Here is a 72089-nt window from a genome sequence, read left to right on the forward strand (position 1 = left end):
GAGTGTGAATGGTTGTTCGTCTCTCTGTGTCGGCCCTGCGATGGACTGGCGACCTGTCCAGGGTGAACCCCGCCTCTTGCCTGTTGACGCTGGGATAGGCTCCAGCCCCCCCCCCCCCGCGACCCTTAATGTGTAGGAATAAGCAGAAGATGACGGATGGAAATTGCCAGAAAGGAACCGCAAGAGGCCACTGGGGAATGGGCAGTAGATTTGCATGTCAATAGCAGCAAAACTGCAGCTGGGCAGAGAATGACGTCAGGACTGGCTTGAATTTCTTCACTCACAGCTGAACAAAACCACTAATTTTTTTCGTTGTCCTCTGCTTATGTGGTTGGTTCGGGTCGTTGGGGCAGCACCCTCAGCAAGGAAGCTCAGACTGTCCTCTTCCCAGCCACTTCCACCACCTCTTCCAGGGGACTGAAGCATTCCCAGGCCAGCTGAGAGTTATAATCTCTCCATTGTGTCCTGGGTCGGCCCCGAGGCCTCCTCCCAGTCAGACATGCCTGGAACACCTCCTGAGTGAGGTGTCCAGGAGGCATCCTTACCAGATGCCTGACCCACCTCAACTGACTCCTCTCGACATGGAGGACTACCGGCTCCACTCTGAGTCCCTCCCGAATGACTGAGCTTCTCCCCCTATCCCTAAGGGAGAGCCCAGCCAACCTGCGGAGGAAATTCATTTCGGCCACAGAGATGACATCCTCCCGCCACCAAACTTGACTGCCCCCACCACCATCCAGGTGTGCCTAGAAATTCTGTCCATAAAAGTTATGAACAGAACCGGTGACAAAGGGCAGCCTTGGTGGAGACCAACCCTCACAGGGAACAAGTCCGACTTACTGCCAGCAATACGGATCACACTCTCACTCCCCTGGTAGAAAGACTGAACAGCCCTTTGTAAGGGGCCATCCACCCTATACAGTGTGCCACTGGGAACACAGTCATAAGCCTTCTCCAGATCCACAAAACACATGTGGACTGGTTGGGGAAACACCCATGCCCCCTCCAGCACCCTAGCGAGGGTGAAGAGCTGATCCACGGTTCCACGGCCGGGACAAAAACCACATTGCTCCTCCTCAAGCTAAGGTTCACCTATCGCCCTCACCCTCCTTTCCAGTACCCTGGCATAGACTTTACCAGGGAGACTGAGGAGTGTGATCCCCCGCTAGTTGGAGTACACCCTCTGGTCCCCTTTTTTTAAAGATGGGGACCACAAACCCAGTCTGCCACTCAAAAGGCACTTTCCCTGATGGCCACACAATGTTGCAGAGACGTGACAACCGAGACAACCCCAAAACATCCAGATCCTGGAGATACCCAGGGCGGATCTCATCCACCCCTGGAGCTCTGCCACTGTGGAGTTCCTTACCTGCCTCGGCGAGTTCTGCCCCGGGAATAAGACCTCCCCCCCCCCGCCCCAAGCACTCACCCAACTCTGTTTCCTCCTAGCTACTTGAATACATCCTGTGGATGTACTGGGATGCATTATCAGTGATGTTTCCTGGGGTCAACAGGGGTTTTGGGTCCGCTCAACATCATATACCCTCCCCCAGGTGACCCAACTGGGGGTGATGTATTCTCGGCCTGCATCCCCGTAGCAGATGACCATGGGGCTTCCCTCTTTAGCCAGAGCCACCTAGTGGCTCTCTGTTACAGCCTCTAAGAAGGAAACAACTGGCTCAAGAGACCGAACATATTAAAAAAAAAAGGGGGATGCCATGACAAACTCGTTTCCATCGGCAGAATAATTAATTAAGACTCAAATAAATAATCAAAAAGGACTGGAGACCATGGCCAAAAGAAACAAAAGAGGAGGTAGAGGACTGAGCCAGCTATGTAATAGACCGTGGCCTCAGTCCAATCCCCATAAACCACCTAACCAAAACTCACCTACTGAACTACAAAAGCGAAAAAACAGGACTACCAATGATCCCCAGTCAAACTAAAACAACAAAGACCCACACGCTAAACGTGCCGGTGCCCAAAAAAAAAAAAAAAAAAATTTTTTTAAAAATCCAGGAAGAGGACTCCCCAGCCGTCTGCTGCGGCGGAGAAGGTTTTGCCTCTCTCTTCCTCGCCACCCCCGCCTCCACTTAACACTTCACTCCTCAGCTTGATTGACAGCAGGTGGTACCTGTAATGGTATGGGAGGAGCTGAAGAGAGAGCGAGAGAGACACGCACACAAACCCACACAATGCATCCCGAGACACGTAACACTCTCTCTGCAGCATCTAAATTTGGTTGATTTGATGGCCCTCTTCTTAGAAGATCTTCTTTCAAGATCCCTAGCTTAGCTAAGAGTCTGCATAGCGACCGCCCTGCAAAGCCTCAACATCCCACCTCGAAAGGCTTATGGATGGTTGTCCAGCTGTTGCTCCTGCACTGGTCTGTCAACTCCTGGTGCTTCCGATACTTTCGCTCTTGGGCTTAATCCATGTGCTCCTACAGTGAGTACAGTGAGCTCTGCCATGATAACCTTCTTGGTGGAGTTGGAGAAGATGACCATGTCTGGACACAGTGTTGTTGGGGTGATATGCTCTGGGAAGCACAGTTATTTAACCAGGTCCACTCTCAGCTCCCAGTCAGCTGCTGCAGCGAGGAGGCCAGGTGCTGTTCCTGGCTGTGGGTGGTCTCCTGCCTTGATGGAGGTGATGGGCTTTGGGCGGCGTTGCCTACTGATAATTATGGCCAAAGCTACCACCTCTGCAACTGCTTTGAGTACTTGGTCATGTCGCCAGCAATAGCGGCCATCTGCAAGTGCCTTTGGGCAGCAGCTGAGGATGTGTTCGAGGGATCCTCTTCCGGAACATGATGCACAGGCTGGAGTCTCGATTTTACCCCAGATATTGAGATTTGCTTGGCTTGAGAGGCCATCATACATAGCTTGGTCAGCAGACAGACTTTGCAGTAGTCTGCTCGCAGGATGTTATCCATGTGACCCTTCGCTGCTCTGCAGATTCCCTCTTTGTCCGTGCTCTTTGCTGCCTCAGCCCCACCATCCTGCTCTTCTTCCATGCCTGCTCGAACCTCCTCCTGGAGAAGTTGGCGCCTGTCTTTGCCCTTGGCTTTGCGCACCTGTAAATCACGGAAGTAGCCCAGACCTGAAGGGCCTCTGGTCACATTCCCCACAAGCTCCCTCTGCCTAAGCTGAGACTCTGCAACTTCAATTGCCTCACCTGCTTTCCACTTACTGCCCGTCCTGACCTCAGTTCCTGCAGCTGTCACGTTTGGATCCCTTGAATCTCTGTATAGGAGTGCCTCCCTCATCTGCGATACCATGAACTCCTCTTTTAGGCCTCTAATTGAGAGTTGTAAGATGTTGCTCCTGCCATACAGTGCCACACTCCTGAGGCTCTGGGGAAGACCCAGCCATCTACAAAGATGGCCACTTATCCTCCTCTCCCACACCTTGACTGTTGTTATTGGGACTTCATATATCAGCAGTGGCCACAAGATCCTTGGCAGGATGGCATGTTAGTAGATTCAGGCTCAAAATCTCCCAGTCAGACAAGATTTGTCTGCATATCCTGAGCCACTCTTCAAGGTCTTTGATGGTCTTCTTTATGGAATTGGAGTCTTTGAGGCTGCCTCTCTGTACTGATGTGTCCATGTAATTGTTCTGGAGGACAAACTCTGTCAGCCACTGAGACAAGATGCTAAAGAACACTTTGCCCTCTACACTGAGTAGCGCAATGGAACAAAACTTCTCGATGTTCTTTGTGTTTTCCTCTTTGGCAATCCATACTCCATTGGGACATCTCCACTGATTGGCGACACTCCCTCTTCACCAGATGACTTTCAGGATCTTTCAAAGGCGCTGGAGGAGTCCTGGACATCTCTTGTAGACAATGTATGGCACACCACAGGGTCCTGGAGCTGAGGCTGCCTTTGCCCCTTTGTCCACCTCCTGGAGTTCCTCTAGGCTGGGCTCTCCATGGAACATGTGCTGGTGGAATTGAGGAGTTCCTCAAAGTATTCCTTCCACCGCCCAATTATCTCCCCAGTTGACATCAGCAGCCCCCCATTCCCACTGTAAACAGGGCAAGTTACTGCTCCCCCCCCCCCCCCGAGGCGACGGACGGTTTGCCAGAACCTTTACAGAGCCAACTGATAGTCATTCTCACGCAGTTCAGGCTGTCATCAGAGCTTTCACAGCCCTGGGGCCTCACGTATCAAAACTTGCATATGCCAGGATCGGCGCTCACATTCAGATGTATCAACACGAAAGGTTTGTCAATTCCTGCGCTGTTTCACACCAACTCTGAAGGTGCCGTAGAAGTTGGCGGAAAGCCGATTCTTGCGTTAACTGCACTTTGGTCCGTTGGCGACACCCTGTGCCGGTGTTTGGTAACTGACATTATTTGACAACCACACATACACCAGGCACAAAAAAGCCTTCAACACCAAGACAAACACCTGTTGGAATTACATAAAATTAATTAAATTTAATTAAAATTATGAAAGAGCCTTCACGATTGTGCAACTTTCAACAATGGCAGCACTTGCAGTGTTGGAGGACGTGGCAAACGGTGCAATAAGACGGGAGCGACATTTCAGGGAGGGGGAGGACTTGCTCCACAGTTCTGACGAGTGGCTGATGAGCTGGTTCCTGCTACCGCGGGCCATCCTCTGTAATGTGTAATCAGCAGGCATGACTTGCAGGCGCTTGTGACAGAACCCCCCCCCCCCCCCCCCAAGGGACGGCCCCTGACGTCCCACAAGGGGAGGGTGGGCGGGTAGGAAGACTGGTCAGAACTCCTGGGAACCTGACGAGTGTCTGTCAGCCTGCTCTGACAACTCCTCCTCCTCCCGACTTGTCACCAAGGAAACACAAAGTATTTATGAAAGTCCTTGATCATCTGGGGATCCACAATAAAACGAGAAGGCACCCATGACCTGTCCTCTGGACTATAACCCTCCCAATCCACCAGATATTGCATCCCTCTACCTCTCTTCCTGGATTTGAGAAGGCGTCGCACGGCGTACACTGGACCGCCCTCAACAAGCACTGGCGGAGGCAGACAGGGCGGGACCAACGGGCTCTCATGTACAGGCTTGGCCTTAGACACATGGAACGTGGGGGGCACTGTCCTTGGATGCTTCAACCTCACTGACTAATAACCTTCTGAATGACAAAAGGACCCACATATCTAGGCACCAGCTTTCTTGACTCCACCCGGAGCAAGAGGTCCCGGGTGGAGAGCCATACCTTTTGTCCCTCCTGATACGTAGGTGTGGGGTCCGATGACGGTTGGCAGAGGTTGTGTAACGGTCTACAGCGTGAAGTGTTGCCTGAGCCTGCGCCCACGTCCGCCTACACTGCCTAGCATAGGCCAGAGCAGAGGGACAGGTGACCTTGGCACTTAGTGCCGGAAACAGAGGAGCTGACTGTCTCCTCCACATCCCAGGTCAGGGAAGCCACCAAACAAGATGTTGGCAAGATGGTCTCTCGCTTGTCTGCCGACTCCTCCCCCTGGCGAACTGACGGGACAGGGCGTCAGGCTTGCCATTCCTAGAGCCAGGGCGATAGGACAAGACCAAATTAAAGCGGCTGAAAAACAGTGCCCAGCGAGCCTGCCGGGAGTTCAGCCTCTTGGTGGAGCAAAGATACTGCAAAAGTCTCTTTTGCCTCAGGGGACCATTCAAAAACCTTCTTTACACTGGTCAGCCTGGTGAGCGGAGCTGCCAACATGCTATAATTTCTGATAAACCTTCTGTAGAAATTTGCAAACTCCAGGAAGCATTGCAGCTGCTTTCTGTTCTCCGGAACCGACCAGTCAATAACAGCTGCTACCTTAGCAGGATCCATCTTGATGCTATCTCGGGCAATGATGTAGCCCAAGAAGGACACTGACTCGGCGTGGAAGTCACACTTGTCTGCCTTGACGAATAATGAGTTCTCCAGGAGACGTCGCAGCACTGCTCTCACATGCCGCAATGATCCTGCTGAGTCTTAGAAAAAATCAGAATATCATCCAAATAAACAATTACAAAAACATTCAACATGTCCCAGAGCACGTCATTCACCAAAGCCTGAAACACTGCAGGAGCGTTGGTGAGCCCAAACGGCATAACCAGATATTCACAATGCCCGGCCGGGGTATTGAAAGCGGTCTTCCACTTGTCCCCCTCACGAATACGAACCAGGTGGTAGGCATTCCGTAGGTCGAGCTTGCTGAAGACCGTCGCCCCTTGCAGGAGTTCAGAAGCCGAGGAGATCAGGGGAAGAGGGAAACAGTTCTTTACCATCATGTCATCGTCATGTCATTTAGGCCCGTGTAGTCGATGCATGGCCGGACAGACTTGTCTTTCTTCTCCACGAAGAAGAAGCTTGCACCGGCTGGAGACGAGAATGGCCAAATAATCCCTGCCGCCAGAGAAGTGTTGATGTAGGTCTCCATGGCCTCCCGTTCTGGTTCTGACGGAGAATACAGATGGTCCTTAGGTGGCGCCGTGCCTAGCAGCAGGTCGATAGCGCAGTCATATGGGCAGTGTGGAGGCAGAGTCGTGGCTCGGGCCTTGCTGAACACCTGTGCCATGTCCTGTTACACCTCTGGAAATCAGGACAGGTCGGGTTTCTCAGAGACTGAAGAGGGCTCCTGAAGAGAAAGAGAGGCATGGTGCAGACAGGAAGAATGGCAGCCCCCCCCCCCCCCCCATCAATATGTGGTTTGTGGAGTTGTAGCCATGGGAAACCTAGGATCAACGGGATGTCAGGATGGTCAAGTATGTGGAATTGAATCATCTCGTGATGGTTACCGGACAAGAGCATGGGCACTGGAGCAGTCTGATGAGCATTGGTGCCCAGAGCCAGAGCCATCAAGAGCCATAGCATGGACAGGACGAGACAGGGGCTCCTGACGGAGACACAGTTGACGGGCCACCTCCCCACTGATAATGTTAACATCTGCTCCAGAGTCCACCAAAGCAGCCAGTTCATGAGCGCCCCCTGGCAGGAGCAACCGGGCCCAAAGAAAAGCTCTTACAGGGCAGGGAGGTAAAGACGTAGGACTCACCCATATCTCCCCGATTACGGGTGAGTTTTGCCTTTTACCATCTTGCTGGGCTCAAGCTTTCCATTGAGAACCTCAGCAAAGAAGGCATTCCTACATTGATAGTTTGAGTTCTGGGTGGAGAGGGGACATAAAGGTAAAGAAAAAATCTAAAAATTAGATGTGGACTTTTAAATATCAGATCTCTGACGCCAAAAACTGAATTGGTTAATGAATTGATATCTGACAGTTGTATTGACCTGCTCTGTCTCACTGAAACCTGGCTGCGTGATGATGAGTATGTTAGTTTAAATGAATCCACTCCTCCCAGTCACATTAATACTCACATTCCCACAGGCACTGGCCGAGGAGGTAGAGTTACTGCCATTTTTGACAAAAGTTTAGGAATAAATCCCAAACCCAAAACAAGTTTCAATTCATTTTAAAGCCTGATTCTCAGTTTGTTTCATCCAACCTGGAAAACAATATAACCACTCTTAGTTATCATTGTGTACCACCCTCCTGGTCCTTACTCTGGATATAAACTCTGAGAATTCAGATAAGAATTCAGTTTAATTCTCAAATCAGATAAAGTCATTATTGTAAGTGACTTCAATATTCATGTGGATGTTGATAACGACAGTGTGGGTACTACATTTCTCTCTCTTCAAGACACAATTGGTTTCCATCAGTCTGTTCATGAACCAACTCACCGCCACAACCACACCCTCGACCTCGTCCTAACATATGGAATTGAAGTTGAACATCAAGTTGTATTTCCACAGAACGTGCTTTTATCAGACCATCAATTGATCACTTTTGAATTTATTCTAATCAACTACACTCCACTCAGGAAAACAGTGGTTTCCAGATGTTTATCTGATCAGGCTGTAGCTAGATTTAAGGAAGCGATTCCAGTGACACTTAATTCAGTGTCATGTCCCATTGTTACAGAGGAAAATGTTGTCAACCTTAGTCCCTCCCAAATTGATAATTTTATTCATTGTGCAACAGGCACCTTAGGATCAACTTTGGACTCATTTGCCCCACTAAAAACTAAATCTATAAATCCAAGGAAACAAGCACCTTGGTACAATTCAGAAACCAGACAGTTTAAACAAAAAACCCAGAAGTTAGAGAGAATATGGCGCTCCTCCAAACTGGAGGAGTCTCACATCATCTGGCAAGACAGCCTTAAAAGTTATAAGAAAGCCCTTCGTATAGCTAGAGCAGTCTACTACTCTGCACCAAAAGAGGAACACAAAAACAACCCCAGGTTCCTCTTCAGTACTGTAGCCAGACTGACAGAGAGCCACAGCTCGACTGAACCAAGCATTCCTGATTCCCTGAGCAGCAAAGGACATTTCATGGACTTCTTTAATGACAAAATTGTCCGTATTAGAGAGAAAATTCACCTCCTCCTGCCATCAGCTGACAACATGGCACCTATAGCCTCAGAAGCCTTAGAGGCTGCTGGAGGACCAGATGTACACTTTGACAGTTTTTCTACCGTTAGCCTTGATGAGCTCAGTTCAATCATTTCCTCCTCTAAACCATCCACCTGTCTTCTAGACCCCATCCCAACCAAGCTACTTAAGGACTCTCTACCCCTCATTAGCACCTCCCTCTTTGATATGATCAGTGTGTCACTGTTATCTGGTTACGTCCCACAGTCCTTTAAAGTGGCAGTAATTAGACCACTTCTCAAAAAAGCAATCCAGAAGTTTTGGCCAACTACAGACCAATATCAAATCGTCCTTTTCTCTCCAAAATTCTGGAGAAAGCAGTTGCTAAACAGCTGTGTGACTTTCTCCATAGCAACAGCCTATTAGAGGATTTCCAGTCAGGGTTCAGGATTCATCATAGCACAGAAACAGCACTAGTCAGAGTTACCAATGACCTCCTACTAGCATCAGATGAGGGACTGGTCTCTGTGCTGGTCTTATTAGATCTGAGTGTAGCTTTTGATACCATTGATCACCATATCCTTCAAAGGAGACTGGAACATGTCATTGGCATTAAAGGAACTGCACTTAACTGGTTCAGGTCATATTTACTAGGTTGATCTCAGTTTGTACTAACTAATGATAAACCCTCGGAAACCACTGCAGTCACTTATGGTGTTCCTCAAGGCTCTGTGCTTGGACCAATCCTCTTCACCCTTCATCTGCTTCCTGTCGGTCACATTATTAGGAAACACTCAATTAATTTTCACTGTTATGCTGACGACACACAGCTGTACTTATCAATGCATCCACATGAAATAAATCAGCTGACTAAACTGGAGGCCTGTCTAAAGGAGATAAAAACTTGGATGACCCTTAATTTCCTTTTTTTAAACTCCGATAAAACCGAAGTCATTGTCCTGGGCCCAAAACATCTTAGAGACACCCTATCTAATGAGAGAAGTACCCTGGAAGGAATTACCTTGGCCCCCAGCACGACCGTAAGGAACCTAGGAGTTCTCTTTGAACAGGATCTGTCCTTTAATGCCCACATTAAGCAAATTTCTGTTTCCTGTACTGGCCTCTCTGCATTGGCTCCCTATCAAATTCAGAATATAATTCAAAATTCTCCTTCTAACATACAAAGTTCTCAACAGTCAGGCACCTTCATATTAGACAGAGCTCATAGTCCCCTATTATCCAGCTCGAAGCCTTCGCTCCCAGGATGCGGGGTTACTGGTGGTTCCTAGAGTTTCTAAAAGTAGAATCGGAGCCAGAGCCTTCAGCTATCAGGCTCCCCTCCTGTGGAACCGTCTCCCAGTTTCGGTCCAGGATGCAGGCACCCTCTCGACCTTTAAGAGCAGACTTAAAACCTTCCTCATTGATCAGGCGTATAGTTGGGCTGCTTAGGCTGGCCCTTAGATATGCTGCTATTGGCTTAGGCTGCTGGGGATCTCCCATGGTGCACTGGGCTTCTCTGTAGTCCTCTCTGTCCTCCTATATTTTTCATACATGAATCATACTCATACATATTACTAACTCATCTTCTTCTCCAGAGCCTTCGGGCTCCCCTCATCCCAGATCCCGGGTGTTGCTGGAGAAGGCTGCAGACCTGAAGAGGCTCAAGCTGCCACCCGTAGCTCCACCTGCTCACATCCCCGTCTGTCCATCAGTCTCTTCCCTTTCTCTCTCTCTTTATCTCTGTCCCACTCTTTCCTTCTGCATATCTGTCTTCCTCCATTATCTGTCTTTGTCTCTGCCCCGCTCTCCTGCTCTCTTTCCCCCCAACCGGTCAAAGCAGAAAGCCGTCCCCATTTAGCCTGAATCTGCTCGACGTTCCTGCCTGTCAAAAGGAAGGTTTTCGTCGCCGCTGTTGCAGGATGTGCTTGCTCATGGAGAATTGTTGGGTGTAGATTCATTTAAGGAGTGTGCATGATGGGAGTACAGCAGCAAAATTGTCACACACTGCTGTAAATAATGTAGAATGAGAAAGTACAAAAATTTGAAAAGGGATGTATGATCATAAATATGTTTGATTTCATCACCTCACAAAGGTTTTGGTTGGGGTACTCCTGGGCACTGGACAGGACATGCTCGCGGATGCGTTGGGTGGGTGGTGAAAAGAAAATAGGACAGGCTTGCCTGATTTTACTCCTCCTGCTGATTTTTTAACAGTGGTGCTTTCACCATGGACTTCACAATGGCCTCTTTCAGCTAGTGCAAAACAATTGAAATCGGCATCAGGTCTGGCAAATATGGCCAAGTTTGTGTCATCCATGACGTACAGGCTTTCCTTTTGGACGTCTGACAGGTGTTCAAATTGTTGTCATTCATCTAATTAGTTTGCACACCATTTAATTTTACAAGCACGCATGCATGAACACAATCTCTCTCTCTCTCTTTCTCTCTCTCTCTCTCTCTCTCTCTCTCTCTCTCTCTCTCCCTTCTCACACACACACACACACACACACAAAGCCAATTTTATTGAAGGTTCTTGTTAAAAATGCACTCATGTAACCTTTGGAAAAACAGTCGTGCAAAGCCAGCCTCTTAAATGTGACTACAACAACATACTAAACCAATACTGTACAGCTGGAATAAGCATGCTTTTTGGATTTCATAAGGCAAATATTGTTGAATTTCGATACCGTACATCTATGTTTGTGTAGCCTATTATTTTAAACAAAAATACATACCTGAAAAATAATGCCTTTTTTTTTCTGTCTTCATGTCCTCTGGCCTCAGAGTGACCCTCTTGCTGCTGCTGAAAAGCATGTATGCATCCATTTTTTTGGTCATCTTTGTCTTCCCGCGAGTCTGGTGAAAATCCCCCCTTCTGGTTCACGCAACTTGTGGGCAAACGAAAATATCTGAATGGTATTAAATGCCCGTTATCTGTTTTTTTTTCCCCATTTTCGTTTTGTGCACAAAATTGGAAATCAGAAGATCAAGCTTTTTTTTATTTTGGGAATGAATATATATATATATATAATAATAATATTTTGTTTTCTAGTTTCTGTTTTATTTTGAAAAATGACTGAGCGAGTGAGGTGAACAGGAGTCAAGTTGACATCATACTTTCTAACTCAGACAGCACTCCCTCATGTAGCTTTATTGTATTGTAGCATTAGCTAGCACACAGTCAGTCAGTCACTCACGCACACAGTCACTCAGTCAGTCAGTCACTCTCTCACTCTCCTGCACATGTAGGACTATTCTTTCACTCTTTTACCACCATCATCATCAGCCTAGCAGCTGAGAGATTTGGCTTGGAGGAGAAGAAAGCAACGAAACTTCCTTACACCAAAAGCAACAGGGCAAACAAGATCCATCAGCTGAAGGTCCTGAAGCCGCAGTTTAAGGAGGCGAGAGAGGAGGAGAGGGGACCTCTGTCAGAGTTGCGAAACATACTCCGCAAGAAGCTCATGATCCTGAGGAGGGCTGAGTGGCACAGGAGAAGGAGGAAGGAAAGAGCCAGGAAGCAGACTGCCTTTCTAGCAAATCCATTTGGGTTTACAAAACAGCTGCTGGGGCAGAAGCGCAGTGGCCAACTTACCTGCTCCAAAGCTGAGATCGATCGTCACCTAGATGCAACCTACCGAGATGCCGCCAGGGAGCAAGAGCTGGGCGACTGCCAGTCCCTGATCGACCCACCTGTACCAACGCTGGACTTCGATGGGAGGGAGCCCAGCTGGAAGGAGATCCAGGAGGTGGTCAAGAAGGCGAGGTCAAGCTCAACCTGAGGACCTAGTGAGGTACCTTACAAGGTATACAAGAACTGCCCAAAGTTACTCCACAGGCTCTGGAGGATTTTGAAGGTGATCTGGAGGAGGGGAAAGGTTGCTGAACAGTGGCATTTCGCTGAAGGGATATGGATTCCAAAGGAGGAAGAGTCTAAGAACATCGATCAGTTTAGAACCATCTCCCTGCTCAGTGTTGAAGGGAAACTCTTCTTCAGCATTGTTGCCAGGCGTCTGACAGACTACCTCCTGAAGAATTCCTACATCGACACTTCAGTCCAGAAAGGAGGGATCCCAAAGATATCGGGGTGTCTGGAGCATAATGGAGTAGTCACCCAGCTGATCAGGGAAGCCAGAGAGAACAAGGGCGACCTAGTCGTACTGTGGCTGGACCTTGCAAACGCATATGGGTCCATGCCTCACAAGCTGGTCGAAGAGGCATTACGCCGGCATCATGTCCCCGCCGAGTTCAGAAACCTCATTCTGGACTATTACAACAGGTTCAGTCTGAGGGTCTCAGCAGGGACCACAACATCAGACTGGCATAAGCTGTAGAAGGGAATCATCACTGGATGCACAATTTCAGTGATCCTCTTCGCACTTGCCATGAACATGCTGGCGAAGTCTGCTGAGGTTCAGTGCAGAGGGCCCCTAACCAAGTCCGGTGTGAGGCAGCCGCCCATCAGGGCCTTCATGGACGACCTCATGTCACGACTGTGACAACACCAAACGTCCCAGGGGGCAGATGGATCCTGAAGGGCCTGGAGGAATTAGCCACCTGGGCCCGCATGACCTTCAAGCCTGCAAAATCCAGATCCCTTGTGTTGAAGAAAGGAAAGGTTACCAACAAGTTCCACTTCACACTTGGTAGCATCCAAATACCATCCATCACCGACAAACCTGTGAAGAGCCTCGGGAAGGTGTTCGATTGCAGCCTGAAAGACAAGGCAGCCATCCATTCGACCAACCAGGAGCTGGAGGCGTGGCTAGCCAAGGTGGATAAGTCCGGTCTACCGGGCAAGTTCAAGGCCTGGGTGTACCAACATGGTATCCTCCCAAGGATTCTCTGGCCCCTCCTGGTGTACGAGGTCCCAATCTCCACAGTCGAGGGCTTTGAGAGAAGAGTCAGCAGGTTCCTGCGGAAGTGGCTTGGTCTCCCTCGAAGTCTGAGCAGCATCGCCCTGTATGGCAAAAACAACATGCTGAAGCTCCCTATCAGCAGCCTGAATGAGGAATTCAAGGTGAGCCGTACTAGGGAGGTGCTGCAGTACAGAGAGTCATGTGACCCTAAAGTCTCTCAAGCAGGAATCGTAGTCAGAACAGGGCGGAAATGGAGGGCAGCAGAGGCTGTGAATGTTGCTGAGACACGGTTGCGGCACAGGGCTCTGGTGGGGACTGTGGCTCGGGGAAGAACAGGCCTGGGCAGCAGCAGTACAACATCTCTCTTTGACAAGGCAAGGGGGAAGGACAGGAGAGCACTGCTCCAGGAAGAGGTGCGAGCAGCAGTGGAAGAAGAAAGAGCCAGCAGGATGGTTGGGATGCGGCAGCAGGGAGCCTGGATGCGTTGGGAGCAGGCAGCAGAGCGTAAAGTCACGTGGACTGAGCTGTGGAAAGCTGAGCCCCAGCGTATAAAGTTTCTGATCCAGGCCGTCTATGATGTACTGCCAAGCCCATCTAACCTGTTCTGTTGGGGGAAGGTGGACTCTCCAACTTGCGCTCTGTGCCAGAAGAGAGGGACCCTGGAGCACATCTTGAGCTGCTGCCCGAGAGGCCTGAGTGAGGGGCGCTATCGCTGGCGCCATGACCAGGTCTTGACGGCAATAGCGAACTCCATCTGCAGTGGAATTGCACACTGCAAGCGCCTCCGCCCAGTGAAGAAGACCATCGCCTTTATCAGAGCTGGGGAAGAACCAACAGGACCGGCCAAGACCTGTTCCTCTGGCCTGCTGGCAATGGCACAAGACTGGGAGCTGAGAGTTGATCTGGGGAAGCAATTAAAGTTCCTAGAGATTGTGGCCACAACATCGCTAAGGCCAGACGTGGTGCTGACCTCAGCAACCTCCAAGCAGGTCGTGCTCCTGGAACTCACGGTCCCTTGGGAAGACCGCATCGAGGAGGCCAACGAGCGAAAGAGGGCTAAGTACCAGGAGCTGGTGGAGGAGTGTCGCCGCAATGGGTGGCGAGCGAGATGTGAGCCCATTGAGGTGGGATGCAGAGGGTTTGCAGGCCAGTCCCTCTGCAGGGTTTACAACATGCTGGGCATTACGGGGGCCAGTAAGCGAAAGGACATCAGGGAGGCCACGGAGGCAGCAGAGGTTGCCTCACGTTGGCTGTGGATCAGGAGAGAAGATCCGTGGGTAGGGTAGCGCTACCTGGACACAAGTTGGGGGATTGATCATCCCCGGCTGGGTCACCTGGGTGAGAGTGTATGATGTTGTGAGACCCAAAACACTCAATGAGCCCAGGAAACATCACTGATGATGTGTCCAGGTTGCATCACTAGTTGATGTATGTCACAAGGAAACATTTTATTTTTATTGGAGAAAAATTGCTTATTTTCACAATTTTCTCCATTGGTAGACCACTGATGTCTTTGCCCTGAGTACTGCTGTGTTGCGATGTCTCAGTTTTCCTCTGGCATGATGGAAGCGACTTCTACATTGTCTGTGTTGTAAGTATTATAAAATGTCATGCTTGTACTTAATGATAGATGTTATGCACATGGAAACCAGATTTCTGTCTTTTTTTTTCTTTTCTCAATATCCACAGGATTGCGATGCAATGGCAGACTACACCCCAGTTCCTGTGGGGTTATTGACTGCTATACCCAAAGTCAATCAGCGTCCAGGTCCAGATGTCCACCATCAACCACCAGCATTGCTATCATTCTCGAAGGTACAATTGTCATTGATGACATTGAAAGCCATGATCAAGCACTTTGCCTTGTATTCGGGCTAATCTATGCCCTGCACCTCAACTATCCAAAACCACTAAAAAGCACCTTTGAATTCATTCAAAGCGTGATGCTCAGTCTGGGTATAGGTAACCTAAAGTCCAAACTTCTGAGCTTGAAAAGTGCACTTTTTCAGTCAAGGCTCAAAGCTGTATGCACCAACAGTTTCGGATAATGTCCCTTTTCCTAGCACTGGCACTTTTTCTATGTATGAAGCTATTTTCTTCCTCAAACAGCCAAATCTAGTTGGCTAAGTTTACAAACAAAAGCCTCAGTTACCATTAGTAGAAAAGGGACATTATGAGAACATTTTGTTTAAAATTTCAATTGTTGGGACATTTTTTACACTTGCACAAACACATACACACCACCATAGACCCTCAATTTCACTCAGTCACACACACACTTACTCACAGCCAGTTAGTTGCACATACACACCACAGTAAGCCCTCATTTTCACTCAGTCACTCATTCACACACACACTCATTCACTCAGTGTATTCTCAGTGTTGTAATATTTTTTTTCCAGTTTCAGTTTGACAATCTTTGTATCTCTGCCAAACATTCACCCAAAATGTGAAACTGGTACCTTCCTTGTTTGTTTATTTCAAGCTGTGCAAACCATTATTTGAAAGACTGTAACTTTGTGATACTAAAGCCTGTGGTTAAAAAAAAAAGTGCTGTTGTGTACTGTTTTACCATGTTTACCATGGCTTTTTGTAAATATATTTGATTTGGTATAAAATAAAGAATTGGTCCTTGTGTACCAACTATTCTTTGATGTGCTAACTTTATTTATTTAAGGCAATTGGTTTCCAAGATTCTAATAAGTTCACAGTACAGTTTATGTAAGTCAGAATAACTTTGTATAGCTGAGTTGATATTACTTGACATTTCTAAATTGAACTTCCGTTAAATCAACTTAATAGAATTAAGTACATGGGACAAGGTTCCATGTTCACAGAACAAGTGAATATAAAGTAAATGTAACTTAAGACTATTAATCATATTACTTACCTTTTTTAAGTCAATCGGGTTCCAATTTTTTTTAAGTAAGGCTAACTTGTTAGATAATAGTGTAGAAATAGTAAACGAGATTAAAGATAGAATTATAATTTGACATTTTACATGTTTGACAGTGTTTCTCCTGCACATTTGTAATATATTGCAGGACACAGCTGTAGGCAATTTGTACAGTAAACGAGGTAGTTGTGAAAGGTACAGCAAGATTCAAATGCAGCATTTATGTCTTCAAAAGCTTCTATGACCAGACCTTCAGTGTCAAACTCATTTGTGTTGCTAAACAATAACGCTGTGGTGCATTGTGGGAGGTTAAATTGAAGTACAACATGTTTTGAAGGCACCACTTCACATCCATCTTTTGAACTTTGAAAGATACACAGACATTTCTGTGTATTGTATATTGTGTATTTATCTTTTGCTCTCTCTGTTCTGTCCTGTCCCTGTTTATCAGCCCCTTTTTTGTAATCCCCGGTTTGCTTTGGACAGGGTTTGACAATTGTGATCGACCTAGTATGTGGATTTTAAAAGGCCACAGATAATTCTCCTTCACTTTCATTGTTCTTGATTATGGCTGCTGGCATACAGCAGCACACATAAATTTGATTGTGCTAACACAATTGGGGTAAGGTCGGGTACTAAAAAGACCCACAGTAATCACCATACAGGGATAAGTGATGGCTTCAAAGTAAATCAAACTGAAAATACCTCTCTCCTTAAAATGTCCTCACAGTGATTTGTAGCCGTTTTATAGCTTTTTAAGACATATTTCAGGAGGCTCTTTCCTGCTCTGTTGTTCCTCTCTTTTCTCACTCAGGCAAAATTTTTCCTGTGTGAGTGAAAGTCCTCAGTCTGAAATTTTGGGACAGACAGTCATTATTTCCAATGTTTCAGTCTCAGTGCATGTGGGCTTTGTATTCAACTATTAAGTCGATCTGTCGCACAGAACCTTTTAATAGCCAATTTCATGCAAGGATGCTGAAGACAAAAGTGAAGGTTATTAGCAGAAAGGAGAATAATTTGGTGTCACACCTAAGGGATCTTTTGCAAAATATGAACAGGGATGGGCAGTGGCAGACAAGGCAGAAGTACCAGTGTGGTGATAGAAAAAAACATCTCTGAACATAAACAGACACATATGCACGCACGCACACACACACACACACAAAATGACTGACATTTATTTATGTTGAAGCTTACTCAATCAAAGCTATGCTATGTTTGAAATATTTCCATCAAAGTGCAAAGTGCTGGTGCCTGCCTGCATGACGATCACACCCATTAGCTTGTTTGCATACATATAACATATCAGCAAAAGCACATAGAACAAAGAAAAACAAAATATAAGATACTTAACACTGGCATTTATTTCCTTAAAGAAGGAAAACAAAAGCAAAAAGTAGTCAAAGCCTTTGGAAAGAACCACTTATTAAACCTCTAAAAAAATTAATCTCCAAATAGGCTTTGCTGCTGAGCCCTGACCCCTATTTATAGTGTGGCTGACACTGATTAAGCCAACTTGTACCTTGATGTTGGGTGGTATAAGTATCACAGAAAGTGAAAAACGGTTATCACAGAAAAAACAAAACAAAAAAATTAATCCTATTTCTTATTGGATCCCCACACAATGGAGTGCATGTTGTCATACAGTTTACTGTATCTGTACTAAAGAAATTTTGACGATGACGATTCGGAAGTTAGAAGACAATTTGTTGGCATGATCAAATGTTTTTTCGTTCGAGAGTAAGGCAAGGCAAGGTAAATTTATTTGTATAGCACATTTCCATCCATCCATCGTCATCTTCCACTTATTCCTACACATTAAGGGTCGCAGGGGGCTGGAGCCTATCCCAGCATCAACGGGCGAGAGGCAGGGTTCACCCTGGACAGGTCGCCAGTCCTGTCGCAGGGCCAACATAGAGAGACGAACAACCATTCATGCTCACATTCAGACCTACGGTCAATTTAGAGTATTCAATCAGCCTTGTCCCCAAATTGCATGTCTTTGGACGGTGGGAGGAAGCCGGAGTAGAGATCCCGTGCCCGAGCCGGGACTTGAACCCAGAAGCTTCTGCTGTGAGGCCACAGTGCTAACCACTGCACCACCGTGCAGCCAAATAGCACATTTCATTCACAGCAATTCAATGTGCTTTACATGAATAGAATAAATATAGGAAGGTAAAAGAAAAAAAAATCAGTGTAAAATCAAATGAAATGAAGAGAAAAGAAAAGAGAGAAAGACAGTGCAGACTATGAATAGGCACATGAGAAAAGGAAAGTTTTCAGCCTAGTTTTTGAAGATATCCACAACTGATGAAAGTTTTATCTCCATTGGTAGCTTGTTCCGAGGATTTTCAGCATAGTAACTAAATGCAGCTTCTCCGTGTTTATTTGTCACTCTGCTAAACACCAGTTTTCCTGAGTTCACAGATCTAAGATTTCTACAAGGGTTATATATTCTAAACATGTCACATAGGTAATTGGGAGCTAACCCCTTTAGTGATTTGTATACTAACAGTAATGCTTTGAAGTCTATTCTCTGGCTCACTGGAAGCCAGTGTAAAGTCTTCAAAACTGGTGTGATGGGTTTTGTTCTTTTGGTACGAGTTAGAACCCTAGCAGCAGCATTTTGGATCAGTTGTAGCTGCTTAATGCTCTTTTTAGGAAGGCCTGTTAGCAGACCATTACAATAGTCCAATCTGCTGGATATAAATGCATGGATAAGCATCTCTTGGTGTTTTTGGGTTGTTAAGGTCTCAGTAGACTATTAAAATTTTGCTGTTTAGAGCCCCCTTGTGGCTGTTATTAGTTTTTAAAGTTAATGCTACATCATTTCCGGTTTAGACAGGAAGTTGTCAGAAGCAGCAAATGAAGGACATGTGCAGCTAGCGTAACAGTGTTAGCTCCTTTCATCTGTCCGCATCCTTTCATAGCCATTGTTTAGACGCAATGTCTGTAAGTATTATTTTTTATAAGGTTTATATAAATGCTTAGAGAGTAGTATTTGCGAGATTATTCTGTAATTTATGTTATTTGGAAAAGCTTGAAGTGACATGAAGGCTGATAGAGAAAATGCTTTATACTCATCTTGTTGCTTACATTTGTATGGGACACATGTATAATATCTGTATTTGTAATATTTGTGTTACAGTTTCACACTAATGTTCAGTAAACGGCCAAAACAAGTTCCGACTTCTACTGGTGTTATTGGACTCTGTGTTTATCTGACTGGGTAACCTAGCTGGTGGTGAGACCAGTACATGGGTGATCAAGGATTTAATTCTATTTATGAATTTTGAGGTGATTAAAAAGCAGTTTTGGTGACTGCTTCGATGTGGCTGTCAAAGGTCAGATCTGAGTCTATTAAAACACCAAGTTTATGGACTTGGTTTGTTGTATTCAGAAACCATGTCTCAAGATACTCTGCGATGGTGGTCCTTTTTTCTTTATTTCTGAAAAGAATAATCTCTGTTTTATCCTGGTTTAGTTTAATGAAATTGTGGCTCATCCAATTTTTTATTTGCTCAAAACAGTTATATAGTGACTCAACTGAACTTAATTCCCCTGGCGACAAAGATGCATAAAGCTGTGTATCATGAGCATAGCTGTGGTAGTCAATGTTGAACTGTTTTATAATCTGACTCAAAGACAACATGTACAAATTGAACAGAAGGAGGCCTAATATGGACCCCTGGGGGACGCCACTAGTCATTGCCAGTTCTTCAGATTCATAGATGTGAACTGTAACAAAATATATATATACCCTAAGTAAGATCTGAACCACTTGAGGACCGTTCCTGAGAGTCCAACCCAGTTTTTGAACCTGTGCAGCAAGATTCCATGATCCACAGTGTCCGAAATAGACCAAAATAGATACACGGCTAGAGTCTGTATTCAGTCTTATGTCGTTTAACACCTTAACCAGGGCCGTTTCAGTGCTGTGGTGAGGTCGGAAAGCTGATTGAAATTTGTCCAGAACGCCCACCCTGCCCAGAAAGTCACTGAACTGATTAAATACAACTTTCTTGATGATCTTGGCTATAAAAGAGAGGTTTGGGACTGGTCTGTAATTATTCAGAATTAAGGCATCTTGGTTTCTCTTTTTTTATAAGCAGTTTAGCAACAGCTCTTTTTAGCATCTCTGGAAATCTCTGGAGTCTGGAAGAGAGGAAATTACAGATGAATCTTATTGTTTTGCAGCCAAAGCCAACTGTTTGTGTGTGTCTCTTTCACATTTGAAGGAAATTTCAATACATTTAAAACAATTAAGTTTACTTCCTGATTTATTTAGTCCACCAATATATTTTTAAATATCTGAGTGGAGCTGATGCCAGGCTGTCAAATGACAAATAAATCACCTTTTTACAGAGCTTTAAAAAAATAAATAAATAAAGGGATATTGACTGAAGGGGGTTTGAATAAACACGTCACACTGTAAAATAGGATTTTGCCTATTTATTTTAACATATTATCCTATGTCAGTAGGACAAATGACAACTGAGGTTGTAATAACATGTAATTACAAGTTTAAAAGTGTCAACTACAGAATAAATGCTAAATTGAAAATCCGGTTCCACAGTTTCAGTAATGTATGTCAACTTGACTTCTGAGACAGTGCCGGGATTACAACGGCATATTGTTTTTGTAGATGTATTTATTTATTTAAGAAGAACAGGGACTCAAGACAAGTCCTTGGGGGCAGGTAAAAATACAGTAAGACAATCATATTTAAAGGTACAGCAGCCTAGTCAGAGAAATGAACAGTAGGCATAAACCCATTTGATTTACTTTTGTGACTTTAAATGCATTATGGGCAGCTGCGGGTCGATATCATGTGCTCCGTCCCTTCCATCCTTTTCTTTTCTGTCGACTTTAGATATGTTTTGTGGTAGTTTAACAAGGTGACATTAATTAAGCTACTCTTTGATTGGTGTGCCATAAACCAGCCCAATAAGGGCCCTGTCTGGTGACAAGAAGGCACATCACAACCTGAAAATAGAAAAATACAGCCTTTATTATAAATATGCCATATATGTGTGTGTATATATATATATATATATATATATATATATATATATATATACCTTGTGTATAAGTACAAGGCTATGGCACAGCACACAACACCCAAACAGTCACACTCAATGTGCGGATACTGCGCTGAATAAATTCCGATTAAGGACTTACTATTGCCCACAATAGTGCCCCAAATTCCCTTTGGCCCCTTACCAAACAGTTATTTCATACACATAATATGAACAGTGTTTAAACGGGGCTTGAACGAACAATACAAAATTATGTAGGGTTAAAACTTAACTTTGCGCATTGACAAGACACCCCCTCCCCCCAGGGTCAAGGCTTGTGGCACCATCCTGGGAGGAACAGCCTTCTGATTGGCGGTGCAAAATAGCACTCGGCAGCTGGCTGAAACTAGAGCCCAAACAGGCTTCCCACTCTTTCCCTGAAAGTATTTTCTAGGACTTTTCTAGGACATTTTCAGTGGCTACAGAGACAAGTTATTACATCATACACTAAAAACTTTTTCTGTCCCCCTCATACTTTAGAAGTGTTCCTTTCTACAGTTGTAACTAGCATTTACCCCGTTTTTTTTTTCAAGGTTTATTACTCATACATTTGATGTGCAGTCTATGGCTATAATTTATATATGAAAACTTATGATGACAAATGTAGCATGGAATAATGCAAACAACCACAGATTACAGCGTAGTACTTCATTAGCATGACAAACAAGAGTAACAATGTTCAACTGGACAATTCCCAGTTCAACTTTCTCTTCTAACTTTTTCTCTGGCACTTCCTCCAAAAATATTTGTATGTTTTCAATAAATCACTGAAAAATGATTTCCTTTGTTTCATCTCATTTTACTGCACAACTCAGTTTATTCACAAATCTGACAGCTACATTTTTCAAACATTATAAAAATCAAAACTGCAAAACATGTAGTATGCACTGTGTACATCTCCTGACACCTCTCCTAGCCAGTCCCTGAACTGGGGGTCTTCCATTCACTCGCTCTTAAACTTAGACTGTCTTCCTGACGTTGTCACTCACTCCTGTAGTAAGAGAACAGCACACATTTGAAACTGTCTATTACTGCCCATTTTTGTTGTTTAATCAACCTGTTAAGCCCTTTGAATTGCAATTGATTTGTTTAAAAGTCACAAAATAAAGTCAAATTGACTGATTGATATTTGTAATGCTAATTTAGCCATGCTAAATCACATTCATTTATGCTAATAACAGTGGGAAAAAGAAATGCCAGTGGTTCAAATAGCATATAATACTTAATTTTTCACTGCCTACTTTTCTCATTTTAAGGGTGTCCCCCTTGCCTGTGCTCTCTGTGCACATCCCACTCTTTTGACAGTGTTTTTCCATATGTTTTCTATGACTGGAAAATTGGTCAATCATTTTCCAGGTTTTCCTGGACGCATGGGAACCCTGCCAAAATGGAGAGCCAGCGGCAGACACACTCCTACAATCCCAGCCCTTACTATTTAAAGGAGACAGCTGGTCTGCCTCCTACACCTACTTAAGAATAAACTCCCCTGCCTTTCTATCTTCGCCATTGGCGGCTGGAGACACCACTAATAACACCCACGCAGACTGAATGTGCCACCCGCTGACATAAAGAACCTCTGTAGAGTGTGTTGTGACAGGTAGTACTCAGCTACCCTAGCAAAAACCACCAAGCTCTCGCCACTCTGCGTCAAGAGGAATCCACACCTGCTGCCCTCCAGAGGAGTGCCGGTCAGACAGGTGGGGGTCAGGGAGAGGGGAATCTGACGGAATTTGAGCAGCCGGTGGCGGCAGTCATGGGCAGCATCTGGGGGGGAGGTCAGTGTGGGTTGTCACCACCACCCATGCTGACTCCAAGAGCCTGGAGGGTAAGTGGCAACTCCATTTCTTACGCAACATTTCCACATGCTTGTCCACAGATGTAAAGGCAACAAATGCACAGAATCAGCTATTTAAAATAAACTAATATGTTTAATAGAAATTGATCCATCACCCATGCCGCCGACATGCGGCACCCCCGCTGGCTCCCGCGCCAGCCAGTCCACCGGCTCAGAGTCATCCACCAGGACCAGTGGCATTCGGGCCAGCCCGTACCCCGGCCCCAGCACAAGCACCAGGCCGACAAGCGGCGGACGGTCCTCCAGCCCACCCAGACCCAGCAGCGCATCCTCTGGCCTACACGGATCCAGTGGGAGGGATCACCCAGGCGGTCCTGCAGTCGCAGGAGGACATAACGGGTATCAATGAGCGGCTCGACTGCCTGATAAATGTTCTGGAACGTTTTGTGGACAAAATAAATTGATCTAGCTTCATGAACTGTGTAATCGCTTCTTACCCATTCACATTGTGGAAGTGAAATTCATGCGTGCGAGGATGGCTGCCCTGCCAGGATTGGCGTCCATCCCTCCAGCCTCTGCATATCGATGATCTGCACATTGATGGAGTGGAAACCCTTTGGATGAACGTAAGCGTGTTCCTCATGGAAGACGCTTTTATGGCAAGATGAGTGTAGTTATTAGAGAATTAGACATTAGAGAATCCGGCTATTGCTGCAAATTGCGCTTTAATATTGACCTGTTAACCACACCGCAGGGGAATTTAATGTACCTGCGGGAGAGGCGGATGATCAGGTCCACCACCCAGGGCATGGCCCGGCTGAGGGTCCACTGGCTCACCCTGGAACGGTCCGCAAGTTTTTCTTGTGTACGCATGTTTTTCTTGCGTAAACCGCGTTGATACATGAGGCCCCAGGTCTCCCCCAGAAAATTTTCCAGTCATCTATAAAGCCCATATTGTTTGCTGGACACCACCTTGATAGCCAGCAGTTGAACAATGACATGTGGCTAAACATGCCATCATTGGTCTGATTAAGCAGGGGTCCAGAGAACACTACGAGTCTGACATTGTCTTTACAAATGTACACGACTCAATATTTATTTTGGCGACCTCTGCTTGGTGTCGTTATTACCACTGACTTGAATAACAGTTTTATCATATTTCTGTTTACTTTTAGCAAGCAGTTTCAGATTTGACTTGATGCTGCCAGCTCTGGCCCCTGGAATACGACTGTGGTTGCCTTTGTTGGTAGTTTCATGTTCCTCAGAACAAAATGTCCCATTTCTGGTTGTCTTCTCAGCAGGTGTGTCGTTGAGTGGGGAGAACCTATTCAAACAGTGAAGTGGTGGTTGGTCACTGACAGTCAGCTATGCTTCCTTCGGACAGTCACCCAGCTACCTTGGTTTCCTGGCTGCTTAGGAGCTAGTCAGGGCTAAACTAGGAGCTAACCTTGGGTGGTCCACACCAGCTTACGGGGGCTGGCTAGCTCTAGCAGCTAATTGTTTGGATCCATGAGTGCAGACCCACCGCAGGTCCAACTCAACCTCGCTAAGCCTCACCTCCAGTATGACAAACAAACAACATTAAAATCAGCATTACTAAAGAGGCAGAGGAGTAACTAAACATGTGGCACACTGAGCAGGAGGGAGGAGAGTGAGAGGGGATAGCCATTGCTAGCTTGTAGTGGAGAGTTAAGGCAGAGACCTTGTGATTCAGTATGAAGACCCCTTATTTGATAATGAACTGTGCAATTTAAGTAGCATGTTGAAGCTTCCTAAAGATAAAGCAACTTTGAAAGCACACACAAAGTCTTCTGAATCATACCACACAGACTCAAATGTGGACATAGCAAGCCTGTCATCTTCCCTCGAGGAGGGCCCCAGTGTTACCAAAATTTTTCAGCTGCCTCTACCATTTTGCCATTCCTGCCTTTTCTTTTGATGTTGAGATGAAACTGAAGCAAGGAAATGAATCCTTCCATAGAGATGGGACCCTTCTTGACATCTTCGACAAGTTAGCAGAAGCAATTAATGCTCACAATCCCTTGTGATGTGTATGGTCATGTGGCCCAAGCTCTCATTACAAGCATCCTTGTCTGAAGGAACAAGGATGTGTCAGTGGGTGGTATTGCTTGAAGTTCAGTTTAAATTTCAAAATGGGCAACTTCCAGCAGAAGATGCGAGTGGCTTGAGGCTTCGTGCTCAGAGTCAATGCATGGATCAACAAAATAACTAAAGAGGGCACGAAAGTCAGAAGTGAACTTCCTGCCAGATTTGCCCAGAAGGGAAAGCCCAAAGTTACCTTGAGATAGAGAGCTCTGTCATGGCCAGTGAGATTATGAAAAGAAAGGTTGACTGGAAGTAAATTGGTGAAATGATGAGTAACACATTACCTCTACAGAGGAAAGAGATTGTTAAAGATAAACCCTTGTGGCACAAGTCAAAGATAGGTGGCCAGCCATGTACTTTGAACAGCAGGTATAGTGTTTTGAGTGGTTTTCTCAAATGAAATTTTGCTCTAAAAGGGATAGCTTAATAGGGATTTGGATTGGTTGGAGTCCGATTGCATGAAATATTTATCTCTAGACTTTGTATTACATACTGTACTGCAGAAGTGCTGGTGTCAGAAGCTAAGCAATGTACTCTTAGGAATATTTTCACCACTTTACCTTTGTATAACTTGTGTGTTCTCCCATCAGAAAAGGCTGTCCGGTGGCAAGTTGAAGTGATTTTTTTTGGTTTGTTTTTTATGGTGGACCTTTTAAACACCTTTTGATGCTGGTGCTCATCTCTGCTTCTCAAAACTGGGGTTGTGCTGATCAGCATCTACTGTAGCTACTACACTGACTTTGAATAAGTACCTCATACAACCCCACTTCAAAGCTAGCTCTTTAAAGTTAAACTCAAAGACCCCAGTTTGAGTACTAATAATTAAAGGCATACCCATTGACATTTTTTTTTAAATTTTTATCCACATCCACAGAATGAAGCAGGATTTGCTCCAAGATCCAAGTGCTTCTTAAGTCAAGTGGAACACGTCACATTGATAAAAAGTACCAAGGGACTTTCCAGGTCTGCACTGATTCAAATCCCCCATAACAAAGTTCGGGACATCAGGAGAAATTCCCTGTAGCCGCTACACAGTCCTAACCAAATCCTGAGTAGCTATTTCCTCATTAGCCTTGGGATGGATGGTAACAAATGTGATGAAAAGCTGCAGGAATTCCCTCGGCAGATAGAAAGGGGGCAGAGACACTGACAGAATTTCAGCGTCAAGAGTACCCGGTGTTTCTCTGATGATGATGGACTTTTTATTCACATAGACATAAGCCTCCACCCAATGATTTGCCTGTCACCTCGGAGTCCTTGTCAAAAAGAATGGGCTCTCCAATGCCCTCGATCTCCAAGTCAGGCTGCAGGTCATGGTCCTTCAGCCATGTTTCAGTAAGTGCAAGGAGACAAGCACTTTTATACTCCACCAAATGCATGACTGATGAAGCCAGACAATTTTGCTGCAGAGTGACTGGACATTTCCCAGCTTGACAGTGGGAAGTGGCATTGGAAGGTGGCCCTGATTTTTCAGCCTCTGATGTATCCCACCACATCTCCCCCGCTCATACCCAGTTGCTTGTGCCTCCAGTGCTGATTCTCCCTAGAGGTCCCTGTCAAAAAATGATAAAATTCTACTCATTAAAAGATAAAAAAACCAACTCCTTTTGCCATCAGCTGATACTAAGTTATCTTTAAACCTAGAAACTTCAGAGAAAGGCCCAACCATTACCTGGACTACTTTTCTACCTTTACAAACTTGGTACAGCAGTTTCTTCCTGTAAAACATCTACCTGAAGCCTTGAAGCAATTTAAGTGTGGCACAAAGCACAGGTGGATGTTGCACTTGTCACAAAAGTTGTGCTTTCCCTGTACAGTGTGGTATCTTGTCATGCTGCACTTCAGGTAGGCCTTACATTCAGAAGTTGTCTGCAGGGCACATGTTGTGGTTCTGGAGACACACTGGATCTTCCAGGTTTTGCTGCCACTGTTTTATGGACTCTCACCAGACACTGGGCCACCATCCATCCATCCATTGTCTTCCACTTATTCCATTAAGGGTCCACATTAAGGGTCGCGGGGGGGGGGGGGGGGCTGGAGCCCATCCCAGCATCAACGGGCGAGAGGCAGGGTACACCCTAGACAGGTCGCCAGTCCATCACAGGGCCAACATAGAGAGACAAACAACCATTCACACTCACATTCATACATACAGTCAATTTAGAGTATTCAATCAGCCTACTCCCCTATTGCATGTCTTTGGATGGTGGGAAGAAGCCTTGAGTACCCAGAGAGAACCCACGCAGGCACCGGGAGAACATGCAAACTCCACACAGAAAGAACCCGTGCCCGAGCCAGGATTCGAACCTGGAACTTTCCTACTGTGAGGCCACAGTGCTAACCACTGCACCACCGTTCAGAGTAGAAAACTTAAAACTACTACTGATGGGGCTGCCAGGGGCCCCGCTAATGATGGCTCGTTTAAACCAGCCCTTCTATTAATTTAGCATGTTATGAATAAAACCCCTGTCCATTTTTGGACGGGTGGCAAGTGAAATGCTTTGACCCATGTTTGTGGGACTGGGAAACACGTAGTCTTCAGACCTGCTGCCGTTCCCTATCGTAAGCAACACACGTGGATGCTTTAACCAATAACAGCAGCTAAAGCCAATATGTAGGACATATGGTCCTTCATATGGAAGTCAAATGTGCTTTTATTTTTTTTTGTTTAATCCTATTTTATTGTGATACAATACTCATATTGTGTGCCAGTGTGTTGTCTGCATCTGCAACAAAATAATAAAAGTGAAAGATAGAGAAAGAAATAGAGGGGAAAAACTCACCTTTGAAAGTTAGATCAGTTTCAGTGTGCTTCATTCTAATACCTGTATTGGCCTATTAAGTACATACACATATATTTTATTTAAAGGTATCTTTGATATTTGACTAAAACCTTTTGAGTTTTCGTCGACTAAAACTATCAAGGATAGAAATGACTAAAATGTACTAAAACTGAGAAGCATTTCGTCCAAAAGACTAAGACTAAAACTAAATCTAAAATGCCTGCCAAAAACAACACTGGTGCTAGACCTGCTTCACTTTTAAAGTGTCATGAAATACCTTCTGTTGTGATTTGGTGTTATACAAATGAAATTTACTTGACTTGATCTCTTGAATGTACCATAAGTCAAAACAGGGATTTAAAAGTGACTCATTGTTCCAAAAGATATGAATGCATTCATTGATGAACTTAAAAGCAGGGGAGCTGTAGATCAGTCTTTTTTAAAATCTTTATAGAGGTCAGTAGGCATCATGGTCAATACAGTGCATCCTCACTTCCACCAGTGACCATGTCAAAGTATCCTTGAGCAAGATACTGAGCCCCTAATTGCCCCTGATGGCCCTGCAATGAACGTTACCCATTCTGGGTGTACCCCACCTCACCCATTGTCATGATGTCATGTCATCGTCAGCCCCCTTCGACCACTTAACAGGATAAGTGGTAGAAAATGGATGGATGGATGGATGGATCAGATTTTACACAGCCCAGGCAAATTAGTGATAAATCCTTCTAAGTCACAATTTCAATCACGACAAAAGTCAATGAACAGATGGTGATATAATTATTATTTCATTCATTCCCCTCAGGAATCTAAGATGATACAAATTTTGCTTAAAGATGATTGGAGACTTTACCCTTTGTAAAAGAAAAACACAAGAGCACAGCACTGCAGCACACAACCACCCTTTGTACAAAGAATAGCATAAAATGCAGTCTCTGTCCATCTGAGAGTGTTGATAGGATTTCAGAGCGTGGCGAATGGAAAAAAGAAGGGCTTTTGGAAGTGGCTGGTTCCTTACTGGAACATTAATTTTCACCCTCTGTCTGCAGCTGGTTACCTTGCTGCCCAATATTCTCAAATTCCATGTCTATTTACTTGTCATTATCATTCGCATATGTATGTTGTGTCATTCTCCTCTTTTTCCTGAAACCTTTGGGTACATACAAGTGTACTTATGCATTTGACAACTAAATAAAGACACACAAAAATGTTGTGTTTATGATGGTGACAGTTCATGATTATTTGATTTGTTCAGTTGTCATGCTGTTCAATTTTGGTCGTACCTCAGTACTTCTGAGGTAGTGAGAATTTCACATTTCTTGATGCTAGAAGTTGAAAATATTTTAATGCTGCCTGTTACTTTTTATCCAGACATGAAGTCATACTGGAGGAGGGATGGGTCAAATACTAGAAAGTTCAACTTTTGCATCCTACATGCATGATTGCTGAACTACAATGTGTGACTTAGCCTTTATTTTATACTGTACCGTCTGTCAAAATTTTCATTGTCATATATTAGCAACCATAGTGGAAAAACACTGTGACTTGAGAATTTTCAAGTCATCATGCGTTGTGTTTGCTGTGAAAAAAACAATGCTTTGTTTGAGCATGGATTGAGCTTCTGAGCTTCTTATGTGAAGTATGATCCCCCACCAACCCCTGGTCAAACCAGATGGCTGTTCTCATTGAGCCAGAATCGACTCGACATTCTTGCCTGTTAAAAGGAAGGTTTTCTTCACCGCTGTCGGAGGATTTGCTTTTTCTCGGAGAATAGTTGAGTGTAAATTCATTGAAGGAGTATACTGCTCGACCCGGGGTACGTTCCAGAAAGTAGGTTCAACAAACTCTGTGTTTATTCTGAGTTGGTTGAACCTTAGATGGGAGACTGACTTTTCAGTCCCGGAAAAGCTTATCTGCTTTAGTTCAATCAACTCTGAGTATGTTCAGCTTGAGCTAAGTGCATGCATGACGGCAATAAAAAGCCGTCACCAATGGAGCACCGATACCACGCGTAACTACCCATAGCAAAGCAAAATTGAAGATGAGATCTCCTTTATGTCATATTTACATCTCCTAGATATAAATGAGCACTAATCGAGACAAGAGTGGTTTTTCTCATTGTTCTCAAATGCCTCTCCTGAGAATTAAGTCTCACAGTGAGCACTGTGCAAGTTCTCTAAATTCTGTCACAGCTGTCTCTTTTCCTGATCTCAACTAAGAGAACAATAAGACATATTCTGCTGCTTTCAAATATGTCTCAATTTCATATCCTTACTTGGAAGCACTATCTCTGTTATGTCTCAGTGAGAAATATACATGGTTCTGTCTCTCACTGCTCACTATTTGAGTTCTCATATTCTCTTACAGTTGTCTCTTTTCTAGCGTTTCAGCAAAAAGAAAAATGAGAGTAGCACAAGCTCTCAAATTCGTCTCAGTATGATTTAATATAATACCTCAATCATATCTAAGTTTGTCTCATGGCAAAATTTGAGAAAATAAATCAATTCAGGCAAATAAATTGATATATGGTTTATTATACATCATGTTCAGCACTTTTGCGCTTCCTATGGGCTTTTCCTTAATTAAGTCTAAATTCTTGCTTGTGTTGTACATCGCTTTGGACAAAAGCGTCTGCTAAATGAAATTGTAGAATTGTAGAATGTTCAACTTACAAAATGTTTTAATAATTCATTAATTACAATTTGGTTTTCAAAACGTAACCCATTAAAACAAACAGCTGTGATGGGCTCAAAGACACCTTTTTGAAACTTTTTTAAATCTGTGAACATTCTAGATGTTGACATTGTGCTGTTATTTTTTTTTTGGACAGAATTCACAGCAAAGCTCTGTTGTATAGAGCAGTAAAAGAAAGTCTTGGGGAGTGTAACACATAATAGAGCACATACTGTTTTGATAATCATTCCAATCACCCTGATAATATAGTAGAGGCAATTCATCTTGCCACCGCACCCCCTGACCATGACCCTTTGTTGCATCCAATACATACCCAATATTGGGTTAAAACTTTTCAAGTGTGTTTGGGAAATGAGCTGCAAAAACAATGCCAGGCATAGATATCAAGTCAAGGAAAACAACTTTACCCAATATATGATCCAAGGAAATTACTGTATTGGCAGATCGGTTTCCAATAGGAGAACAATATGATTGCATGTACCATTTGTTACACCATCTTGCAGCAAAGAAAAACCTGCAACTTTGAATTGATGAACAAGGGCCCATTTGGCACATGAATGTATAATTTTTCAAAGAACAAACAAACAAAGAAAGAGAAAAAAATATATAAAATATATAATAATTCACAAATTTGCATGCGTGCAATGATAATGATGATGTTTTCCAGGAAGACAGAATATCCTCCAGAACAGAAGGAGGCAGTTGTGCAGTGCACTACCGTAAAACAAGAAGAAGAAGAAGAAGAAAAAGAACCTGAACGTTGCTCACGTGGGAACATTCGGGACGTGACCGTTCACTTCTAGGGGTAAAAAAAGAGGGAGAGGTGTCCATTGGCTGCTGCTGCTGCACTTTTTGCCCCAGCCACGGCGAAACTTGGAGAGGTAAGAAGTGGTACGTAATGCTGTGAAGAAATTCTTTTGACATTATCAACAGGTGAAATATTGACAGTTGTGTTGACGGAGTGGTACGCTGGGAGGTGGGGATTAGGTAATTAACAAAGAAACTCCGAACTGTAACGTTATTTTTATTCAAACCGGTGAAATTGGGATGCTTGGCTAGCTGCTTACTGCAGCTAGCCACAATAAATTAACAGATACCGGATTTTCATTTTTTTTAAATCGACCTTAAGTACAAATTCGAATTAACTAATAAAATTGATTTATCGCCCTGCCCAACTAGGAAAATGCTTCCAAACATGAAACACAGAAACATGATTAATTTCAGAAGCCATCTGATTAATGCTGATACTGCCTTATCATTGGTTTGTTAATGTCATCTTAAGGTAATGGTTTGCTAACTTAATGGAGAGTGTTTAATGATAACTATGTCCAATTATTAATGGATATTAAGATGTGCGGCTTAGGTGAAGGGTGAGAGCCAAAGTTGGAGCAACCATGACCAAATGCTAACATTTTCAATAAATGCCCACTTTTATGGGGGTCACTGGCACAAAATTTTTACAGGTTATGAAACTAACAATCAATTAGGAAAATTAATTGATTTGACTTTTGCTCATTTTGATCCAATTCTTGCCTCAAAAATATGAAGCGAATTAGGTTAAAATAGTGTCTATTTATATTATATGTAATGATACAGAATTAATTTTTTCATTAACAGGATGGGAAAAAAAAATGCCGGCAAAAAAGAGGGTACGGGTTCCCACGCAGAAAATGAGGGACCTGCAGAGCTCCCCTCCCCCAAATGAGCAATCTGGTAAGTATTGAGGTAATAATTTCTGTTACGTACAGGGAGGGGTTGGGGGGGTCGGGGTGTAATAATCCTAACATTAAGGTCCAAATCAATTCTAAAAATACTAGTCTAAATTGTTTTGCCCAAATACCAATAGAATATTAATATTCTCTCTCTCTCTCTCTCTCTGTCTCGCTCTCTCTCAGGATATCCTGTTTTAGCGAAGTGGTCAGATGGTAAATTTTACAAGGCCACTGTTGAATATATTTCATCAGATCAGGCTAAGCCAACAAAAGGCCACCCACCAAAAGACCACCCAACTCCACAGGAGTCCTTTTTAAATATGTTAAAAGATGATGAGCCATCAGACTCAACATCAGGGTCTGACACCATTATAATAGATAGGAGCCCACTGTCTGAGCATGGCGAGAAAATCCCATCGCTGAATCCATCAGCTGATGGGGGTCATGCAACAGACTGCAACACAGCTGGCCCACCACCCTATGGGTAGGTTTGTCATAATTATTACATAATCCCTTGGGCCCATGTGTTCAGAACTTTTAATCATTATCCGATCAGATCTGGCAAAGTTCAAAACCAAAAAAACAGCATTAAGATAACTTGGTTTTCCAATCTGTGATCATAGAATAGGCTCTGTGCACAGTTCCACTACTTCCTGAATTTAAGGCTGCTCTTTCATTTCCTGTCTCACATTATTGGACAAATTGATTAATCCAGGTGTGTCTGAGTAGTCACAATGGTCAGACACACCTGGATTAATCAGTTTGTCCAATAATGTAAGACAGTCAATAAAGGAGCTTGTTTAAGTTCAGGAAGTAGTGGAGCTGTGCACAGAGCCTATTATTTGAGTAAATAGTATGTGACTCGTGGGCCCTGATGAAAATTATTTGCGATTATTTTTGTCATTACTTTTTTTTTTTTTTTTTTTTTTTACCTGTCCTGTTCAGTAGCTGAGGCAAGCAGCATCAGTGTTCCTGGTGCCTTGTTGTACTGAAGCAGTTTTATTCTGCATAGGAGGAGTCTGATAAACTCCTCCTATTGCCATTTATGTTTAACTTTATTAGGAATGGTGTTGGTTCATTGATGAAGCTACCGGACTGAGGCTCAGGAGTGGACAGGAAGAGAGAACAGGGACAGGATAGGGAAGACAAGGGGGAGTGGGGAGACAAAAAAAACAACAACAGCAACAGCAAAAAACAACAACAACAACAAAAACACTAAAACAAACAAAGACAAAAAACAAACAAAAAACATATAAACAAACAAAGAAAAAGTAACAACAACAAAAGAAAAAGAAAGAAAAAACAAAAACAAAAAACAATGGTTGCAGAATTCCCGGTGCAGGCTTACCATTTGGTTTAATATAATTTTAAGATAAATGTCTGAGTGTGTGTTTATGGGTCAGCTGTGCGCTCCATGCGTGTATGTGTGTATACGCGTGTGTACGTGTATGTGTATGTGCTACGGTTTATCTTGGATGCTGTGCGTAGCTGGCTGTAGCTGATGTGGGGGGCCAGGACATCGCACCCCCAGTCCAGGATGGCAGGTAGGTCAGGACCAGGTCACCAGAGCACTCCGAAATCCCCAGGACACGGGGAGCCCCAGGCCACCCCTCCCCCAGGAAACAGCCACAGGCCCAACCCATGCCAGGACCCATAGGAAAGCATAGGAGCAGCAACCCCCATCCGGAAGCAACCCACAGAGAGACGGGGCAGAGATGACCCCGGTCCCGCCGGGCACTCCCCCCCCACAGCATGAGCAGAGCCCAGGGGCACAGGGCCCCCCAGCCTGAGACCCGACCAGAGCCCCCCAAGGGGTCCGCCAGCGGCGAGGCCGACACCCACCCACACCCCACACCCAGGCGGGGCAGCCACAACCCACCACAACGACCAGGCCCACCGCCCCCGAACAGAGCTATCCCCCCCCCCCAACCCTCGATCCCCATCCCTTCTACTAATCCCCTGTTCTCATCATAACAATCATACTCTCATCTTCCTCCATACAGGGGCTGAGAACACCATAGATGCTGATACAGTCCAGGGCACCTCAGACTTAGTGAAACCGCCAGCGAGCGATCCACCGTACAGCAGCAGGGCCCGTGACCAACCCCAGCCCAACCACCATGCCGGGAAGAGGACCCCCCCCCCCCCCCCCGAAGAGCCCCGGCCAGGCCCCCAGGCCCGCAATGGTGCAGTTAGCAAAGGAGGCAGCACTGGACCCACTCCCTGCCCCAGCTGCCCCCCCATCCCAACATGGTGCAAGGTGCGTGTTGTGCATGGGAATGTAGATGTGATGATGTGGATGACTAGAATGTGGTTAAAATTGGCGGAGGCACCCAGGGCATGGGAGCCCCGCCGGTTGCAGACGGCAGAGTCTCCCAGTACATCCTCATGCACTCCCCCAAGCCCTAAATGTCTACGATGTGATTAAAATTGGGGGGTCCAGCCCCTCAAGGCCTAGTGATACATAAGATGTGATGTGATGGGACAGAGAGGCAATGAGAGGGGCTGAGGAATGGGCCAGACCTGCAGGGGGTCAGCTTCCAGACTGGCCCCGCTGACCACCCAGTCACCACTGACCACCCAGTCACCACTGCAACCAGCCGACAGGGAGTCTGGCCTCCCTGGTCCAGAGGTCAGATTGGAGCACCAAGGGGCACTGTCCGGAGATCCGGGCAGAGGGCCCACCACCGTGCAGTCAGAGGGTAAGGAAGGCCCAGGCCCCCAGTGCACAGCGGAACCCCCAGCCAGCAGCCCGTGGTCAGGGCCCCCAGTTCGATCAGCATCAAGGAGGTCAGCCCCCATCCTCAGACATCCCCTAGCATCCTCCCTTTGTCCAGAGTGGTGGCAGTCCAGGACACCGCGCCAGGGCCCAGCCCGCCCGAGGGTGGGCCGAGGCTAGCAAACCCCTCCCAAATGTGGGTGCGACCCCCCCGGGGGAGCGGCAGGGCCCCAGGTCAGCAAGTTCTAGGCGCCAAGCAGTCCACCTCTACCTCACTCTCCAGCCCTTACCTCCCTCCCTCCCTCCTGACCCCCCTCCCCCTGACCACCCTCCCTCTCTAACCCCACCTAACCTTCCTTCCCCACCCTCCTCCCATCGTCCGGGGGCAAATATGCCCCAGCCACCACGGCAGGCCCCAGCACGCCCCGCCGGGGCCCGGGGACCGGGCGACCACAGCCCCCCAGCGCAGGACCCCACTGGGGGACCGGCGCGAATCCCCGGCAGCAGCGCACAGGGCCCCCGACCCCCCCATGCCGGGTGGAGGCCCCGACCCAGCCCAAGGACCCCCAACCCCCAATCCCATAGGGTGCCGCAATGATAGGGGAAGCCGCCCCCGCGCCCCCCACGTCGTCCCTCAACAGGCGAGACCCAAAACCGCCCCAGAAGGCAGTAACCCCAGGCCCACCAGCCCAGCGAGCCACCGGACACCCAAGGCAGCCAGCGTCCATAGCCACCCGCCCCGGGGCCAGAGCCACGAAGCCCAGCCCCCCCTAATCAAAACTATGTGATGGATTTAATTATCGGGGACCAGATTTGTTCGAACTCTGACGATCGACTTTCCTCCCAAGCAGACATTCTCTCCATGGAAATGTGGTCTAATAAAAGGTTTCTATATTGAGTAATGCTTAGGTTGTTCTTTGATTTCCAATTCATCAGGATGGCCTTCTTTGCGATGCTTAGAGCAGTGAGAAGCATGCAGGATTTGTTTACTTCCATATTAACATTAGTGAGGTCACCTAGCAGACAAAGTGAGGGAGAGGTGGGGATGGGGTACCCTGACCACCGTGATAGGTCTTTACAAACCCTCTGCCAAAAATTGTTAACAGGTGTACAAAGCCATATAGCATGCAGATAGCAGTCTGGTGAGCCAGTCGCACAATATGGACAAATGTTTGTTTGTGTGAGGCCCATCTGGAACATCCTTTGTCCTGTGTAGTGTGTTCTGTGGAGAACCTTGTCATTTATTAATTGTAGGTTACCACTGCGAATCATTCTACATGTGTTGGAGCAGATTTCTATCCAAAAGTTAGGGTGTGGGTTGTGAAGTGGGATTTATCACCATCTTTAAACATAGGTATGATTTTTGCTATTTTCATTCTATTTGGAACTTAACCCTTTTTGAATAAGTTGCAGATGTGTGTGAGCGGTTTAGATATCCCCCCAATTACTCTTTTCACTATCTTCATGTCGATTTCATCAAAGTTCGTCGAAGTTTTATTTTTAAATTTGTTGACAATGTCAGTAATTTCATCCTCTTCAATGGCTTTTAAAAATATTGAACTGGGATTTGAGTCTATAAGTTTCTCAGCTGTGTTTGCTGGTATTGTATCAGGTATTTCTGCTGTGAGGTTTGGTCCAACCTTTGCAAAGAAATTATTGAATTTGTTTACTACTTCTTCCATATTATTTATCCTTTTTTCATTTTCAGTAAAGTCCTTAGGATACTCATTATGTCTGGGCTTGTTCTTAATAACAGTCGTCATTACTTTTGCATAATGGTCAGAATTGTTTACATTAAAAAAATTAAATTAAATTAATTTGTTGAAAAATGTTTATAGATTTAGACATCTTTCAACAAAGAATGGAAATAGCCACTTTACAAGCTCACATGCCACAACATATTGTGAGTTTGTTGATCAGCTATTTCCACTATTGAAATGTTTTATGTTTTTAAAGTATAAAATGATTATAAATATGGCAGATTTTGGACATAGTACATTTATTTTCATTATTGGTATTAGCCATCATATACATAAAAATAGTAGACAACCCCAGTTGTCAAGGCAGCGCCTACCCTTCTTTTATGTCTATGCTGGTCATTTCAGTCAGTTCTTTGTAGTTACAGTATTTGTCATATCTGTTCTGGGCAATTTGTGTTTCCAGAAATGTCATATTTGGTTCCATGTGATTTTATGATAGCTCTACCAAAGGGAGACCATTGATCCATCACCCTACAGAGGCCATGCAGCTGGCCCATCACCATACAGCCTCAACAACTCTGGCCCATCACCATACAGCCTCAACACCTCTGGTCCATCGCCTGGTGGAGGCCATGCAGCTGGCCCACCAGAAAATGCATGGGCACCATGTGAGGATTGTAAGGGGGCGTTTGAAAGAACCCTACATGAAAAGAGAAGGATCGATGAAGTCATCTTGAGAATAGGCAAGTAATTTCTGCTAATTCATTCATCATGTAATTGTTTTGTGTACCTATATTAGTGGTTGGGCCTTTAATACATAAAATACTGTTTGAACTGTCCTAGAAAGTGGCGTTAAACAGACGGTATAAACGGTATGGGATGGTTTATAAACTAAGATTATTTATTGCACATAATCCTTGACATTGTAAGCAAATTAGAAATAACACTTAATATGTGAAATTATAGTATGAACATAATTTAACAGCACATGAATTCATTATATTGATTATTATTGTGACATTTGAATGATAAGGCGATCAAATTAATCCGAACTAGTATGATTAAGTAAAATCCATTTTCAATTCTTCCTCAATATGAATATTTTAATAGAAAAAAATTAAGTGCAGCAGTAATAGTTTTGAGTTTGTGTTTCATCTTCTACCCAAGTAAAGCCTTTTTAGGGGATATACTTGTTAATGGTGGGCTACTTAGTCTTGGGGCATATTTAAACATGCCTACATGTTTGGCCTCACATAGGCGTTCCTCAGACCATGTAGAAAGACATGACACCACACGAATAAGCTACTGTATATGCATCTATTGGTCCCATAAGTGCAATAACCATCAACTGTGGAAAAGGGGAATACCCAGGTATACATCATTGGAAGATAAATGTATAGAATGAACACATGATGTCAGTTGTAGTTAATAAAATCATGGCTTGACAAAAAATGTTTTCTTGTGACAATAATTTTTTTCATTATTAATTTTTTGTCAAGCCTTGATTTTATTGATGACTTCAAGTGTTCATTCTATATACCTCCCACCGACATATTCCAAAGTCTCTCTCTCTCTCTCTCTGAACAGTAAGTATTGAGGTAATAGTTTTGGTTATGTATGTAATAATAATAGGATCATATATTGTAATGGGAATGTAATAATCATAACATTATGATCTAAATCATGTTTAAAAATACCAGTCTAAATTGTTGTGCCCAAATAGAATTTAAGCACTCTCTCTCTCTCATTATTTTTTTTCTTGTGGTGTTGTAGCCTATGCAAGGTCATCTAGGCATGTTTTTATTATGTTCAAAAATGACCTGTCCAGCCAGTAAAGCTGTTTTACCATTTTAAAGAGTAGCTTGGTATTTTCTCACTCCTGTATTGTTTGTACTATTTCTCCCTTTCAGATCCAGGCCAGGTCAGAAAGCTTCAGACTCTTTGCGACCTCATTGGAGACAGACATCGTGACAGCTCATTTTCACCATCAGGCCAGCAGGAGCTCTTTCCTGGGAGCGGCATGTTCATTTCATCGTTCCGCCTTGCTGCCATGAATCACGCATCAAAACCCAATTGTATGCATCTGTGTCATGCACTTTTTGATCATTTCTTTTCTGTTGAGGAGTGTCAAAAGGCAGTGCCCTTTGGTCGCCTCCGCAACAACTCCTCGGGAAAGGAAGGAAAGCGGGTCCTTGACTGTAAAAAAGTTGACAGAATCCTAAGTAATTTTTTTCAAAATTAGGCTCTGTGCATTTTTAGGCCAGGATAGTGGGAATAACGATATATCCAATCAGGACAGTGTAGCAATGATTAATGATGCGAAGCCTGCAGAGCTAGTTCAGGCAGACAACTCAAGCTGTGCTCATCGTGATCAGCTGATCAGTCACATGCCCTCCTGATCCAAATAGGACGGGCTACTTAAACCCCCCAGTTTACCTGCTCATCCCCTGGCTATTCTGCTGCCGCTGCTTTTCTGCTCTGCTGCCCTTGCTGCTGCTTCTGCATACATGCTGTTCCTGCTGCTTCTGCATTCAGCTCGCTGCTGCTGCTGCCAGTGAGGTTTTGCAAACCCACCACCCCCCCAGCATCCACCTGTGGGCTCTGTCTCTATGATCCCCTGAAGGGGTCTGCTTCATCCCCTGTAATGCCTTGCAAAGAAGATCATTCAGGGAATGAATAACTGAGACAGCCTGACGCCAAACCTGCTGCATCCATGCTCAAGGATACCTAACCTGTACTTCAGCTTGCAGTGCTAACACTCATTTTTTTTTCTTATTTCAGAGTTGTCTGACTGAACTTTCGGAATAGAAGTTTAATACCAGAAATGAAGTTTTATCCATTATCACGTACAGCACCTTTAAGGATAACAGACTGTTGTTTTACCTTTATATTTATGATTGTCCCAAAAATCGTACTTGCTGATTTGCAATTCTTCGAAATGAAATTATTTCTTTTTAACCTTAACTGCAGTTGTGTATGGTCTATATGGTAAGTCTTTTTGTCAAATTACTCATGACAGATTTTATTGCTCTTCTCTTTCAGCTTATGTCCGTCGATGTGCAACTCTCCCTGGTTGGGAACAAATCGAGGAGGCCAAGCTCAAAAAAGCCTTTGTCAACAAATGTAGGGCCAGAGCAGGTTCCAAGGAGAAGGCCACTGATACAGCCTGCCCTATGTGGCTGCTTTCTCTATTTCTCACCCTTTTTTTGTTTGTTTTATTTTAAAATTCTTATTCATTTTCATGGACCAGTACCTGCCATGTTGACACTGAGGTTTGGTAGTATGTGAATACTACCTACTAGTAATAGGTTCTCAGGTCCTTTTCACATGGTTTCATATGTTTGAGCCAAACCCAAGTTGTTCCACGTACCAGTGCTGGTCACTTTGTTAATGTAGGTATGGTGTTACTCAAATAAAGTGTTCATCTTGTCAATATTGAGTACTGTTTTTGCCATTATTTCTAAACTAAATTACTAATTACTAAAGATAATTAATCATAATTGCATTCTCAATTTGTTCTCATATTTCTCAAATATGGCTCAGATATTATTCTCATATGTCGCTTCAGTAACACATTTAAGAGATATAATCCAGACATGGAGGAAACATTGGACACACAATGATAAGATCTCTTTTAAGGCTCATAGGTCTCAGATTTGTCTCATAAAAGTCTCAGATTCATCTCATGTTATTCTCTTCAATGCTCCTTCAAATAACCAAGACATAATTGAGATCAGGGGTATACAATTATGAGATCTTATCTGTTTATCCCACTTCTCAAATGTTGCTCAAATGATTTTCTCAACTCAACCTCCTTTGTCTTACTGATGTCTTGTCTCTTTTTAGCATATCTCTTGCTCCTAAGGGACCCTTAGGAGATCTAATTCAGAAACAAATTATCAAAGAATGATGTGAATATGACAAGCTCAAATTGATCTCACGAGATGAGATTGAACAACAGATGAGCAACACATTTTTCCTATGGGTATGGCAGCCAAAGCTAAAAAAAAAAAAAAATGCTCAACATACTTTACTCACTTCTGGTATAATCTTATTTGACATATCAAACAAAGTTAGATACGGATCATTCAATGGCCATTTGTACGTGTGGTAGCTGTATCCAGTTTAGTTGATTACTGGAGAAATCTATTCAGCCAACAGAAAGACGGCAGAGGCCCGCAAATCAGGTGGAGGGCCACCGCCACCACGTGCCACAGCTGCTGAAGAGCCTTAACACCGGGAGACCAGTGGCCATGGCGCGCGCGTGCACACACACACACACACACACACACACACACACACACACACACACACACACACACACATATACACACTATACATTGTAATTTGGAACCTATCAATAATTCATTGCAGATTTTTGGGGGGCTATTGAAAAATCCATTGCACGTATTGATTAAAAATATGTACCTAAAACAAGAAGGGTACTTGTTTACTTTGACATTACTTTTGTAGTGTCACTAAAACTAAATCTTAACCAGGTAATCAAATCCCTCAAGTTGTTCTTAACCCCCCTTTCATATTCTTGTTTGTTTTGTTTTTTTTGCTTATTTTTTTCTCACAGGTGCTTAATCCTGAAATGTTCTTATCTTTTCAGGTCAAGCAGGACAGTGTTATGCAATGCTGTGGACCTGTAAGTACTGCAATTTTGTTACGAAAAAGAGGGGCTACTTGCATTAACATTGCCGCTGAAAACATGGTTGCCACACTCGGACATTTCCACTCCCATGCCTGCATAAGGACTGCATGTGCACATTTAAATCTTTTAATGCACTCCAAGTACACCTATCAACATGGCACACTCAAAAGGATTCAGTCAAAGTCAGGTAAACTGGATTTCACTGTCAGTTGTGCAACTTTGTGGAGCTTTACTCAGAAGAGTATTTGCCCATTTGCGACGACATCTTAAGTTGAGGCAAATGGTTGCTTGTCCATATCTGGAATATCACTTTCACAGTAATGTGTATTCTACCTTCAATGCACACAGAAGCAAAGAGCATCAGATGCACAATGAGAGGGCTTTCAAACCTGAAATTATTTCAGAAAATGTAGTTGAAGAACTTCCAACTAATGTAAGTGTTCAGCTCCAGAGTGACCCTGGAGACGATGACGCTGACTGTGAATTTGCTGAGCCGAAAGATATGGAGTGTCATGATCCCTGTCTCGTGCTTCCTGTTTTATTTTGTAGTCATGTCCTGTCTTCCTGTCCTCCCTCCTATGATTACCTTGTGTGTCTCACCTGGGTGATTGCACCACCTGTGTCTCGTTTCCCCTCATGTATTTAACCCGTGTTTTCCCCTGTTCGTTCTTGGTCCATTGCGCTAGTTTGTCGTGAGTTGCGTGTCTTTGTTCGAGATAGCACTAACCCTATTTCATGAGTCTCAAGTCACCAGTCTCCAGTCACGTCGTCAGTCTTCCGTCCCAACTCAAGTCGTCAGTCTCCCATCCCAAGTCAAGTCGTCAGCCTCCCCGTCACGAGTCAAGTCGCCAAGCCTCCCCGTCACGACTCAAGTCGCCAAGCCTCCCCGTCACGAGTCAAGTCGCCAAGCCTCCCGTTACGAGTCAAGTCGCCAAGCCTCCCCGTCATGAGTCAAGTCGCACCGTCTTCAATTAAACCTTTTATGCACCATCCTAATTGTCTGCGCCTTGGGTCTACTTTCCTCCCCCCTCCTACACGTAACAGAATGGACCAAGCTATGAAGACCCAGCGGACAAGTTCCCCCCGTCGCATGATGAATCTCTTTGAGTACTTTGCCTATCTGGCAAAACGTAATGAGGAAGACAGTCACCATGAGCGGAGGACTTTTCGGGCACCCGGCTGGCCTGGAGAGTCCTCCGCTCAGGGGCAGCGAGCCCTCGGGTCCGCTTGGCCCCCATCTGGGAGACCAAAGAGCTCCCAGCCTAAGGGCAAAAGAGAGGCTGGCTGCCTTCCTGCTCCTAGGCCGTCAGATACAGCCCTCACCCAAACTACACAACTGCCTCACTCGCCACTCCTGTCTTGACGTCGGGGGTCCCGGCAGACGCCTCTGTTGCTCCTGCCGCGAGGGTCCAGGCGGACGCCTCTCTTGCTCCTGCTGCTCGTCACGGCACCTTGGGCCTCCCCTCGGGTGCTCAGTGCCTCCCGGCCGCCCCCCTGACTCTCTGTGGTCTCTGCGGCCCCCTGGCCGTCCCCCATGACCCCAAAGACCATGTCACACGAGGCGACTTTGCCTGAGGAATACAATTCTTACAGAGATGATTCCTGCTTCAAAGACAATGCTTTCTTGAATGAGGAAGAATTCAGGATCGCTCTTTACCTGTATATTGATGATTTTGAGGTGGCAAAGTCCTTAGGAACCTCCAGAAAAAAGCACAAGGTAACTGCCATCTACTGGGTACTAGGCAATTTACACCCTAAATATCGCTCCTGTCTTCATTCCACTGTGGGTCAACTTCAAAAAGGTGAGCCTATGCAAGCTTAAAGTTGCGTATAATGACTGCTTACGAATACTTCTAGAAGAACCAAGGAGCACTCGAGCAAATGAACTCTTTGGCAATCTGGGCCTCACAACCTTCATGGCCCTGCTGAGGAACCTTGCGTATCGTCTTATGAGACAGCTAGACCGTTCTCCTAACAACATTATTGCCCTGATGACAGACCCAGGACGCAGCTCTGTCAGCTTCACCTCCAAAATCTGGGAACACTGGCATATCTGCCTCTTTTTTTTAAATGACTATTTCCTTTAATCTTTTTTTTTCTCTCTCTTCTTATACTGTTCACTGTTTGTGATCATGTGTGGGCTATGAGCCTGTAAATAAATAAATAAATAATCCCATTCAACTTGCTCTGCTTTTCAAGGCCAGCAGTATCAAAGACCATGGTTATTGTGACATTCTCTCCCCTCTTGTTCAGGACCTTGTTGCTCTTGAGCAACAAGGCATAATTTTTGAACACTTGGGCGCCACTGTTAAGGGCACAGTGTCGTTCATTTCAGCAGGCAATCTGGCTGCCCATTCTTTGGGAGGGTTCTTTGAAAGCTTCACCGTGAGCCAAGTGTGTCGCTTCTGTATGGTCAAGCAGGAGGAAATGCAGCACAAGGGAAGTACACAGGCTATTTTCAACAAAGAATAAGAGAAAACCATGACAAACATGTGCAAGAGGTCTAAAGGCAAGGTAAAACATTTTAGATTAAGGCATGGTCGTGAAGGATACTTTCCATGCCTCCATTGGGAGTGCCATTGCATGTTTAAAACATGGAGCAGTCTGCAAACCCGTCTCTCAAGAAGCCATTCAAGCCGTTTATCAGTGAGACAGTCAGAGGTGCTGTCTTTTACATGCCCATGTTGCTCTTTAAACACCATTTCCACAGAAAGAGAGTATTTTGAGCACATTGCCCGTCATTTACAAAAACAAGAGACTGTCCATTGTGTTTTTGAAAATTGCCCTTTCAAAACTAACATTTATGGAACATTTGCTTCTCACAGGAGCTGGAAACACATTCCTCATACTTTGGATGACTCCAGGCCTGAGCTTTTGCAGAGGTATGTGAACCCTTTACATGTAGGAGATGATCCTGGTGAAGAAGATAACGAAGCGGTTTGTGATTGTCTCGAAGAAATAACAGATTTGCCAAACATAATTGAGAAAAATTTAGCTCAGTTGCTGCTGAAGTTGGAAAGCATATACATGGTTCCACAGAGATGTATTAACAAGTTCGTGGAAGAGCTGCACTTCATTTCCTCATCAGCTTCAGGCCCTCTTCTAAAAGAAATTTTAGGGTCTTGCCTAAAGAAACATAATTGTGAACTTAATGATGTGATTATATCAGAGATTGTGGCAGGCCTACAGTATGTGAGCGCAACGCAGTTACAGTAGCTACGAGGAGTGGTGGCCCACTCTCAACATCCTACAAGAGAAACCAATATTTCAAGTAGCTTTTTCTATGGTGGAACCTGTAGAGCATTATCTCAGTGCCAGAGAGGAAAGTAGTTTCCAGTATGTGCCTTTTCCGAAGTCCTAAAGTAAGATATTTGAGAAAAGAAATCCAGGATCTGTTCACACAGAAACCAGCAGAAGAAACAGACATCAGTGAAGCTCAATATAAATCATATTGTGATGGTACAAATTTTGAAAACAAAACATTGTTGTCAGAAAAAGATCTTGCAATTTCAGTAATTCTTCATGTGGATGATTTTGAAATATGCAATCCCCTTGGTACATCTAAGAAAAAACTAAAATAACAGTAGTACATTGGGTTTTAACGTCCCTCCTTTGCTCAGATCCTCACTTACATCCATTTACCTGGGTATTCTCTGCAAGGCTGAGGACATAAAACATTATGGCTATAGAGCAGTGTTACAACCACTGCTGAGAGATCTTGTCAGCCGAGAAGAGGAGGGACTTTGCATTCGCTCTTGAGGCAAACAGGTCAAAGGTACAGTTTTTTCTGTCGTTGCCGATAACCTGGGTGCCCACTCTATTGGAGGGTTTGTGGAGAGCTTTTCAGGTACTCATGTCTGCAGATTCTGTCTTAGGAAAGATCAGAGTTTCAAGTGAGTGAAGTCCGAACTAGAGCGTTTTGCCCTAGAACTGTAGAGGAGCACAGGCTACACTTACAGATGGTACAGGAGGATGCAAGTCAGTCTCACTGTTATGGGGTAAAGGGGCAGTGTCTGTTAACTGAAAAATTGAGACATTTCAATGATTTGTGTGGCTATCCACCTGATCTGATGCATGACCTTTTTGAAAGTATTGTGCCTTTAGAGATGGCCCTCTGTCTAAATACATTGATTAAAGACAAATATTTCACACTTGATTAATTGAATGCATTAGTTAAAGACTTTCCATACAAATAAACAGATAAAACAAATGCACCACAACCAGTTCCACAAACATTTGCCTCAAGAAAAACTATTGGTGGAAATGCACACGAGAATTGGGCTTTACTTTGCCTCCTTCCCCTAATCATTGGAGAGAGAATTCCAGAAAATGAACAAAAATGGCAAAATTCTTTTGAACCTGAAGGAAATAGTTGAGCTCGTCCTTTCTCCTGTCCATATAGACCTGACTCTCTGTTTTCTTGACAGCAAGATTTCAGATCATAGGCACAGGTTTCTGGCAGTGCAACAAAGGCTAATTCCAAAGCATCATTTCCTAGAACACTATACTCAGCAAATAAAGGCTTTTGCTCCCACTTGTGTTCTTGTGGACCATGCGTTTTGAAGCCAAAACAGCTTTTTTAAGCGTGTGATTAGGCACACTCACATCTTTCACAACATTTTTTCATCTCTTGCTGTGAAGCATCAATTAATGATTGCATTTCATGGCAATAAAATTGTCCAACCTTCTTTGCAGCAAAACTGTCCACTTTAGATGTGAGTGTGCTGAGAGAAGACATCATGGAAGCACTGCAATCCAAATTTCCTGGTGAATCAATTGTTCAGATGACAGATACAGTGTGCTACAGTGGCACTACTTACTCCAGTGGTATGATTTTGACTCATGGTTCGACAAGTGGTCTGCCAGATTTTGTAGAATTAACTCAAATTGCTGTTGCAGGTGAGAAAATTGGCTTCATTGTGAAATGTATGCATGTATGGTATGTTGAACATGGAAGCTTTGTGCTTGAAAACTCAAGAAATGGTAACGTCATTGCATAACGTCATCCTATTTGAAAGAACTCATTAGTCCCTACTGTCCTACCAGAGCACTCCACTCCCAGAATGCAGGTCTTTCACTGATTCCCAGTATCTCTAAAAACAGACTGGGAGGTAGAGCCTTCAGTTACCGGGCTCCTTCACTGTGGAACCAGCTCCCTCCATGGGTCAGAGAGGCAGACACTCTGACTACTTTTAAGTCCAGGCTTAAGACTTTCCTTTATGACAGAGCTTTCAGTTAGGACTGGTTCAGGTAGCTCTGAACCATTGATAGCTATGCTGCTATAGGCTTAGACTGCTGGGGGACACATCAGGTTACATGGAGCCCTCTCCTCTCCTCTCCTCTCCTTTCCCCTCCTCTCCCCTCCTCCTCTCTCCTCCCCGCACATTTTGGAACTGTCATTACCATTACTTGTTGCACTTTGTAGTTTGGCCTTGGTGTCTCGCAGTCTCTCTGTGTTTCCACAGATCCACCAGAGCTCCAACCGCCGCCTGCATCGCCCCCCCACCCCCCCACCCCTTTATCCCCTACTATTACACCGGCCTGCGCTCCCCTTCCATGAACTAGTCTGCCATGCAGTCCCACATCAAGCTGGCTTGCTCTCCCTGCCTCCCCTTCCAGAAGCTTCCTTCTTCAACTGTTATTAACATTTCCATGTTTTCCACATTTTGTATTGTAAACTGTTTTCTTCTCTGTTACATCTACTGCATGTCTGTCTATTGTGGGTGAGGGATCCCTCCTCTGTTGCTCACCCTGAGGTTTCTCAGATGTTTCCCTGTTAAAAGGGTTTTCTATGGAGTTTTTCCTCAGTCGATGTGAGGGTCTAAGGGCAGAGGATGTTGTTATGATGCCATGTGAAGCCCTTTGAGACAAACTGTTTGTGAAAATGGGCTATACAAATAAAATTGCCTTGCCTTGCCTTGCCATTGAACCAATTGAATTTTCTGACATCATCCCATTAGCAGCATAGACGGTTGGAGAAAAGCACATGGTGACCCTGAAGCACTATGTTTTTATACCACAGTGAACACCTTATGCATTACACCTTATCATTGTTTCATACTTTACCTATAAAACACCATTCTGTTCTTTCTTGACAGAGGGGCAAGTCGAAGGAGCCTTTCCGTTTGCGTGCTGAGCCAGCAGCGAGAGGCAGCTAGCCCCAGGCCAACCCACAAGCAGCCATCAGCAGCGGGCGGCTGCCACCAGGCCAACCCAAGAGCAGACACCAGCAGCGGGCTGCAGCCAGCTACCTAGCCAACCCAGAAGCAGACACCAGCAGCAGGCGGAGCTAGCAGGCCTGGGAGCAGCTAGCCAGCAGCGGGCGGCAGCTAGCCAGCAGCGGGCGGCAGCTAGCCAGCAGCAGGCGGCAGCTAATGGCAGCTAACCAGCAGCAAGAGGCAGCTAGCCAGCAGAGAGAGGCAAATAGCAGCAGCTAGCCCCAGGCCAGGCCACAACGATGCCATCGAAAGGGTCGAACAAGATGGAGGCGAAGACCGAAGATGAGTATGTATCATTAGCTCACGTGAACGAGCAACTACAACAACAAAAAGAAATGTTCACGGCATTGATAAAACAACAACAGGAAAATTTCAGAGGATTTGTTAAAGTCATCGTGGAATCAACAAACACCAGACGTGATACACTCTCAAAAGAACTGCAGGATATAAAATCTAGCTTGCAATATACACAAAAAGATGTGGATGAGATCAAAGCCAGCATGTCAACACAATCTGACAGCTGCAAATCACTACAGTCTGATGTGTTCAAAGTATGCAACAGCCTTTTGGCAGTCACAGACAAAATTGAATACTTAGAGGGTCAATCCAGGAGGAACAAGCTGGTCATTGACGGAATTGGAGAGTCACCTGGGCAGACACTGAAGAGAACGTGAAGAAGATCCTCTCTGAGAAGCTTCAAATTCACCATGAGGTCGAGATGGAGAGAGTACATCGTACAGGAAAACCAGGAGGAGGAGACTGACCAAGACCCATAGTCGTGAAACTACTAAAGTTCAAGGACAGATCTACCATCCTACAGCGCTCTAAGTCACTGAAAGGAACTAAAATATTCATTAATGAGGACTACACTGATGCTGTGAGAAGGAAAAGGGAGGAACTTCTACCAGAGCTGAGAGCAGCGAGAGAGAGGGGAGACATCGCCTACCTACGAGTAAGTAAATGTTTACCAGGTACTCTTGTAGCACTGGCTGTACATTAAAAAATAAGAACTAATAACACAACCACATGACATCAAACACAATACATAATCATCTTGGACAGAGTTATTTAACACATGAGATTGCAGATCACGAAGAAACCAGCCGTACATTCCAATATACTGATCACCATCTACTGGACTTTGAAAATGACATTGATCCTGAAAACAACTTTTTCCACAACATTGACAACAACCATTACTACAATGAGGATCAATTCAACAAGGTCATCAATTCTCAAGATAATATATCAATAGTACACTTCAACAGTCGAAGCATGTATGCCAACTTTCAAAGTATCAAATATTATCTGAGTCACTTCTCACAGCCCTTTAACATAATTACTATCTCTGAAACTTGGTTGAATAGTGACAGAGGTACTGACTTTGAAATGGACGGCTATGAATAGACATATAAAAATAGAGAAAACAAGAGCGGAGGTGGTGTGGCTTCATATGTAGACAAAAACGTAAACTATAGGGTGATAGAAAAATTGACAACAGTGGTGGATAATGTGTTGGAATGTGTCACAATAGAAATCCTAATGGAAAAAAACTAAAAATATCAGAGTGAGCTGTCTATATTGAACACCGAGCTCAAATATGTATTTATTTAAGGAATGGGTAGAAGTAAATTTCACTGATACAAATAAAAAAGTAATGTATATCTGTGGTGACACCAACATTGATCTTCTAAAAATACACAAACATAAAAAGACTGAAGAATTTATCAATACCCTGTACAGTCTCAGCTTAAATCCCAAAATCAGCAGACCCACCCGAATTAATGCCCGAGGGGCATCATTAATTGACAACATATTCACAAATGTAATAACGAACAACTCTGTGAGCGGGGTATTAATAAATGATATCAGTTACCACTTACCAATTTTCACAATCCACCACTGTAGCATCAAAAAAATGGTCCACATTACAGACGGACTAGAACTGAAGAGACAATGGAGTCATTCAAAAATGATCTCATTGCGTATGACTGGGATCTAATCTACAAAGAAAAGGATGTTGATAAAGCCTATGATGAATTTACACTAATTTTTAGATTATTATATGATAAAAACTGCCCAATTAAACTGTTCTATAGAAATTGTAAACAAAACATCAATGGATCACAAAAGGTTCATGAAATGCCTGCAAGAAGAAAAATACATTATATAGAGAACTTCTAAAACGGAGAACGAAAGAAGCTGAAGATTAATATAAGAAATATAAAAATAAACTAACCAATATTATGAGAATATGTAAAAAGGAATATTATGACAAAATACTAGAGATTAACAAAAATAATATTAAAGGGATATGTAAAATTCGAAATACTGTTATTAAGAACAAGCCCAGACATAATGAGTATCCTAAGGACTTTACTGAAAATGAAAAAAGGATAAATAATATGGAAGAAGTAGTAAACAAATTCAATAATTTCTTTGCAAAGGTTGGACCAAACCTCACAGCAGAAATACCTGATACAATACCAGCAAACACAGCTGAGAAACTTATAGACTCAAATCCCAGTTCAATATTTTTAAAAGCCATTGAAGAGGATGAAATTACTGACATTGTCAACAAATTTAAAAATAAAACTTTGACGAACTTTGATGAAATCGACATGAAGATAGTGAAAAGAGTAATTGGGGGGATATCTAAACCGCTCACACACATCTGCAACTTATTCAAAAAGGGTTAAGTTCCAAATAGAATGAAAATAGCAAAAATCATACCTATGTTTAAAGATGGTGACAAATCCCACTTCACAAACTACAGACCTGTCTTTCTTCTTCCACAATTCTCAAAAATTCTAGAAAAAGTATTTAATAACAAATTGTGCAACTTCATAGATAAACACAATCTACATTCCCATAGTAAGTATGGTGTCCGTTCCAACAGATCAACCTCATTAGCTGTAATAGAACTCATTGAAACAACAACTAATTCCATGGATAAAAAGAAATTTACCGTTGGAGTGTTCAAAAATGTAAAAAAAAGCCTTCGACACAATTAATCACGATATACTTATAAAAAAATTAGATCGATATGGAATCCGGGGTCCTGTATCGAATTGGGTGGAAAGTTATTTAAAGAACAGGAAGCAATTTGTGAAGATGAGGGAATTTAAATCAAAATATGTTGACACCGTATGTGGTGTCCCTCAAGGGTCAATTTTAGGGCCGATATTATTTAATTTATACATCAACGACCTCTGCAAAGTGTCTGTGTCATCAGCAAACAATACACATTTCAATATGTCAAACATCTTGGGAACAGGTGAGAACTTGCAGCTACTTTTGGACGTGATCACCTCAGAAATGAACAAAATGAAAAAATGGTTTGACCAAAACAAGTTATCATAAAACATAAGTAAAACTAAGTTTATGGTATTTGGAAATTACAAATTAAGTAATCAAATCCAATTGCAGATAAATGGAATTCAAATAGAAAGAGTCAAGACAATAAAATTCCTGGGCGTGATCATTGAAGAAAAAATTAGCTGGAAGTCTCACATCAAACATGTTCAAACCAAACTGTCAAGAAGTATTTCAGTATTATCAAAGGCAAAGCATTTCCTGAACTCAAATCACTACTTATCCTATACAACTCACTGGTTCTACCCTATCTAAGCTACTGCTCGGAGGTCTGGGGGAACACATACAGAAGCTCACTTCATTCCTTGTGCATCATTCAAAAAAGAGCAATGAGAATAATTCATAACGCAGGTTACAAGGATCACACAAATCAGTTATTTTTACATTCTAAATCATTAAAACTCCCGGATCTCATCAACTTCAAAACTGCACAAATAATGTTTAAATCAAAAAATAACTCATTACCAGCTCATATACAGGGGATATTTTTTGAAAGAGAGGGAGGTTATAACCTTAGGGGCCAGTCTTATTTTAAACTGTGACTTAACTTAAACTTTGGAACAGCCTGAGCATAGATCTTAAACAAAGTCAAAACATATCACAATTCAAAAATAAGTATAAAGAAACATTTTTCAAAAATTACAGGTGTGAATAAACCATATGTCCATCTAGACTCCATCCATCCATCGTCATCTTCCGCTTATTCCTACACATTAAGGGTCGCGGGGGGGCTGGAGCCTATCCCAGCGTCAACGGGCAAGAGGCGGGGTACACCCTGGACAGGTCGCCAGTCCATCGCAGGGCCGACACAGAGAGACGAACAACCATTCACACTCACATTCATACCTACGGTCAATTTAGAGTATCCAATCAGCCTAGTCCCCAATTGCATGTCTTTGGACGGTGGGAGGAAGCCAGAGTACCCAGAGAGAACCCACGCAGACACGGGGAGAACATGCAAACTCCACACAGAAAGATCCCGTGCCCGAGCCGGGACTCGAACCCGTAACCTTCTTGCTGTGAGGCCACAGTGCTAACCACTGCATCACCGTGCAGCCCCCATCTAGACTCATAAATATAAAAATAAATTGATGTATATGATATATGTATAGTGGGTGACGGTCGGTATAAGAATCTGAGCAATATTATATTATATATATATATATTATAATACTTCTGCATATTCCTAACAAAGTGATAATAGAATGTAATAGTGATAATAGTGTATAATATCTATAGTACATATGTAGCCACTTTGCTGTAAACTAGAGATGAGGTAGGACCACATAAGTTTTACTTCTTCCTACTCCTTTTCGAGCATGACAATTAATGTTCTAATGTTTTTTTCCTTTCTTTTCTGTTTTATTGATGTTTAATTTGAATTTTATTTTGTGTTTTATTTATTTTGTTACTATTGTTATTATATGCTCGAAATAAAGATTTAAAAAAAAAAGGATTGTTCTGCTATTCTGTATCACAAAGGTATCTGCATCCTGCTTCACCACCGCATAGCCGGCGTGATTTCCCAAATGGTCTCTGAAGCAAGAGCGGAGTTGACTCTAAGTCTGGTCTTAACTGAGTGTACTTCATCGTTTCTGCAATGTATTCGTGTGGCTGACCTTCACCTTCCAATGGGATAGTGTTTGCTGGATTGGTCGTGGCACACTTTTTGAAAGTGACATCAGGATATGTCAACAGTGGTGTATACTGCAAACATCTGGCTTGAGTGACCACAAACTTTCCCTGATTTATCAACTCACTGATTTTATGATGAGTTACAATGGTGACTGGATACCCCATTGTTATGGTGGCTGCTTACTCATACGCATAATGTACTGCAGCGAGGCCCTGATAACAGGGTGGCCATCCTTGAGACACATTGTCTAGCCTTGTGCTTTAGTGCACGATTGGTTGTTTCTGGCAGCCACTGCAGGTTTCCTGCATTAGTACTCCCGAGGCGTACATATTCTGTCTGTTAGAGACAGACAGAAAAAATGGTTTGCTGTAGTCTGGGGTTGCGAGGGCGGGTGCCCTCTGCATTTCTTGCTTAATTGTTTCAAAAGCCACTGTGGCTTCGCTTGTCCATCTTAACGGAGCTTTCAGTGCTTGAGTTCCTGTTTCTTTGATGAGATCTCTGAGGGGGGCTGTTTTTTCTGCATCGTTCTCTATCCAATCAGAACTGTAGCCTGTAAGCCCCAGAAATGTCATCACATGTTGAACTGTGTTTGGACGTGGTGCTTTACTAATTCCCTCTAATTGAGAAGGAGATATCGCAATGGTGCCTTCAGAGATCGTTCTCCCCAGGTATTCCACCTGAGATTTGCAGTACTGAAGTTTTGTTTTGGAGACCCTGTGTCCTCCCTTTGCCAACTGCTTCAACACTGTGAGCGAATCCCGACGGCACTCCTCAAGCGTCTTTGCTGCAATCAGGATGTCATCAACATATTGCGTCAATGTACTGCTGATGTCAATGCCCTCAAGGCTTTGTTTGAAGACCTGGTTGAATATTTGTGGGCTGTGCTTCAGACCTTGCGGGAAATTTCCTTCCCTCGTAGGTGAATGCGAATAGATACTGGGATTCCTCAGCCAATGGAATGCTGAAAAATGCAGAACACGAATCAATTACGGTGAAAAACTTAGCATCAGGTGGTACATTTGTGAGGAGTGTGTGAGGATTTGGCACATCAGCATTGCAATCCTCTATGATCTCGTTCACTATTCTCAAATCATGAACCAGACGATACTTAGACTTATCTGCTTTCAACACTGGAAATATGGGCGTGTTACATGGACTTTGTGTTTCAATCAGCACACCTGCCTCCAACAACCCCTCAATCGTTTAGCTGATTCCTTCGATTGCTTCTGGTTTCCAGAGGATACTGCGGTCTGTTTGGCAGTTGCACATCAGGTTTCAATTTTATCCTGACTGGGCTGGCCGCCTTCACCATCCCCACATCTGTGTCATGTTTAGACCACAGTTTTTCTGGTACCTGACTTAACATGTCCTCGGTCAGTGCATCACCAGAGTCTAGCTCTGGCACTTCTGATCTGGACAATATTGGAACTGTGACCACTTGTGACACAGCTATCATGTTTGTAGTGTGTTCAATTTTGATCATGGTTTTGTCTCCTGACCTGAATATGAGTGTGTTCTCTGTTTTTCCCCAAATCATTTCTGTTGCAGCTTTCATCATAGGTCCCAGATCTTTTTACCATTCAGTTATGAATGTGTTTGGTTCGACACTCATGGCTGCCCCCTTTTGTCCAATTAGTATGTAATTAGATCTCAAATCAACTCGTACGTTTTTTTTGTCCTTTCATCCCATTTTTCCTCAAAAATTTTGCTGTACGATGTGTCATAGAACATTGTGCAGTGGTAATCAGAGAACAGTATGGTTGCTTTTGGAATTTGACTTTGAATGAACTCTTTCCATTCCACTGAATGATATTTGTACTGGCTCAGCTATGTCTCCAAGCCAGTAGACCTTTGCATGTTCTGTTTGTACATGCATTTGGGTATTTGGTATTGAGGTGTCTACTTACACTCCTTGTGGGGTGCACAAGATGTTAACATTTAACTTACACAATACGTCCCTTCCCAACAAATTAATTGGTGTTTGATTGGATACTAGGATTGAAATTTGTATTTCTCCTCCCTCCGTGGCCACACGAACTGGAGCTGTTATTGGAGTTAGGTGCTTTAGTCCCGAAAATCCTGCCGTCTTGACAAATTTGCCTGACATGGAGAGGTGGGTGGCATATTCAGTACTTACACAAGTATAAGTAACTCCAGTATCAGTTAACATTGGAATTAGCCTGTTTTCAATTTGAACCTGCAGCATCGTTTCTTTTTCAGCTGCTCTGGTGACTATTGGCAGCTGACTCTCCCCCATAGGATTCTATGGGCACCCCTAATAGCCATGTTTTGGCCCTGCCCCCGGATTGGCTGGACCCATTCCCCTCCCTGACCGGCTCCAGTTCCCCCCTCCCTGCACTCGTCCGGGGCCTACTCGTGGACAGACTGCCGCTCTGTGGCCAAGTGCTCCACAATTCCAGCAGGCTCCATCTTGACCTCGTCTGTCAGATTTCATAGTTCCTCGGCGAGGACCAGGAGATTGTCTCATATTTGTATACTGCTGTCGATTCGGCTGTGTATATTGTTGTGGGTAGTTATTTACAGCTGGGGGTGTCTGTATCCATTGTGCAGTACGTGTGTTGTCCGCCGTAACTGGCGCTCGGGTTTTAAACTTGTTTTTTTCCCTGCAGCACACTGAGCTGCAGCTGTTCCAGCTTCCTCTGGACGTCTCTGTCTTGCTCTCTCTTTTTCTGCTCGTCTTTCCTGTATTCTTCCACTGCGTGGATCAGAATTTCACAAAATTGCCTGTATGGCATGGTGGTTAGACCTGCTTCCCCCTTTAAATTGCTCTGGATAGGGATGGGGAGTGCTTCAGTGACTGAGTTTCTTAATAGGAGCGTTAACAACGGGCTCTGCTCAATGTCTTCTTCAGTCTCCTGTCTCCACCTTTTCAGGTGATCGCTTATGTAAGTGGCCAGGTTATCAGTGTCTTTAAGTGGTTTCCCCCGCAATGCTCTGGGGTTAATTCTTGTTGGGTATTCCTTCCGCAACATTGTCCGTAGGCTTCCTCTTGTATCATTATAATGTCTTCTGGTGTAACCATAGGTTCCAGTGACACTACTGGTGCCAAAATTGCTTTTTGGCATTTAGAGGCTGCTTTGGCGGCCTAATCCGCCACATTATTGCCCTTCGTCACTGCATCGTTCCCTTTGCGATGCGCTTGACACTTGATGATTGCAAGTTCTTTTGGCTGCATCATTGCTGAAATCAACTCATATATTTGTTACCTATGCTGGATGGGGGCACCGTCTGACTTCCTGAAGCCTCTTTGCTTCCACAAGGCTCCAAACAAATGACAGACATCATGAGCATACAGATCTGGCTGCCTAGAATTTCGTGCAATCTCGTCCTGGGGCCCTGACCGGTCCGTGACGGGTCCCTGCTCGGCATTAGGCAGGTCCGTGACTGTAATGAGATCCCCTGCGATTACGTCATTGGCGCGGGGCTGACCCGTAATGTCCCTAAGCGCCATTTGTGGAAATTACCTTCTGCTTTATCAGTCCACCAGGAGGAACAGTCATTATAAGTGGTTACCGTGTCTGACGACAGCGGCTTTACTGTCATATGCCTGCAGCATTTAATGTATACATTAACCTCTTAATGTATTTTCAAGTCCTATCAATAGTGTCTACTCAAACAAACTGAATTAGTATTACTTAAACATGTCTTTTCTTTACATTAATTATGAAGTCTGAGTAAACTGTACTTTTTAATAGCCTATTTTATTGTACTCATGTGATTGAGCTCAGACAACTCAGTATCCTCAAATTTTGCCAAAAATCTAGTTCATACCAGTTTGGACAGCGTGGTGGCATTTGTGAGCTCTGTGCTTTTTGAATCATAAAAGACATGGGACAGAACAAAGACATGGAATTCAGCTGTGGAAGCTGAAGTTCTAGCACGCAGGTTGTTGGACCCACGTTGGAAGCCACCGGTGAAAGACCTGAGTTCAGCCACGAAACGGTAAGTTTGAACCTGGGAACATTACTGGTTGCATGCCATTGCAGTCCCAACTGCTAGCGTTAGCTTAGTTTGCTATTAGCAAAGTAGCTAACCAGGTAGCTTGTATGTTGCTCCCAGACAGCTAATGCAAGCTGAGCTGAGCCAGACACCAGAACTAGTTAGCTCTGCCACAGACCACGGACCAGCAGTCGTCCCGGTAAGTTGGCGCAGCTGAATTGCTAAGGGGGTCTATATTGTGGGACACAGTGTGAGTACACTCAGCTTGAAGTCTAAAAGCTTTACTGGAGGAGGCAAACTCCTTCCACCTGTCCTGAGTGATTTTCTGTAGCGGTTTCTGCACTGGACACTGGGTGGACACTGAACAGGGCGGACATGTGGGCTGTGTTTTTACTTATTGAGGCTGTTTGAAGCGCTGTGTTGTCCTGGTAACATGATCATGCCCTGTTCCTTCTGTCAGAATGTTGATGATGAGGGAGGTTCGTACAATGACGTGCCCGTGGGGATCCTCTGCCGTGAACAGGAAAACATCACTCACACCGCAATGAACAAGGACGAGTTTGTGAGAAAGATCTTTTCATGCCATTGCTGAGGAATCACTATAGCCTATTAGGCTTTGTTTATGTCTTTTGTTGTTGAAAAAAGATATGGTCAATTAAAAAAATTGGATCAATGTAATGTTGTAGTATGTATGTATTCTATATTGATTGAAAGACATATATAGAGTTTCAGGAACTAAAAAGGTTTCTTTTGTTTGTAAAAAAAAATTATTTCCAATAAAAAATTGGATAAATGTAATGTTGCAGTCCCTGTATTTTACACAAATAAACACATAATTCACAAAAGAATCTTCTGCGTGTGTGTTTTTCTTTTTATTAAAACAGCTTAAAGGCTGAAATGTCATCATTGGCATCAGTGTGTATCCTCTTGTTCAAGCTCAATGGGTGGTCGCCATTGGGTGACCAGTAACGGAGGTGGAGGGGTGAGGGGAGCGCGTACCTCCAGTAATTAAAAAACAATTTGTGCCACAGATATTCATGTTGTGTTGCAGGATACTACAAAGACTTCGCTCAACAGGTTTTGGATAAAGTTTAAATCCAGAGATCTTGAAACTCCGTGCTCTTCCACACACTGTGACATCTGTTTTAATTATTAGAGAGCTGCTTGACAGCAGGTCTGTTCCATAGAAACTAACAAACTGCTAGTGGTTTGTGAACCTCACTGCATTTGTGCATTTGAAGTGATGAACTCATAGAGTCATGCTCACATTGATGTTCATTAGAATCAGAGTGTATCCTTTTGTTCTAGCTCAATAGGTGGTGGCCAGCCAAACAGGTTCCTAGCCCCCACATAGTCATATTAGTATTGGTTCTCTGTATTGGCCTCTTTCAGTGACAGTCTACTGGCCGCTTCATGGTCTATTTTAGCAGAGAGCCGCATGCCTGTTGTTTAAATCACTGGCAAGCCCTGGAATCTCCAGATGACGCGCTGCAGCAGACATGCAGAACCGGCGCAACTCTCTCATTGCTCATGCTGGCATGAGCATGAGACGGGAAATAGACAGTCAAACCAGGATCATATAAGTGTTTTAATGTAATTTAAAGTGTTATCATGTCTGTATCTGCATATGTGCCACTGATCAGAAAATACACAACATGAGAGGGACAGGAGTTCTGCAGCATCTCTGCTGCAGCTCCATCTCTGTTCCAGCGCATGTTAAGTAAAATTACATTATCATTTTTGTTGATAATTGAAAAGCAAACTTCATGTAAACAAACATAAAAAGATGAGAACTAAATATTTTTGACTGTTTCTGTAGTTTGAGTTATGCTTATTATCATAAAGAAATTGATTATATACGACTTTTTTTAAAATTAGTTTCTTCTCTTAAAATTGCATTTTTTATTGAATTGCAATTTTTGCCAATTAACACAATTTTACTGCAAAAACTCACATGCAGGAAAGCCTCACAAATTATAGCACAATTTTTGGGAGAAGCCGCTGCAAAATCAGGCTTTTTTGATCGCACAATCCTAAAAAAACTCGGTGAAATCCTGGAGGGACTAGGATACATGTATGTACGCATACAGTATAGTGTAAGAGAAAAAATCAGGTATTATCTATTTGCAAATCGAAAATATGTATTAAAGCAAAACTAAAGCAGAAGATGAATGCAGTAGAGTAAAAATCTTCTGCCATCTTCTGGTGACACCCTGCAATTGAAGAAATGGGCGTGATCATAGTGGATTCTGGGCACACCCCCAAGAAGAGGGGGGGGACTCCCAGTGGCTGGAAACTGGCTGGAAACCGACTGGCAGCCGGATGGCCTCTGGATGTCAGGGGAAATGGTAGGCGGCCAGATCTGTAAACAGAACCTGTATAAACATTGGCTACCTTCCCAGCTGCCTGTCGACATGCCTATGTTAGCGCCTTCAACTCGGCCAGGAGTAGAAGTCCTTTATTCCAAATCAATAATTTAAATACACATGCCGACTCTGAAACGCCAGAATGTCTGGGTCAGATTTGTGCATGTGTATTTAAATTATTGATTTGGACTAAGGGACTTCTACTCCTCACACAGAATCAGACACACAGAGAACCATGAATTTTGATATAAAACCATACATTACGCTACCACAGGAGGAGGTAGGTTTTGTGGTGGTAGGCTGGTAGAAGTATGGTCTATGTGGGGTTGGTGTGGCAAAGGTGGTGTGGGTAGAGGATAAAAATTGGGCAAGAATCCATATGTTGTCAGTAGTGTGTGTGTTGGGGGGACAAAAGTGTAAGTGCAAGGAGTAAAGTGAAGTTTGGAAACCTGTGTCTTGTGTACTTTGATTTGAACTAATTATTTATTTTGTCCTGTTAAGGATGCTGGGGATGATGACAGTGCAGTGATGAAAATCATCACCACAACATGTCATCCACCCAGGGCACGAGTGGTCATAGAGGGAACTTCAGTCCTTGAAGACCTTGATGTACCTAGGGCTTGTGCATTGCTGATGGGTCTAATATATGCACTGAACCTGAGCTACCCGAGGATGCTTAGAAATATGTTTGAGGTTTTCCAAAAGATATTTCTCGAACTTGACAGTCTGAAAGACAGCCACGGGGTAATTTCTTTGAAAACTAAACTTCTGGCTTAATGTGGAAGTATGAAGGGTACAGCTGTATTGTGTGTTTTGAATATAGCCACCCGTTTTTGCCTTTTCATTGTTCATGTTGTTGTGTCATCAATATGTCAGTTCCTTTGGAAGTGCATCACATGTTGATAATGTTGTTTCCTAAATATGCATTGTGCGGGTGTGTGTGTGTGTGTGTGTGTGTGTGTGTGTGTGTGTGTGTGTGTGTGTAAATGAGTGGGGGGAGGCCTGGGGTGTGAGCTTTGAATTCAGAATGTGATGTTGTTATAATGACATGTTAATGTGTTGTGAATATTATGTGTTATGTGAATGTCCATGTGTGTAATATGCGTTATTAATGTTGTGATCCAAGTGTCTGAGGAAGAGTTTGCCCTCAAACTGTTGCAATACAACAATTGCAAATACAAACTTGAATGGTGTAGTTTATTCTAATTTTAGTAAAGTAAGTTGGTAAAACATTAAAACCAGTAAGGTAACATGAATTGGGTTGAATGATACTAAATCTCTCCTCCTGGAACCGTCACCTTACCGTGGTGGAGGAGTTTGAGTGCCCTAGTGACCCTAGGAGCTATGCTGTCGGGGGCATTTTGCCCCTGGTAGGGTCACCCAAGGCAGACTGGTCCTAGGCGAAGGGCCAGACAAAGAACGGTTCAACAGACCCTTCATGGAAAAACCAGCAAGTGCGATGTGTACCCTGCCCGGATGGGCACCGGGGCCCCGCCCTGGAGCCAGGCCCAGGGTGGGGGCTTGAAGGCGAGCGCCTGGTGGCCGGGCCTTGGTCCATGGGGCCCGGCCGGGCCCAGCCCGAAGAGGAGACACAGGCACGTCCTCCCTTGGACTCACCACTCATCGGGGGAACCGGAGGGGTCCGGTGCAATGTGGTTTGGGTGGCAGTTTCAGGCGGGTGCCTCGGCTGTCTGAACCACAGACATGGAAGCTGGCTTTTGGGACATGGAACGTTACCTCTCTGGTGGGGAAGGAGCTGGAGCTGGTGGAAGAGGTTGAGCGTTACCGGTTAGATATAGTCGGCCTCACCTCGACACATAGCTCTGGGTCCGGAACCCGAATCCTTGAGAGGGGTTGGACTTTCTCTTTTGCTGGAGTTGCTCCGGGTGAGAGGTGGAGGGCGGGGGTGGGCTTTTTGGTTGCCCCTCGACTCTCAGCCTGTACGTTGGGGTTTACCGCCGTGGACGAAAGGGTTGCTTCCCTGCGCCTTCGGGTCGGGGAACGGGTCCTGACTGTGGTCTGCGCATATGCGCCGAACACTAGTTCAGAGTACCCACCCTTTTTGGAGTCCCTGGGAAGGGTACTGGATGGTGCTCCGGCTGGGGACTCCATTGTCCTACTGGGAGACTTCAACGCTCACGTGGGCAACGACAGCATGACCTGGAGAGGTGTGATTGGGAGGAACGGCAGGCCCGACCTGAACCCGAGTGGTGTTCAGTTATTGGACTTCTGTGCAAGTCGCAGTTTGGCCATAATGAACACCATGTTTGAGCATAAGGATGCCCACCGGTGCACGTGGCACCAGGACACCCTAGGTCGCAGGTCTATGATCGATTTTATAGTCGTATCATTTGACCTGCGACCGCATGTTCTGGACACTCGGGTGAAGAGAGGAGCTGAGCTGTCAACTGATCACCACCTGGTGGTGAGTTGGATCAGATGGCAGGGGAAGATGCTGCGCAGACCTGGCAGGCCCAAACGAGTAGTGAGGGTTTGTTGGGAACGCCTGGCAGAAAAACCAGTCAGAACGATCTTTAACTCCCACCTCTGGCAGAGCTTTGATCACATCACGGGGGTAGTGGGGGACATTGAGTCCGAATGGGCCATGTTCCGCTCTGCCATTGTCGAGGCGGCTGCTGTGAGCTGTGGCCGCAAGGCTGCCGGGGCCGGCCGCGGGGGTAATCCTCGAACCCGCTGGTGGACACCAGAGGTGAGGGGAGCCGTCAGGCTGAAGAAGGAGGCTTACAGGGCATGGCTGGCCTGTGGGTCTCCAGAGACAGCTGACCGGTACTGGCAGGCCAAACGGTGTGCAGCTGTGGCGGTCGCCAAGGCAAAAACTCGGGCGTGGGAAGAGTTCGGTGAGGCCATGGAGAACGACTATCGGTCGGCTCCAAAAAGGTTCTGGCAAACCGTCCGTCGGCTCAGGGGGGGAAGGCGGCAACTTGCCCACACTGTTTACAGTGGGGGTGGGAGGCTGCTGACGTGAACTGGGGAGATAATTGGGTGGTGGAAGGAATACTTTGAGGAACTCCTCAATCCCACCAGCACGTACTCCGTGGAGGAGACAGAGTCTGGGGAGTGCTTGGGGGGGGGGGTCGTCCAATCTCCGGGGCAGAAGTCGCCGAGGCAGTTAAACAACTCCGCGGTGGCAGAGCCCCAGGGGTGGATGAGATCCGCCCTGGGTATCTCAAGGCTCTGGATGTAGTGGGGCTGTCTTGGCTGACACGTCTCTGCAACATTGCGTGGACATCGGGGGAAGTGCCTTTGGAGTGGCAGACCGGGGTGGTGGTCCCCGTCTTTAAGAAAGGGGACCAGAGGGTGTGTTCCAACTATCGGGGGATCACACTTCTCAGCCTCCCTGGTAAGGTCTACGCCAGGGTACTGGAGAGGAGGGTCAGGACGATAGTCGAACCTCAGATTGAGGAGGAGCAGTGTGGTTTTCGTCCTGGCCGTGGAACCATGGATCAGCTCTTCACCCTCGCTAGGGTGCTGGAGGGGGCATGGGAGTTTGCCCAACCAGTCCACATGTGCTTTGTGGACATGGAGAAGGCTTACGACCGTGTTCCCAGGAGCATACTGTGGGGGGTACTCCGGAAGTACGGGGTGGATGGCCCTTTACAAAGGGCCATTCGGTCATTCTACCGGAGGAGTGAGAGTCTGGTCCGTGTGGCCGGTAAGTCGGACTTGTTCCCAGTGAGGGTTGGACTCCGCCAAGGTTGCCCTTTGTCACCGGTTCTGTTCATAACTTTTATGGAAAGAATTTCTAGGCGCAGCCGGGTGGTGGAGGGGGTTGAGTTTGGTGGCGGGAGGATGTCGTCTTTGCTGTTTGCGGATGACGTAGTCCTCTTAGCGCCATCGGGCCACGACCTCCAGCTCTTGCTGGGACAGTTTGCAGCCGAATGTGAAGCGGCTGGGATGAGAATCAGCACCTCCAAGTCTGAGGCCATGGTCCTCAGCCGGAAAAGGGTGGTTTGCCCACTCCGGGTCAGGGGGGAGGTCTTACCTCAGGTGGAGGAGTTTAAGTATCTCGGGGTCTTGTTCACGAGTGAGGGTAAGATGGAGCGGGAGATTGACAGGCGGATTGGGGCGGCATCCGCAGTCTTGCGGTTGCTAAACCAGTCTGTTGTGGTGAAGAGGGAGCTTAGCCAAAAGGCGAGGCTCTCGATTTACCGGTCAATCTATGTTCCAATCCTCACCTATGGTCATGAGCTTTGGGTAATGACCGAAAGAACAAGATCGCGAATACAAGCGGCCGAAATGAGTTTCCTCCGCAGGGTGGCTGGGCTCTCCCTTATAGATAGGGTGAGAAGCTCAGTCATTCGGGAGGGACTCAGAGTAGAACCGCTGCTCCTCCATGTCGAGAGGAGCCAGTTGAGGTGGTTCGGGCATCTGGTGAGGATGCCTCCTGGGCGCCTCCCTCTGGAGGTTTTCCAGGCATGTCCAACTGGGAGGAGGCCTCGAGGCCGACCCAGGACACGGTGGAGGGATTATATCCTTCGGCTGGCCTGGGAACGCCTCGGGATCCTCCCAGAAGAGCTGGTTGAAGTGGCTGGGGAGAGGGCAGTCTGGGCTTCCTTGCTGAGACTGCCGCCCCCGCGACCCGGACCCACCGGATGAAGCGGAGGACGACGACAACGAAACGAAACGATATTAAATCTAGAATACTCTAAACTGACCGTAGGTATGAATGTGAGTGTGAATGGTTGTTCGTCTCTCTATGTTGGCCCTGCGATGGACTGGCGACCTGTCCAGGTTGTACCCCGCCTCTTGCCCGTTGACGCTGGGATAGGCTCCAGCCCCCCTGTGACCCTTAATGTGTAGGAATAAGCGGAAGATGATGATGGATGGATGGATATTAAATTTAGTGAGTTAGGATTACTCACAACATCAATTTAACCACAGATTATACTAAAACTTTGCTTGGGAAATAAAGTTAGTTCAACATACCTAAGCTTTTAGAAGCCAACTGAAATTAGGTTTAGCGAACTTAAAAATTGAGTTGGCACTGACAAAATTTTAGTCAGTAGTACTGAATAATTGCTTTGTTGGGAATACTTAAAAAGAACGATGCAAATACTTACCTCAATATTTTAAGTTAAGCTAATGTGACCTACCATGGTAGGTCTGGAGGGAGGGGTGTGTTTACTGTAGGGGAAGTTTTTGGCCCTCATTTTTGTGCATTTTTTCCCCCACAAAAGTGGAGCATGTTCCCAGAGCCACAAATGCACTGCTGAACATTTAAAATGAATGTAAATGGCACTAAGTTAATACACTGAGTGTTCTTCATTCACTGTAAACCCGAATAAGTTCAGAAAACTCCAAATTTGTGTCGGAACTGATTACATAAGAACTTTTAAGTTATGCTAATAAAGATTTTGAGTTACTCTTTACTCAAAACATGTGTCTTCAGTTGACTTAATTTATATTCTAAGTTCAATATATATTTTTTAAATTCCCTTAAGTTTATATTTGTCTTCTTAAAACTTAAATTATTTCATTGTATGGTACTTATAAAAACTTTGTTACGTACACTTGAAAAGAATCAACTGCACACAATGTATTACACAATTAGTTACCACTCAAAATATTACACATTAATGAACTCAAAATATTTACCACTTGCCAACTTAAAATGTAACCATGTATGATTATGCAAGAGAAGCACCATCCATGAAATAAAAGTTTCTTGACCAAAATGTTCCTGTCAGAATCATTTATTATGGTATAAAACAGCACCATAAAAACTGCTTTTTTCTGAACAATATACCAGGCTTGGAAAAAGTGCAGAATGTTGAATAACATTCAAGTGCAACACCTGGAAAAAAAATGTTAACTATAAATTTCAGCAGCCTATTTGGAACATTGTGGATGAACAAACCTCCCCTTCCTTCTCTGCACTGTATTTTCTTCAATTTTTTTTTTCTCAAAAACTCATAAAAGTAGCCGAATACACAGCTTGACTTGTGCAAATGCGGAAAATTAAAACATAAAAAAAGAAACCTCCAAAAAAACACATTAAATAAAGGAAAATATAATATAAGTAAATAACTGAATTGCCATTAACTAACAATGTTGGCAGACTGATCAATGAGGAAAATGTGGCAGTACAATAAAATGACAAAAAAGTACCTCTCATTCTCAATTTCTAGAAAGTCCACAGAACACAATTATGTAAACATTCTTTCAGACATCTCAATAGACACATCTACAGTATGAAAGAACAATAGAAAAACATGGCCGTAATAATGTTGCTGACATGAATCACATTGTTGCATGCCTGCACAAAGCAGGCATTTCTCACCTTCTTTATGACAGTAACAAATCATTTTTCAGGGAGAGTAGGCATGGTTTCAATGGTTTGTTGTCGTCCAGACACAGCAACACTTTCTAGATAAATGTGAATGTGTGAGTGAGTTTCTTTGGATAATCTAAGTGTAATACATAGATCAAACGAAACAGCACCACAAATGCATCAGCCAACCTGGGAAGCTGGCTCATAACAACTTCATCCTCTACCACATTCTCAGGGCTGAAACTGATGGAACCAGTGGAGAGAGGAGTCACAGAGAGGAGTGCAAGTGTGTTGTTTGTCTTCATCTCATCTTCACCCTGCAAAACACAAGAGAATGAATTAACAACAAATCCAGAAGGACATGTACCAATCCCTGTTTGTAGAGCCAAAATATATTATTCCTTCCTTAACAAGTTCACCAAGTAACTTTAAATATCATACAAACTGAGTTAGAGGCTATCTGAAGAAAACCTAAGGAGTACTTAAGAAAATGACTGAGCTATAATCAAGCCAAGAACGGAGAAATTATTCACTCTGTGTGTGAGAAAGAGTGAAGCAGAGCTCCGGCTGCAGAGACCGTGTGTAGAGGAGGGGTGGCGCTGTGTGTAACTGGCTTATCACTGATATTTACTAGTTTACTTGTCAAAATCCATTGTCAATAACTTGAACACTTAGGCAAGGCAAGGCAAGGCAATTTTATTTGTATAGCCCGTTTTCACAAACAGTTTGTCTCAAAGGGCTTCACATGGCATCATAACAACATCCTCTGCCCTTAGACCCTCACATCGACTGAGGAAAAACTCCATAGAAAACCCTTTTAACAGGGAAAAATCTGAGAAACCTCAGGGTGAGCAACAGAGGAGGAATCCCTCACCCAGGACGGACAGACGTGAAGTAGATGTTGTTACAGACAAGAAAACAGTTTACAATACAAAATGTGGGAAACACGGAAATGTTAATAACAGCTGAAGAAGGAAGCTTCTGGTAGGGGAGGCAGGGACAGCAAGCCAGCTTGATGGGGGACTGGATGGCAGACTGGTACATGGAAGGGGAGCGCAGGCCGGTGTAACAGTAGGGAATAAGGGGGGGGGGGGGCGATGCAGGCAGCGGTTGGGGCTCTGGTGGATCTGTGGAAACACAGAGAGACTGCGAGACACCAAGGCCAAACTACAAAGTGCAACAAGTAATGGTAATGACAGTTCCAAAAATGTGCAGGGAGGAGAGGAGGAGAGAGGGGGAGAGGAGAGGAGAGGAGGGAAGGGCTCCATGTAACCTGATGTGTCCCCCAGCAGTCTAAGCCTGTAGCAGCATAGCTATCAATGGTTCAGAGCTACCTGAACCAGTCCTAACTGAAGGCTCTGTCATAGAGGAAGGTCTTAAGCCTGGACTTAAACGTAGTTAAAGTGTCTGCCTCTCTGACCCATGGAGAGAGCTGGTTCCACAGTAAAGGAGCCCGGTAACTAAAGGCTCTACCTCCCAGTCTGTTTTTATTGATACTGGGAATCACTAAAAGACCTGCATTCTGGGAGCGGAGTGCTCTGGTCGGACAGTAGGGACTAATGAGCTCTTTCAAATAGGATGGAGCTTTATCATTGAGAGCCTTATAAGTTAGCAGAAGGACTTTGAAGTCGATTCTAGATCCTACAGGAAGCCAGTGGAGAGAAGCTAAAGTGGGAGAGATGTGTTCTCTCTTCTTAACTCCCGTCAAAACCCTCGCTGCAGCATTCTGGACCAGCTGGAGACTCTTTAGAGAGTATTTAGGACATCCTGACAGGAGAGAGTTGCAGTAGTCCAGCCGAGAAGTGATAAATGCATGCACCAGTTTTTCAGCATCACTCTGGGAAAGGATATTCCTAATCTTAGCGATACTTCGCAGATGGAAGAAGGCGGTCCTAGTCACATGCTTTATGTGGGAGCTGAAGGAAAGGTCCTGGTCAAAAATGACCCCAAGGTTCCTTGCAGTTGTACTCGAAGTTAGGGTGATGCCATCTAGAGTAGAGATCCGATTCAAGAGTTTGTCCCTGTGGTGTTTAGGTCCAAAAATGATTACCTCAGTTTTATCTGAATTGAGCATTAAGAAGTTAGAAGACATCCAGGATTTAATGTCTTTCAGGCAGTCTTGCAGATGAGTAAGATGGCTTACATTACAAGTTTTGTAGAATTTGGTGTCATCCTCCCGGAGATAAACTGAAAGTGCACGAAGAGCAAGAGTACGTCGCATGTTGATGTCATGTTCTTCCTAGACTGAGAAAAAAAGAGAAAATCATTTTCGTAATATTTTGCCAGAGAACCCAGTCCATGTCACTAGGATAACAGTAAGTCTGTCCAGGGCGCATTATTGACCTCTAGGGCTGTAATCAACCAAAAAAATTCTTGGTCAACTAAAGCCCTAAAATTCTGACTAAAAATCAACTAATTTTATATATGAAAAATATACTGTGTCAACTATCAGCACACAACCTGTTGAGGAATATTTAGACAATTGTTTTTGTCACGTTATAATAATTGACCGACACTATCATTTGTCCTGCGCACAGAGCCAGACTGAACAGAGGAGCTCAGCATCGTGGCTGAGACACAAATAGACTTTTAACTTAAAACTTTACTCTTAAACACAAAAGGGCAAGTCCACTGTAAGAATTTTTACAATTACAACACAACAATTATTAGACTAAAACATTGAAATATCAATTCTGATATGTTCACATACTCAAAACTGACGGGGCAACCTAAGGTGGACAAGTTAGCTCACCGTTTCTAGGTGATAAGTCGTCGTGTTTGTCGTGGGGCTGTGATATGAAAACTGCTGTTTGCAAACTTTGCATTTGACTTTTTTTCCATTATCTATTTTCATGAAATGCTGCCACACTGCACATGTCTTTGACATGGTGGATGAGGACTGACTTTAAATGAAACCGTCAAAATTAAATATACATTCATCAAACCACCAGACGTTTGCCTTCTCGTACTCTTCAGTCTGTCTGTCTCTAGCAGGTCGGGCTAGTCCAAAATAGCAAAACATGGAGGGGTGTTCAAAGATAGATTGTTATCTGTGAAACAGGGGTGCTTTGAAAACACCCCATTAGCACTTGGTACTTTCCTCCTGATGAAATTAACGTGGCAAAAAATCAACCAATCAGAATTTTGGTCGAGCCAGAACGGATTGACTAATAAATCGACCAGTCGACTGGGAGATTACAGCCCTATTGACCTCGTGAATTTGTGGATCTGCACAAAAAAAACCCATCCCATTTGCTGCAGAAAAAAAAGGTTTTGTTCATGTGACTGACGACTATCAAAGTATCACAAAGCAATTGCATGCTTTTTGTAGTCTGTAATGATGACTCATTATATGATCATTACAGAAGATGAGAAGGGCCATACATTAATACTTTTTTTTCTTTGTTTTCCCATGATAACCTTTTTTTACCTTTTCGTTTTCCCGTGATGATGAGATAATTTTCTCATTACTAAATAAATCATTGCAGGAAACGTCATTCGGTGCAGGAATATCTTCAGAGCAGGAGGATGTTGATCGCAGCATCACACATATTTTCAATCAATTTCACCCTAATTGTAGCTTGCTGCGAGGTCCAGTCACTCAGGTGCTGGTCCGTCCTCCTGGGTGAGCAGCTCAGCTTCAGCCGCATCCTGCGCATCCTTGTGTTCCAATATTTTTGTAACAATTGTTTTACAAACTTAAATAAGTCTCATTATTTCATTAGATTGCACTGGTAAAGCTGTCTCTTTAAATAACCCTAACTGATGTGAAAATCCTCTATAACAGCAAGGCATAATGCTATTTCATCCTGCGTGACGCCCTGATTGAAAAGATATGTGATGTGGCGATCAACATCGCCCTGCTCCGAAGACATTCCTGCACTGAATAACGTTTTCTGCAATAATTTGTATAGTTTCGTTTTCCTGTGATAACGAGAAAATTGTCCTGTTATCATGGGAAAACGGGTTTTGTTTTCCCGTTATAACGCGAAAATTATCCTGTTGTCATGGAAAATCAAGGTCTCGTTTTGGAATAGAAAAAGGAAAGAAATTATTTTATCACGGGTAAACAAAGAGGGGAAAAAGTTATCACGGGAAAACAAAGACAAAAAAAAAGTATGAATGTACGGACCCTCTTGGCTTCCGTAGTTCAGCATTATCTACATATATAAGTCAAACATAAACTTACCTCCTGGTCATAAGTTGTCAGGATCTCTCGCAGGGCCTCAGCTCCCTTTCCAGTCCTTGAGGACTTCTGTCAATACAGTCCAACTAGCTTTGGTGTGTATCGGTCAAGTTCACAGTAAAACTGGTTGCGTAGATTCACGTTTGTTATTCGGTGGAACTCGGCAAACACCTGTACACATATAAATATTTAGGTGTAAAGACAATGAGTTCTGAAATATTTCTCACATTAAATGTTAAATATAAATTAATTTTCTTAAGTATTCCTAAATAAACCATGCAATATATTTACCTGTGACTGCATCCGCAGTGCCGGCCAGTTCTCCAGGAATTCCCTCACCTGTGGACTCTCTTGAACAATGTGTTTGCGGCGAAGAGCAAAGGTTGTGTGCATGAGCTTTTCGATCAGCATCTGGTCTCTCTCAGTCTTTTCAGTCTCTTCAATGATTTTTACTCTCATTTCCTCCAAAGTCGCCTCATTCTCTCCTCTGGGGCAGTTGGGCAGGTAATTAACCTCAGCTCTTCTGGCTCTTTTAATGTTGGAATGAGGATGATCTTTCTCAGTGTTGGTTCGGCTCCTCTTGCCTGCATTGATGGAGACCTCTGCACAACCAGATCTTGCTAACTTTGTGCAAAAGTTCCCCATTTTGAATTTCAAGGCCACCTTCCATCCATACCATCCAGTCTTACTTCCAGGTTCTCTGAGGCATGGATGAGCTGCTACTAGAGCTTCAGCAGCCAAAGCCACTTCCTTGTCATGTGGATACGGCTTAAAGTTATACATTGTTTCAGCCACGTTTTCCAGGATATTGTGTTTTTGTGCTCTTGTTAATTTCAATGTCTTTCCTGAAGTTTCAAATGCAGCATTTCCCTGTGCACATACATGCTTAACTTCATCAGAAGAAGTTGGCACAGGGAAACAATCTAGCCAATTTTTCTGACAGTGTCTCAAAGGTACGTGTGGGAGTATCTCTGTGTCGGAGGTTCCAGTAGAGTATACATCACTTTCAGATCTCACCAATTTCAGTGTTCCCTTTTCAGGGAGCTCCTGAATATCCATAAGAACACTGAGCTGCCCGTTGAAGTCAGGATCTTCATATTGAAGGGTGATGTCACAGTCCAGCCTTGGCTTAAACTTCTCTTGCATTATATTCTTGAGCTCTTCTATTGACTGTGGTCTTTCAGTGAGGATCAGCTTCATGGCAACATCTGTTGCATCACATACACGGAGCACAAATTTCTGCGGAAAAGCCATCTCTGTTGAACGCACTGTGAAAGAAAAAACAAAACCAAAAAAAAGAGGTAGTTTGATTGTGATTTTGTATCATCTTCGAAGCTGGAGCAGGGATTTCATGCTACTAATATGAACAGTTTTGGTGTTAAGAGCAGTTTTCCCTCTGTTCTGTATGCAGAAAGAGGCAATGTGTCATTGAGCTCTTTTAAAAGGTGGACAGTCAAGTTCCCAGGTGAAAGTTCATAAGATCTCAGATCTTCATTGTCATGCGATGTGTGTCGCTTGCAGAGAAAGACAATCTGGTTATCGACTAGAAGAATCTGTTCAATTTGACTAAACTGAGGCAATCCTCCTTCCTGTCCCACAGACACAAACATCTCCACACCATAATCAGTTCCATCAACAGTGACAACTGATGTGCTGTAAATCATGCTGCTGTCTGTCATGTGTTCAACATATGACTTCGCAACATCAGGAAGCCCTGATACCATCACAAAAGAGACGCTTGATGTCTGCTGGTGAGGTGTGAAGAAGGATGGGGCAATGAGAGAGTATGCCATCATGTGTTGGTGTCTGTTAGTTAGTGTTTTTAAAATGTCCTTGAAGTTTTGAGTATCATGAACTACACGCTTGAAAAAGCGGTGTTTTCCCTCAAATCTCATTGTCCACAGGTGGACAAGAGGTCCAAAACAACGGATAAGGTTATGGTAATGCTCTGTGTAATGATGCTTTGGTCTAAGTGTGAAATCAGGAAAAACTTCCTGAAGCATGTGTCTATGAGCCTGTATTTTCATTTGCAAATACTGGATGGATTCATCTGTAAACAATGGGCAAATCATCAGCTCTACTATGTCTTTCAAATCCATGAGTATACTCCATGCTCCATCCTCTTCTGGAACTTTACTACCAATGATCAATGGAGGTAGTCTGAGCAAAGTAGCATTCTCATGGCCATTGCCACCAACTGTGTTCTTAACAGTAAAGTTCTTTGGGATAGGCTGAGATCTGTCAACTTTGTCTGTCTGCTTGTATGAGAAAGAAATAATTTTTTTGTTAAAATACTCCAGGGTGAAATATTTCTGATGGATCATTTTCCTAATACACAGCGCAAGCTCGACCGGGACAATGCCCTCAAGAAGGTCGTGCAGGATATCTGGTGGGAAACCTGTGACTGTATGAAAATACTGTAGACCCTGCCTCAGAACACAGACTCCACTCTGACTAACCCCTGTCAGTGCAGGATCAACATCAACATCATGACTGGCTTTTGTCCGCAAACTGAATTCTCCACTCCCAACATCATGAGCCTGAATTTGGTCTTTGGAAGCTGTGCAGAATCTGCAAATATGTTCACCTCTGAAACACTTTGTAAATCCTGCTAATGCATGAGCTGCAAGATTATCAGCCACGACACACAAGACTGTT

The 72089-nt window shown here is 44.2% G+C and overlaps 3 pseudogenes; all 3 read left to right on the forward strand.

Annotated features, from left to right (window-relative positions):
• Positions 1 to 10528: 10528 nt before the first annotated feature.
• LOC147258453 (uncharacterized) lies at positions 10529 to 14656 on the forward strand (annotated as a pseudogene).
• Positions 14657 to 42932: 28276 nt separating this feature from the next.
• On the forward strand, positions 42933 to 49618 carry LOC147258454 (uncharacterized; annotated as a pseudogene).
• Positions 49619 to 49742: 124 nt separating this feature from the next.
• LOC147258455 (uncharacterized) lies at positions 49743 to 57179 on the forward strand (annotated as a pseudogene).
• The last annotated feature ends 14910 nt before the right edge of the window (positions 57180 to 72089 follow it).

Source organism: Aulostomus chinensis, chromosome 7 (assembly GCF_037954235.1).
Source record: "Aulostomus chinensis isolate RoL2024-O1b breed Wild chromosome 7, RoL_Achi_v1.0, whole genome shotgun sequence".
NCBI classification, from domain to species: domain Eukaryota; kingdom Metazoa; phylum Chordata; class Actinopteri; order Syngnathiformes; family Aulostomidae; genus Aulostomus; species Aulostomus chinensis.